This window comes from Carcharhinus amblyrhynchos, chromosome 20, assembly GCF_965287045.1.
Source record: "Carcharhinus amblyrhynchos chromosome 20, sCarAmb.v2.hapA, whole genome shotgun sequence".
NCBI classification, from domain to species: domain Eukaryota; kingdom Metazoa; phylum Chordata; class Chondrichthyes; order Carcharhiniformes; family Carcharhinidae; genus Carcharhinus; species Carcharhinus amblyrhynchos.
Window position 1 is genome coordinate 13287578 of NC_137343.1, and position 62457 is coordinate 13350034.

Here is a 62457-nt window from a genome sequence, read left to right on the forward strand (position 1 = left end):
TGTTAAACAGTGCATGTTGCATTGGTGTTAAACACTGTTGTGCGTGGGTGGTGGGGAGAGTGAATGTTTGTGGATGGGATGCTAATCAAGTGGGCTGTTTTGTCCTGGATGATGTTGAGTTTCTCGAGTATGGTTTGAACTCCATTCATCCAGGTAAATGGAGAGTATTCCATTACACTCATGACTTGTACCTTATATAAGATGAACAGGCAGTGGGGAATCAGGAGGTGAGTTACTCATACAGGATTCCTAGCTTCTGGTAGCCACAATAGTTGCAAGGTTGATGGTTGTAAAATTGACTGTTAAAAGGTGGTGCTTTTTCTGTACTTGAAGATTTTTTAAAAATGCAAGTACATAGAGAATTCAAAAATGAAACATTAGTATTGAAAGGCCAAGAAGTGCCTGAATCAATTTAAATCAGGCACTTAGATGCCAACAACCTATTAAATTTAAATCTGATGGTTTTGACAGCCTAGGTCAAATCCTATTGTAGGAAATGTTGATATGTCATCACAAGTATAAAAGAAGGGGCAGAGGGACAAAGTGAGAGAACGACTACCATTTGCCAGAGTTAACAGCTCTTAGCTCAGCTCTCAGCTGTAGAGAGAGGGAGAATCGCTGTCCCATAGCTTCATCTATCTCCTAAAGAAAGCCCCATCGAGATAACAAAGGTACTGAAGAAGAAAGAAGTTCCAGACAGAAGGATCAATAGAGAAGGTCCAGAATATTCCGGAAGACACAAAACCTGGTTGTAATTTAGGGAGTGACTAAATTCTGTTTTGTTAATGAGTGGGAATTGTATTTATTTGAAAAGCACAGCATTAGAATCTTGTTTTATTTGGGAATTGTTAATAGTTAGAAAGGATTTATTTAGTTTGTCAATAGTTTAGTAAATCTGCTTGCTGTTAGATAAATTGTTACATGTTGATTTTAGTGAGAGTGCCAGGGATTTATTTTGTTTCAACCACTAGGAGTTGCTGAAGAGCAGGTCATATCACTTCACACACACTTTTTACAGATTATAAAGTAAGGTACTCCTCTTTGGGCGTTTCGGTGTTAGTTCAGAGGGGGGATCCACCTCTGCTTTACAACATAGCATTTATATGGCTGACTGAGTTCAGTTTCTGGTCAGTGATAACCTCCAGGGTGTTGATAATGGGGGATTCAATGATAGTAATTGAATGTCAAGGGGCAATGGTTAGATTTTCTCTTGTTGGAGATGGTCATTTCCTTGTGTGGCACAAATATTACTTGCCACTTGTCAGCCCAAGCCTGGATATTGACCAGGTCTTGCTGCATTTGGGCATGAACTGTTTCAGTATGTAAGGAGTAGGGAACGGTGCTGAAAATTGTGCAATCATCTGCAGCCCTGACCACTTCTGACCTTATGATGGAAGGAAGGCAATTGATGAAGCAGCTGAAGACGTTTGAGCCTAAGACACTACTCTGAGTAACACTTTCAGTGTTATCCTAAAACAGAGATGATTAACCTCCAACAATCACAACCATTTTCTCTTATGCCAATGGATATGACACTGACCAGCATTGATTCGCATTGATTCCTGTTTTGCTAGGGCTTCTTGATGCCATACTGAGTCAAATGCTACCTTGATGTCAAGGGCAGTTACTCTTACCTTACCGCTGAAGTTCAGATCTTTGGTCCATATTTGAATCAAGGTTGCAATGAGATTGTTGCAATGTGACTTTGGCAGAACCCAAACTTAGTATCCATGAGCAGATTATTGCTGAACAGGTGCTGATTGGTACCACTGTTGATGACTCTTTCCATCACTTTACAGGTGATCGAGAATAAATTTATGGGATGGTAATTGGCTGGCTTGGATTTGTCCTGCTTTTTGTGTACAGTAGTGTTGCTGGAATATTGTTAGGGCCCACCACTTTTGCAGTATCCAGCACTTTCAATTCTTTCTTGAAATCACATAGTGAATCGAATTGGCTGAAGACTGGAAGCGGTGATGCTGGGAATCTCTGGAGGAAGCTGAGGTGGATCATCCATTTGGCACCTCTGGTTAAAAGTTGTTCTGAATGCTTCAGCCTTATCTTTTGCACTGATGTGCTGGGCTCCTACATCATTGATGATGGGGATATTTGTGGAGCCTCCTCCTCTGCTGTGTGGATTTTACATGTTTTCCCCTTGTCTGAGTGGATTTTCCCTGGGTGGTCTCGTTTCCTCCAACAGTCCAGTGATGTCCAAGTTAGATGGATTGGCTATGGTAATTTGCTCCTTCATGTTCTAAAGTGTGTAGGTTAGATGGGTTAGCCATGGTAAATGTGCGGGGTTACAAGGATAAGGTGGGGGAGAGTCCTGGGTAAGATATTCTGTCAGAGTTGGTGCAGACTCGATGGGCATAATAGCCTCTTCTGCACTGCAGGAATTCTATTATTCCAGAGAGTTATTTTATTGTCCACCACCATTCACAACTGGATCTGGCAGGACCACAGCGCTTAGATCTGATCTGTTGGTTATGGGATCACTTGGCTTTATCGCATGCTGCTTCCACTGTTTGGCATGTAAATAGTCCTGAGATGTAGCTTCACCAAGTTGACACCTCATTTTTAGGGATATCTAGTGCAACTCCTGGCACGCTCTCCTGCAGTCTTTATTGAACCAGGGTTGATTCCCTGGCTTGATGGTAATAGTTGAGTGGGGATGTGCCCGGCCATGAGGTTACAGATTGCGGTTGAGTACAATTCTGCTGCTGCTGATGGCCCACAGCCTCTCAGATGCTCAGTTTTGAGTTGCTAGATCTGTTCAAAATCTATCCCATTTAGCATGGTGGCAACGATACACAACACAATGGAGAGTATCTCCACAAGCACTGTGCAGTGATCACTGCTATTGATACTGTCAAGGATAGATGCATCTGCGGCAGGCAGATTGGTGAGGATGAAGTCAAGTATGTTTTTCTCTCTTGTTAGGTCCCTCAACTCCTGCTGCTGTCCCAGTGTAGCAGCTATGTCCTTTAGGACCGAGCCAGCCCAGTCTGTACTGGTACTACTGAGCCACTCTTTGTGATGGATACTGAAGTCTCCCACCTAGTGTACATTCCGCACTCTTACTACTTTCAGTACTTCCTCTAAATGCTGTTCAACCCAGAGGAGTACAGATTCATCAGCTGGGACTGAACACACTCATAGATAGTGATGTCTGGAGTATAATCATGCCTTACAGACAAGGTTAGGCAGGACTCCAGATTTTAATAAGGAGGACTTTGCAGAGTCGACGGGGATGAGTTTGCTATTGTTATCTCCTGTGCCTAAATCAAGGCCAAATGTTTGTCTGGTTTTATTCTTTACAAGCTTTGCAGTGGTTTAATGCAACTGAGTGCTTTGCTATGCTACTGAGTCAATAGCTTAGCTATTGCTGTGGGCCTAGATTCATATTTGGGCCCAAACAGCTAAAACTGGGAGAAAGGGCCAGTTTTTTTTAAATGCCAGTAACCAATTGTTTCACGATTATTGTTAGACTTTTTTAATTCCAGATTTTTTGTTAATCTGTCACGGTGGGATTCGAACCCATGTCTCTAAAACATTCACCTGTGTCTCTGGGTTACTTGTCCAGTGATAATATCACTATGCCACTGCGTCCCCTACATTAAATACCACATTCAACTTTGTTCACCAACACACAAAGCAATAAAAAGAAAAGTCTTGTACTTATATAGTGCTTTTCATGACTACTGGACAACTCAATGCGCTTCCAGCCAACTGCTTTTGAAGTGTAATCACTGTTGTAATATAAAAAAGGCAGCAGCATACAGCAAGGTCCCTCAAACAGCAATGCAATAATGACCAGTTTTTGTTTATACTGTTGATTAAAGGATGACTATTCGTGAGGACACTAATGATAACTGGTGACACTGTAGCACAGTGGCTAGCACTGCTGCCTCACAGCACCAGGAACCCCAGTTCACTTTCGGCCTTGGGTGACTGTCAATGTGGTATTTGCATATTCTCCTCATCCCTGTGTGGGTTGCTCTGGATGCTCTGGTTTCCTCCCACACTCCAAAGATGTGCAGGTTAGGTTGATTGACCATGCGAAATTGCCCCTTAATATCAGGGGGACTAGCAGGTTAAATGTATGGGGTATGGGGACAGGGCCTTGCGGGGATTGTTGTCGGTGGAGGCTTGATGAAGTCTCCTGCTCTAACAGATTCAGAGAAAAGCAACAAGTTTGAACTTTAGAAGGATAAGTTCTGAGAAAACAGTAGAAAAACTTCTTTAACCTTAGTAGGCAAATAAAGAATACTTGCAATAACACCTTCAACAAGCTTAGAACATCCTAAAGCATTTCACAGCCAATTAATGCTTTTGATATCCAGTCATCCTCAGTGTAATGCAGGAAATAGAGGATTTTAGAGAGGAAACTTACAACAGTGTGGGACAGAAATGCTTAATATTACACACTGTTTCAATGTAGCATGGTGGGGGTTGGGGGCAGTGGGTAAACAAGTGCAAATTGGTAAAAGAACATTCAGGATTTATATTACCTCACACATCTTCATATAAAGGCAGGCTAATGCCTGGAATGGTCTTCATTATGGGATATTCAGGATCTTTCATAAAGCAGTTCGATGTACGATTGACAACCGTGATTAAATGTGTTCCTGATTGTTTCATTAGATGATTTGTCCCTTGCTTCAGCCATTAGTCAGCCAACACATCCATCCTTGTAAAACAAAAGGAGTAAGTTTAGTTCAGTTGACTGGACAGCTAGTTTGCAATGCACAGTGATACCCACAGCGTAGTTCAATTCCCATATCAGCCAAGGTTATTGATGAAGGCTCTGCCTTCTCAACATTGCCCCTTGAGTCAGCCTACGGTCATCCCGGACAATAGCAACTTTACCATTATTGTGTTACACTGCCTTCCTACGTCAATTGGAAAGCATAAAACCTCAGTATCAAATTGAACGAGGCTTGATCAATACTAGCCAAACAGTCTGCTCCATCCCAATTTTCAGTTATTTTCACGTCTGATAAAGAGAATTGTTCAACGAATATGACAAAATGAACCAATCATTTTTAATGTCCTGATGATTTTTCCCAAGACAGTACTGTCCTGGAGATTGATCTTCAATTCTTGGAGACTCCAGGTCCATCTTGGAGGTTTGACAACCCTAGATGATTTAAAAAAAAAGTTGGGGGGTGGTGGGTGAAGGATTAATCACATGGCAGCAACAGGCTGATCATGAGATGATCCATTGACTCCATCCATTGACTCTATCTACACTTCCCACTGCCTGGGAAAAGCAGCTAGCATAAGCAAGGACCCCACGCACCCCGAACATTCTCTCTTCCACATTCTTCCATCAGGAAAAAGATACAAAAATCTGAGATCATGTACCAAGCAGCTCAAGAACAGCTTCTTCCCTGCTGCCATCAGGCTTTTGAATGTAACTACCATATGAAGGTTAAAGTTAATTTATTAGTGTCACAAGTAGGCTTGCATTAATTTTACAATGAAGTTATTGTGAAAATCAGGTGCTTGTTTGAGTTGTGAGGGAGAATTTAGCATCGGCAATGCACCTAACCAGCACTTCTTTCAAATTGTGGGAGAAAAACAAAGCACCAGAGGAAACATGCAGACACAGGGAGAACGTGCAGGCTCCACAGATAGTGACAAAGCTGGGAATTGAACCTTGGTCTTTGGCGCTGTGAGGCTCCAAGTGGAGAGGATGTCCAAGAAGATCGCGCATATCAACACAAATTTCTACAAAGATGCAGGAAAACAGACAAGATACTGAAAGGACTACAGATCAGGTCAACCTTTAACACAGACTACACTGAGAGACTTTGCCGTCACATCTCTCTCACACTCAACCACCTTATACAACCAGGATCTTGGGTTCATGTCACACTACCTGTAAGCCCCACGACTTGCCCTTTCTCTACACCCCAGCTATCACTGTAATACTACATTTTGCACCCTCTTCTTTCCTTCTCCCTTATGTATTCTATGAATGGTATGCGTTTTCTGTTTAGCACACAAGAAACAATATTTTTTGTTGTGTTCCAATACATGTGACATTAATAAATCAAATACCATGGGGCGGCACAGTAGCACTGCCGCTTCACAGCGCCAGGGACCTGGGTTTGATTCCCGGCTTGGGTGACCGTCCATGTGGAGTTTGCACATTCTCCTCATGTCTGTGTGGGTTTCCTCCGGGTATTCTGGTTTCCCCCACAGTCCGAAGTTGTGTGGGTTAGGTTGATTGGTTATGTTCAAATTGCCCCTTAGTGTTCTGAGACGTTAGAAGGATTAGCAGGTAAATATGTGGGGGTAGACACTGGGTGGGATTGTGGTCAGTGCAGACTCCATGGGCCAGATGGCCCCTTTCTGTAGGGTTTCTATGAAATCAAAGCTGTACCAACTGTCTTGTCTCCCTCATTTCTGGGAGGTGATATCACAGTGGAACAGACATAATATTCCGTATACGTACAGACAAAGTTCTACACGGGTTTAACCGAGTTGGGAACCTGCCTTACTGTGGACTCACTCTGAGATTCAGGACCTTTACCAAGATGGCGGGCCGCGCCCTCGCCCCGCCTCAGTCAGATGGCCGACCAATCAAAGCCAGCCCAGTGAGTATGCGTAGACCTAGGCCCAGTGGAAAGGGCACGTGATCTGATCCCCCAGGTGCCCGTCTGAGCCGGAAACGGAAGCGGCGGCGGCGGCGGCGGTGATGGGCTTGTTGTTGATGGAGTTGTGCTTGTTGCGAGAGGGACGGGATTACAAAAGAAGAAGAGAGCTGGGAGTGAAGAACCGGGTACTAACTCTGTCAGTTAATACTGAAAATCATTATCATCCATCATCATCAATAATAATAATACCTCAGGTTATGCATATTACAGACAGAAAAGTTCAGGAACACAGGAAGAGGTTTTGGCCTGATTTGTTATTGTCTTATGTTGTGCGGGGAATATAATTGTGTTGCTGTATGTGTGTAATTTCTGCAGTTGCTGCTATGAGATTGCTAATCACAGGAAAGTTATTCTTAGAAAGGAAAGTCTTACTTGCCGTAATGCCTTTAGGACAGCTACATTTTAGAAGGCAACAGCGTGTGATAATGCATGTGGGCCTGTTTTGAAATAAAATATTTGATCTCGATTGGGCCCTTCATGGCAAGTGTTTCCTTGTGCATCCTCTTAAGTACAGAAATTTCCTAAGTTTTATGTAAGATGAGCGCAGCATCTACAGACTTAGAAGAAGATTGTCATACAATGTGCAAGGTGATTTGGACAATAATAGGATCTTGGAGTGTTCTGATTTGTAGATTAAAATTTGGTGGAGTGTTTAACAATACTTTAGGTTACGCATATGCCACAGAGAAATGTTCAAGAACGCAAGAGGAGGATTTGGCCTGATTTCTTATTGTGACATGCCATGCAGCAAAAATAATTGTGTTACTGTGTGCGTATATATAATTTGTCCAGTTTCTGCTATGAGATTATTGATCATAGGAAAATCATTCTTACAAAGGAAAGTCTTACTTGCCATAATGCCTTTAGGGCAGCTTCATTTCAAAAGGCAAAAGCAACCATGCATGTGGTAATGGATGTGAGCTTGTTTTGAAGTAAAGCATTATTTGTTCTCAATTGGGCTTTTCATGGCAAGTGTTTTCTGCTGTGTCCTCTTTTATCTGCGTAAACTGTATAACTTTTGTGTCAGATGAGTGCAGCATATACAGACATAGTTGAAAGATGTCATGAAATGTGTATTTGGGCAATAATAGGACTGTGGAGTGCTCTGTCTTGCAGATTAAATGGTGGTAGAGTATTTATTTCTGTTTAATTATCTAGTATAATTTGCATAAAGTTATAAATTACAGAATATATCTCACTGCTGGGAGTAAGCCATGAAACAAAATTTATAAAGCTTTCAAAATGTTTTGAATAGTTTCATGCACAAATCTGGATTGTACTTTAAAATAATTCCTGTCATTCGCAGTGTCGCTAGAATTTCAGAAAATTGTAATGGCTGTTGACTTAACACTGTTCAGTATCTGCCTGTGTTATGACACAGTTATGATTGATTCAGTCTCTCCAAATATTTCTGGACAGTACAGTTCAGGATGTATAGCACAAAGGTAAAAAGTGATGGCACAAGTCTGTCACTAGTGTTTGAGAGCATCTCAGAACATTAGACTGATTTTTCTTCTTTTTTTTATAATTACCAATAAGCTTTGTGACAACACCAATAATCGATCTCTGGGAATGATTGTAAGTTTGCAGAGATTGAGATAGTAAACTGTGTAGTTTGTGAATATAAGTTTTAAATACTCAATTGTTCTATTGACCAAAAATTACAGCTTTCTAATCGCTATCAAGCAGATTATTTCCCAACTTGCACCACTTGATCCCTTCAGAACAAACCTTAGCTCCACTAAGTGGATGTATTTATACATTACATGTATATTGTATATATGTTCCATATATTTTATGCCCAGGGCTTAAGTAACTCTGACCTAGAAGGCCTTCTAGATTGGTGTTAATTAAACCATGGGTATTAACTTTTGTGGAAAAAATAAATAAAAATGCACTGAGTGGTCATTTTTTTTAATGCAGTAGGTGAGTGGAACGATTGAGGGTTCAGGTACAGAAATATGCTGTCCTTAGAAGTAGGAATGCAGATTTTAAAATTTGTCAAACATTAATGCAAAAACAAGGATGAATTTGCAGGATTTCTGTTAGGAATATGACAAATATTGCCTAAGTAGCACTTGATCTTGATCTTATTCTAATCTTGGTGCTTAAGTGGGAGTTGGATAAACACTTGAAGAAGATTATAATGAACAGGAAAATGAGACTGGAGCTATTGCAATGTGTAAACCTTAATGATGCTGCACAATAGTCAAAATGACATTCTGTTTTTAAATCTGCATGATTTGTCCAACTCGTTGTTAATGTGCCAGTTCAGCTTATCCCAGATAGCTTTTTGGGCTAAGAATGTTTGAAATTTAGGAGCCAAGTTAGTGTTGTGGTGCTCAGGTGCCATTGGAGATTTTAACCTCTTGCCATCCTAACTTATAAATGGTCAGTCACCATGAATGAGTCTTTAACTTTTCCAACATATTTTGTTCTTTCTTAGGGTTTCCAATGTGCCCAATCAAGTAGATAGCTATTTTGTTCTGAGAAGATGGACTTGAAATGACGTGGAGTCTTCTTCTTATCAGTGCCCATTCACTCCAGGTGTGCCAGTGTCTGAATGAGTGCCTCATGTCAATGCAGCAGGACTGCTGAACTGATTTCCAGTCTTGGAGAGCACTACAAACTAAGGTAAATTGATCTTTATTAATATTGATTATTTGCCCCCATTATATGTTTTTGCTTGACTGGCAGTGAAACGGCTTTCGTTTCTGTAGATGTTGATGATTATGTAGTTATAAACTTTATGCCTTCTTGATGTAAGTCAGAACCATAAGTACATTCTGACCCATCTATGGAACTGGTGTTGATCTGTGATGTCCCTCCGCTGGGCAGCACGGTGGTTAGCACAGCAGTCTCACAGCGCCACGGACCCAGGTTCAGTTCTGGCCTCGGGGTCACTATCTCTGTGGAGTTTTCACATTCTCCCAATGTCTGTGTGGATTTCCTGCAGGCACTCCAGTTTCCTCCCACAGTCCAAAGATGCACAGTTTAGGTTGATTGGCCATGCTAAATTAACCCTAGTGTCAGAGGGATTATCAGAGTAAATATGAGGGGTTGCGGGAATAGGACCTGGGTGGAATTGTGGTTAGTGCAGATTCGATGGGCTGAATGGCCACCTTCTGCACTGTAGGGATTGAATGATTCTAAAGTCTTGAAGTTTATTTAGAACATAGAACATAGAACACTACAGCACAAACAGGCCCTTCGGCCCACGAGTTGCGCCGATCACATCAACACCTACCAATCTATAGACCTATCTGTAACCCCCAATCCCATTAAATCCCATATACTCATCCAGAAGTCTTTTAAAAGACCCCAGCAAGTTCGCCTCCACCACCACTGACGGCAGCCTATTCCATTCACTCATCACCCTCTGAGTGAAAAACTTACCCCAACATCACTTCTGTACTTGCCTCCCCGCACCTTAAATCTGTGTCCTCTCGTAGTGACCATTTCAACCCGGGGAAATAGCCTCTGAGAATCCACCCTATCTATTCCTCTCAACATTTTATAAACTTCTATCAGGTCGCCTCTCAACCTTCATCTCTCCAGGGAAAAGAGTCCCAGCTCCCTCAACCTAACTTCATAAGGCATGCCTCCCAGTCCAGGCAACATCCTTGTAAATCTCCTCTACTCTTTCAATAGCTTCTACATCCTTCCTATAGTGAGGCGACCAGAACTGCGCACAGTACTCCAAATGAGGCCTGACAAGGGTCTTATACAGTTGCAGCATTACCTCCCGATTCCTAAACTCAATCCCTCGATTAATGAAGGCCAGTACACCATACACCTTCTTGACCACATTCTCCACCTGCGAGGCCGATTTAAGAGTCCTGTGGACCCGGACCCCAAGATCCTTCTGCTCTTCAACACTACTAAGACCCCTGCCCTTGATAGTGTACTCGTTCATCCCATTGGTTCTGCCAAAATGGACGACTACGCATTTATCCGCGTTGAAGTCCATCTGCCACTTCTCCGTCCAGTCCTGCATCCTATTTATGTCCTGCTGCAACTTTTGATATCCTTCCAGACCATCCACAACACCACCGACCTTCGTGTCATCAGCGAACTTACTTACCCATCCCTCCACTTCCTCATCTAGGTCATTTATGAAAATGACAAACAGCAAGGGCCCTAGAACAGATCCCTGGGGCACTCCACTGGTGACTGACCTCCAAGCTGAAAAAGACCCATCCACAACCACTCTCTGCCTTCTGCAGGCAAGCCAGTTCTGGATCCACAAGGCCAAAGGCCCTTGGATCCCATGCCCTCTCACCTTCTCAAGAAGTCTTGCATGGGGGACCTTATCAAACGCCTTGCTGAAGTCCATGTACACCACGTCCATTGCACTTCCTTCGTCAATGTGTTCAGTCACATTTTTGAAGAACTCAACTAGGCTCGTAAGGCACGACCTGCCCTTGACAAAACCATGCTGACTATTTCTGATCATGTCAAACCTCTCCAAATGCTCGTAAATCTTGTCCCTCAGAAGCCTCTCCATCAGCTTACCAACCACTGAGGTCAGACTCACCGGTCGGTAATTTCCCGGGCTATCTCTGTTCCCTTTCTTGAAAATAGGAACTACGTTTATTAGTGTCACAAGTAGGCTTACATTAACATTGCAATGAACTTACTGTGAAATCCTCTTGTCATCACACTCGGTGCTAGTTCGGATACACTGAGCGAGAATTTAGCATGGCAGTGCACCTAACCAGCCCGTCTTTCAGACTGTGGGAGGAAACCGAAGCACCCAGAGGAAACTCATGCGGACATGGGGAAAAGCATGCAGACTCCACACAGACAACAATCCAAACCAGGAATTGAACCCAGGTCCCTGACACTGTGAGGCAGCAGTGCTAACCACTGTGCCACGCCTCAACTATCAACATCCTGGGTTTACCATTGACCAGAAACTGAACTGGACTAGCCATATAAATACTGTGGCTACCAGAGCAGGTCAAAGGAATCGTGCAGCAAGTAACTCACCTCCTGACTGCCAAGGCCTCTCCATCACAAATCAGGAGGGTGATGGAATGCTCTCCACTTGCCTGATGAGTGCAGATACAACAGCACTCAAGAAGCTTGACACCATCCAGGACAAAGCAGGCTCCCTTGATTGCTACCATTTCCACAGACATTCACTCCCTACAAGTTTGCAAACAGTGGCAGTAGTGTGGCCTATCTACAAGGTGTACTGCAGGAACTCACCAAATTTCCTTAGGTTGCACCTTTCAAACCCACAACCACTACTATCTAGAAGGACAAGAGCAGCAGATATCTGGCTACCCCGCCGCCTGGAGCTCTCCCTCCAACCATCCTGCCTTGGAAATATACCACCGTTCCTTCACCGTCGCTGGGTCAAAGTCCTGGAATTTTCTCCCTGTGTACACATCCCAGGGACTGCAGTGGTTCAAGAAGACAGTTCACCACCAGCTTCTCAAGGGCAACCAGAGATGGGCAATAAATGCTGGTCTAGCTAATGACACCCACACCCCATAAATGAGCAGTAGTTGAGACGTGTATGTGTATAGGCTTGCGTTTCCCATTGTGTATTAGTACAAAAGTGCCAAATGCAGTGAAGAGGCTTGGTAAGGCTTTAAATTTAAAATAGCTCATGTGTGTTCAAAAGGCAGAAAATGTTAACGCTTCGAACTCAGGTCAACAATAATATCAGAATCTCGGGTTATACTATTGAGCACTTGCATTTGACCATTGGTAAGAGAAAATGATTTTAAAAAAACTTCTGTTGTTGTCACATTCACAGAAACAAAAATGTTCAGTGTGGCACAAACTTCCAAGACACAGTTCCTGGACAAAGCCCGGGCAGCTCGGGAGGAGAGGAAAGGGCAGAAGGAACGAGAACGTGCAACCATTCAGATTCAAGCGATGGTCAGGAGGTACCTCTGCAGGTGTCGGCTGCTTAGAGAAATCAGGTTAATTATTTTGTTTTGCCAGAGATTTCATAATGCAATTTTCAAAAGAAAAGTAGCTTAAAGAACAAATTATGTTTTAGAAACAAGAAATACCAATGAAAGATAAAACAAGCAAGAACACAGCAACAACTGTGATGAATTCTATAAAGCCAAAGAACCTCCAAGATTTGGAATGTTACTCTTCATATCTACGAAGACTTTAAACCTCAGTTCTACATTCCTCATTAGGTTTTCAGCCTTAAAAACAACAACTTGGTATCGCTCCACTACTGCGACTATTTTCAACAGCACAGTCATACCTAGGTATTCCTAACAAGTCAAAAAAAGATATACACGCACTCTCCCTACTGTCCTGGGAAAGTTGATTGGATGCCAGTTGAAATGGGGAATGCCAGTATTGAAAGGAAATCATGAATAACATAAAGTTTACAGATAAATGTGAATGGCCTCAAAAATAGAGTGGGCAATATAAACCTGTCTCATTCGCTAGCTCCAGTCCACAAAATACAATAACTCCTACTAGAAGCCAGGAAATTAAACACAATACAACCAGTTCAAAAAGTAAGCCAAGGCAAAAGAAATGATATAAATAAATTTGTTAGCCACCTAACAACTATTTTTTCCTGTAGTATTGGCCTTGGATTCATGTATTTTTTAAGTCCTTCCTAACCTCTAGGACCTGTGGCAGAATTGGAAGAACTCTCCCACAGACTAGCCAAGCCTGATATAGACATACTCACCAATCCAAGCTTATAATGTCCCAGACACCACCATCATCATCCCTGGGTATATTCTCTCCCACCAACAATTCAGATTCACCAGAGATAGAGGCACAGTTGTGTACAGTTAGAAAAGAGTTGTCCTGGGAGTCTTTAACATTGACTCCAGACCCAAGAAGTCTCGTGGTATCAAGTCAAATATGGGCAAGGAAGTCTCCTGCTGATTACCACCCACTGCTCCTCCCCAAAGCTAATGAATTAATACTCCTCCATGTTGAACACAACTTGGAAGAAGCACTGAGGATGGCAAGATCACAGCATGTACTCTGAATGACGGTCTTAGATGTCCATCACCAAAAGTGGCTCAGTAATATGACTACTGACTGGGGCTAGCCAAGACGTGAAGGACATAGCTGTTAGACTGGGTCTTCAGTAGGTGGTGAGGGAACTAGCAAGAAGGAAAAGCCTACCTGATCTAGTCCTCACCCATCTACATATCGTAGATGCATTTGTCTATGATTATATTAGCAGAAGTGGCCACCGCGTGCATATTTTTTCTCTTTAAATAACTGTCTACTTTCCTTTTGAATGTTTCAATTGAAACTGCCTCTACCACAATAAGCTCTACCTCTACAACTCCAGCAATAGTAGTGATAAGTTATGCTCCAGAACTAGCTGAAAAGCCAAGCTCTTCAAGGACAACACCACACTGATATCTAACCGATAATATGTAAAATTGTCCAGATATGTCCTGTACACACAAAGGAAAACAATCAATCTGGCCAGTTAACGCCCTATTAGTCCACCCTTGATCATTTGCAAAATGTTTTTTTTCATCCATTCATGGGATGACTCTCTCTTCTGTCTGGATGTCCTGAGTGATAGGTCTCCAAGAATCATGTGGAATCATAGCACTGCCATCAATCTCAGATGCGACTTGGTCCAGCATGGATGTTTCAGTGATCTTAAACTCATTTGCCATAATCTCTTCCTTCCTTGATTTAATCGTTATCTTGCATTTAGATCATTCTTAGTTTGTCTTATTTCTCTTTTATTCAAACTTGAACCTTATTGATATTTAGCTCTATGGGCTTCAACCCATCAGTGAGGTTTCTTAAAACAAAACCCCCGAGTGTTATTTCTCTGAGAGCCCGTCTATAGTTTTCTTTAAAACTTTATCAATGTTGGTTAATTAGGTGATGTTGCCTTTACAGGATGGAAGTTGATAATTTTTTTGACGTCAGTGAAGCAAATCCATCAAAAAGAAGTGCACTTGCTATATTTAAAATCACAAGGAAGCTACTCTTTGTATACCACATGAAAGAAGATAAAGAGGTAAGTGTACCGGCTGCAGTTAATCCTGTGGCCCAGAATGGGGAAAGAAAATCGCTAGTTTGGGATCATTTTGAGTGATGTTGTTTTGTTTAGAAAACTGCGATTTAGATAATTAAAGTTGTAATTTAATCCGGCTGTTGTGAGGTGGCAGGATCAGATTTCATGTATTCATCATGGCCCGTACTACCCATCATCCAGCTCTAATATTTAAAGTTATCCTAAAGACTGGTAAAAGTGAAGGATTCTCAGACCCATGTTTAAACCAGATTGACAGTATCATTCCAAGGTCGAAGGGTGGCCCATCTGACAAATAGAAAAAGCATCACACTGGTACAGTTTTGTGATGCAAGGTGGGACAGGTTATGCTTGCTTATGATGTAGCTAATCAGACAATCCTTGCTGCTGACACCATTTTCTATTCCCTGGAATAAACATCCTACAAGTTCAAAATTCTGATAAAATTTGCAGCTCTGGGAATGATCACATCTGTCAAACTCTTTAGTGGTGTGGAGTTCCTTTAGACCAGCACGTTGGTGCTGAATTGATAACCTGCAAATTTAACTCCCTTGTTCCCCTAGTTGCTGAATTCTTGGTCCTGGCCAGACCAGGCCATCCTGCACCATCACCAAGTTAAGAGGGCAGGCTTGTGACGCACAGCTCTCAATGCCATAAGTGTAACTTGATGTTGTTAAGACTGAAAGTATGGTCTCCCTTAGAATCTCCAGTCTGCATCAAAATTAACTTCTGATTTTTTTTTGCCAACAAGCCGTTAGAGACTAAGGAGTAAAGAGTTTGCCAAACGTGCAAAACTGTGGCATTGGCATTCCAAAGTCTGTCCTTCTAGTCGCTACACAGGAGATCAATCATTTCAGTTTGTGGAAATTGGGAATGTCATTTATCCATCAAGGTGCAACATTTTGTGCAAGTTCTTCCTCTCCTCGCAAAATCTGCACAGGTTGTTTGAGTAATGAGTTTTTGTATGTTTCCAGAGACTTCAGAAGCTGTGCCGCTGTATTCTTAATAGCATGGAAGTAGAGAATGAGTCCAAGGTTTGTATGTAATACTTTTGAATTTCTAACATGTTGTGTATTTCCCATTTCTATCCACCTCTAATGTAATAGTGTATAATTTGACCATATAAATACGCAAGGTTGTGTTCAGTTCTTAGTCTCTGGACGTTCCATGGTGTTTTGGGGTTTTCATTTTGTGGTGCCGTCTGGTTTGTCTGTGAAAACTGAGAACCAATGACCTTTGTCATCAGCCTTGTCTCAGTTTAATTGCCAGACTGTATTAGTGAATTGTAGTGGAAATATGATTGCTCCTACCTGTGCTAAAGACAGTTCTGTAATCCATTCTCCTCCACTCCAATGCTGCACAGCATAATACTCTCCCTAGTCATGTTGCAAGTTGGGCTGGGCAAAATCTGTATTTTCTAAATCTCTATTTCATGAGATGTGGACATTTCAAGAAAATTTCATCCAGTCAACTTTGCACTTCATTGTAATTCCTGCTGTGCCCAAGACTACAAGAAATTACAAAAGATTGTGAATGTAGCCCAATCCATCATACAAACTAACCTCTCATCCATTGACTCCGTCTATACTTCTCATTGCCTCAGCAAAGCAGCCAGCATAATCAAGGACCCCACGCTCCCTGGACATTCTTTCCTCCATCTTCTTCTGTCGGAGAAAAGATACAACAGTCTGAGGCTGCATACCAACTGACTATAGAACAGCCTCTTTCCTGCTGTCATCAGACTTTTGAGTGGACCTCCCTCGCAATTAGTTGATCTTTCTCTACACCCTAGCTATAACTGTAATGCTACATTCTGCACTCTCGCTTCCTTCTCTATGAACAGTATGCTTTGTATAGCATGCCAGAAACAATACTTTTCACTGTATTCCAATACATGTGACAATAATAAATCAAATTCCATTTACAGAAATATTGAGCAAGATCTGGACAGTACAGATAATTTATGCTTTTTTTACATAATTTATATCTGGAAGTGTGGTGGGCTCACAAGTATGCTTTTTTTATTTTGGAACAGGATTACTGATTGAATTTGTTGTCATTATATATTAAAAACTTTCATGGCTATTCACAGGTCTGGTATGTCTCATTAGCACTCTCCAAAGATCTCACCCTGCTCTGGATCAAACAAGTTAAAGACCTACTCTGGCTCTGCTGTGAATTTCTGAAGCAACTCAAGGTGAGTCAAAACTTGTGCAAAGTGGGAAGCTGCAGTTAAACCACTGATGTATGATGTGCTACTTGCAGTTTTACAACTAAAATAAATTAAAATGTCAGCTAAATTAAAATTGGTATTAATTTTTTATGAAGACAGTGGAGAATCTGCTTCCTGGAATATGGTAGAATATGGGGTAGCTTAAAGTCACTTGCTTATTTAAAGTAAGGATTTACTTAACAGTTGGAAATATTTGATTTTTTTTCTTGCAGCCTGATATTCTGCAGGACTGTAAGCTCATCACATTGTATCTCACCATGCTGGTCACATTCACAGACACCTCAACCTGGAAAATACTGAGAGGGAAAGGTCAGTGGCATAAGCAGCCTTTATAGTGTCAATGACTTTATTAATTCACTATAAATGTTTCGTCTGCTATAGACTTTGGACTTTTGAGGTTCAGGCAATTAATTCCCACTTTTTTCTTTCTATAGGTCCTGTACTTGGGAGCCCGAGTTCAGGATTCTCTTAACCTTAACTTACAAGTTGGGCTGGTAAATAGGAAGGCAAATGCAGTGTTCACAATTATTTTGAGAGGACTAGAATACAAAAGTGGGGATTTACTGATGAGGATTTATAAGGTTCCGGTCAGATCCCATTTGGAATATTGTCAGCAATTTTAGGCCCTGTATCTAAGGAATAATCATAGAATCATAGAACCCTACAGTGCAGAAAGTGGCCCTTCAGCCTATCGGGTCTGCGCCGAACACAATCCCACCCAAGCCCTACCCCCATATCCCTACATTTTATACCCACTAATCCCTCTAACCTACACATCCCAGGACACTAAGGGGCAATTTCTTAGCATGGCCCATCAACCTAACTCGCACATCTTTGGACTGTGGGAGGAAACTGGAGTACCCGGACGAAACCCACGCAGACACAAGGATAATGTGCAAACTCCACACAGTGACCGGAGCCAGGAATCGAGCCCAGCTCCCTGGAGCTGTGAAGCAGCAGTGCTAACCACTGTGCTACCGTGCCTAATGTGCTGGCCTTGGAGAGGGTACAGAGGAGGTTCATGAGAATGATCCCGAAATGAAAAGCTTGACGTCTGAGGAGCATTTGAGGACTCTGGGTCTGTACTTGACAGAATTTTAGAAGAATGGGGAGGATTTCATTGAAACTTACAGAACACTGAAAGACCTGAATTGAGTGGACATGGGGAAGATCTTTCCATTTGTAGGAGAGACCAGGGTCCAAAGGCACAGCCTCAGAGTAAATCTTTAGAACTGAGATGGGGATGTATTTCTTCAGCCAGAGGGTGGTGAATCTATGAAATTCATTGCCACAGAAGGCTGTGGAGGCCAGGTCATTTAGTATATTTGAGACAAGAGATAGATTCTAGGTTGTTAAGGGGATCAAAGCTTACCGAGAAAAGACAGGAGAATGGGGTTGAGAAGCATATCAGTCATGATAGAATGCTGGAGCGGACTTAATGGTCCAAATGGCCTAATTCTGCTCCTGTATCTTGTGGTATTCCCATCTTCCTCTTTCTGTACATTGGCACACTTGTCTGGCTTTCAGGTTTGTGCCTATACCTCTTTGTAACACAACAGTCTGAGTGATCAGATGTCCATTTTTTTTCTTCTTCCTCTGTCCTCTCTGAGGAATTGCTTGTTTTCCACTAAATGTTCTTCCCTAACTGCATAAATGCAATCAAGAAGCAAATTAGGTTTCCATCCTTTATAAAAGCAGGGTAAAGTATAGACCAGTACCACATTATCTATTTCAGTTTAATGAGCATCATTACGATTATGAATTGAATGGAACGTATTTCCATGATCCCATTGAAACATTTTTTTAAAATGTCTTTTTTTTTTGTTGCCATCCCTGTCCCTTCCCCCCCTCCCACTGCCCCCACTTTCCCGATGTATGCAGCAGTAATGTTCTCTATGTGCTGAATATCCTCTGGTGTATTATTGCATTGAGCAATTGCGGGAATTTCAAAGCTGAGTCCAACACTAGCCTCATCTAATGGGCACGCATCCATTTCCAGCAGAGGCTACCTCGAGGTAGAGAGAGAGAAAGTTCAAAAGTAAGACCCCTCGCTGATTTTTCACCTCCCGTCCTCTGTGCCAAGACTTCAGGCGGACATTTCAGAGTTCCAACCACCACTTCACCTAGTTCAGCACAGGTAGAGAGCCAAGACAAAACATGCTGCAGAGTGCAGTAAATTTACTGATTAAATTTATATCGAAATAAATTAAAATTTTCAATCATGTATGTGGGCAGCACGAAAGAAATAGTCATTTTTAATTTCTGGAAATGTTGCTCACTATCCAGAATGCCACACTTCAGGGCAGTGTAGAGATTCATCTCGTGTTGCCAATCCCATTGATTTTTCTTAATGACAGGGGAAGTTCTGAGACCTGCCATGAACCACATCTGTGCCAACATCATGGGACATCTCAATCAAAAGGGATATTACGTTGTGCTACAGGTTTGTTCAAAAATGCTGCTTAAATTTGGTATATCTAGTGTTTAAAAAACAGCCTATTGTAGTGGCCCTTTCAATGAACATTTGAGCTATTTCTGAGATTTTTGTGTAGATTGATTGGATGCCTGATCTTTGGGTTAGGTGGTCCCAGAAGACATTTCCTGAATTTCCAACTGTTTTATTTTGTTAATGGGATGTGGACATTGAATCATAGAAGTACGGAATCCCTACAGTACAGAATGAGGCTAATCGGCCCATCAAGTCTGGACTGACCATAATCCTACCCAGGCCCTATCCCCATGCATTTACCCTAGCTGATCCCCTTGACATTAAGGGACAATTTAGCATGGCCAGTCCACCTAACCCGCACATCTTTGGGAGGAAACCAGAGCACTTGGAGGAAACCCACGCAGACACAGGGAGAATGTGTAAACTCTATACGGACAGTGACCCAAGCCAGAAATCGAACCCAGGTCCCTGACACTTTGAGATAGCAGTGCTAACCACTGTGCCACCATGCCGCCCATCCTGATAAGCCCAGCATTTATTCTGTCCCTAAATGAGTTACCTTCTTGAACTGCTGCATAGTGTAGGTACACCCACAATGTTATTAGGTAGGGAGTTCCTAGATTCTGACCAGTGATGATGGAGTGATTTACTTCCAAAGTCAAAATAGTGTGTGACTTGGAGGAACTTGAAGGTGATGGACATATACATGCTGTCCTTGTTCTTTTGGGCAATAGTGAGCGTAGGTTTGGATGCTGTTGGGGAGAATTGGCGAGTTACTGCATGGCATGCACATTGTTCCCACAGGGGTACACCACTTCCTTAATAAGAGACCATATGGGCTCTGAGACAATGCTTTAGGTCCGACAAATTGTTTGTGTTTAACTAGCAAAAATCGACTGTTTTTCATAATACAACAGTTTGGACTGAAGTTAGCAAATGTCTACACATAAGGTTAAGTATCTATTCGTCACGGTAACGCAGTGGTTAGCACTGCTGCCTCACAGCGCCAGGGGCCCAAGTTTGATTCCCGGCTTGGGTGACTGTGCGGAGTCTGCATGTTTTTCCCGTGTCTGTGTGGGTTTCCTCTAGGTGCTTTGGTTTCCTTCCACAGCCTGAATGATGTGCTGGTTAGGTGTATTCTCATGCTAAATTCTCCCTCAGTGTACCCGAACATGCACCAGAGTGTGGCAACATGGGGATTTTCACAATAACTTCATTGCAGTGTTAAGCCTATTTCTGACTAATAAAAAAAACTTCAATAAAATAAGATTAAAGCTGATCTCTCTATATATGGCAATGAGACGTAGTGTACAGAATTTTTACTTGCATCGATTTTTGTTCATTGGTGATGGAAAATAAGTTTCTTTATCTCCAGATATTGTTAACAAATGGACTGGCACGAACCAAACCATCTTTGTCCAAAGGGACTTTAACAGCTGTTTTCACCCTTGCATTACGGTAAGGGAACTTCTAGGTCAAAACTTAATTTCTGGTGCATCTTGCCTTAAACCCTCCTCAAAGATGCCGGTTAAGCTTCTTATAGTAATAGAGAAATAAAGTTTGTAGATGAAGCATTATAATCTTATTCTGACCTTGAAAGCCTACCACTCTGCCCGTCCAGTACCATTGCTTATCTGTGACCTGTGATCCAATGACAGTACTAGGCCTCAGGTTGGTGTGGCATTGACAGCAGCCACGATCTCTCTGGTGATGCTGCCAGTCAGTGGAGCTGCAGGCTTCTGATTGGCCTGCAGCCCTCTGTGGGTGGAATTTCCATCCCCAGGGCCCTTGAACTGAGTGACGTTTAAGTTTGTGGGCCTTCCCTAAAAGAGACGCTATGCGGCTCCCACCAGCTCTCCAGCCAGCAGGGAACATGGCCGTCATCTCCATTAAATCCAGCTGATTTTGGTTTGTAATGCATCTACAGTGCAGTGCCTTGACACTTCATTAAAGGCATTTATATAAATTCAAGTTCTTGTAAAAATATTGGGTGGAATTTTCCCATCCCGCCCGCCACAGGACTCGTAGCGAGTGGGACACAAATCACGCAAAGTCCTCGGGCGGGATTTTCTGACTTTGGGGCAAGCTTGGCAGAAAAATCCCTCCCATAATCTTTTATCGAGACAAGTCTCCAGTTGGTTAAATGAGGCACATGAAGGGGAAAAGAATAGAAGGTAAGCAAATAGATATCGATGATGAGGGGTGGGAGAAAAGTCATGTACAGGATAAGCGCTGGCATTGACTAGTTGTGCTAAGCATTCTGTTTCTGTGCCGCGGATCCCATGTTTAAGACCATTAGTCGATCCTTTCCTACTCGCGTGCATTTTGTTTTAAGAGCACCAGTTATTAGATCTTTTGGCACAATAATAGTTTACGTTCTTTTCTCCAGCCCAGTGATTGCTGCCCATTTCTCAGACAACCTTCTCCGTTCCTTTCTGCTGCACGTTATGTCAGTCCCAGCACTGGTGACACATCTCTCTACAATAGTACCTGAGGTAAAGAACTATCACAAGGAAAACTGCATGCAACTTGATATCGATTTGTATAGGTACCTTTCATCTGTCTTTTTAAAGAAAAGCATTTGCTTTGTTTCCATCCTGCCCCCCCAAATTTGCCAATCTTTCTTCAACTTTCAGTTTTTTTCCAAAGCATTGCTCCCTGAGAACAAAGGTGCAGGATCTCATCAAACCTCTTATCAATTTCATAGTTGAACTGGATGCTAAGGGATACAAAGAATGGTGATCATTTGCAAATCGTTCCTCCTCTTCTCCTTATTCCCCTCCCCTCAGAATTAACTTTAAAATAGTTTCTTGTCTTTGTCTTCCCCATCTCCACCAGACTGCCTGCTTAAAATTTGATTTGACTTATTATTGTCATATGTATTAACATACAGTGAATACTATTGTTTCCTGCATGCTGTACAGACAAAACATTCTTTTCATAAAGAAAGAAATGAAAGAGTGCAGAATGTAGTGTTACAGTCATAGCTAGGGTGTAGAGAAAGATCAACTTAATGCAAGGTGAGCCCATTCAAAAGTCTAATAACAGCGGGGAAGAAGCTGTTCTTGAGTCGGTTGGTACGTGATCTCGGACTTTTGTATCTTTTTCCCAACGGAAGAAGATGGAAGGGAGAATGTCCGGGGTGCACGAGGTCCTTAATTATGCTGGCTGCTTCGCCGAGGCAGCGGGAAGTGTCGACAGAGTCAATGGATGGGAAGCAGGTTTGCGTGATCGATTGGACTACGTTTCCTTGTGGTCTTGGGCAGAGCAGGAGCCATACCAAGCTGTGATATAACCAGAAAGAATGCTTTCATTATATTATATTTAATATATATTAGAAAAATGGGAAACAGGGAAGTGCTAGGATTGCTGAGTAGATTGATCGGCACCTTGAGAAGGCAGTTCCTCTTTACAGGTGCTGACAACACTGTTTTGCTTTCCTAGCCTTTTCTGTTTTTGTTTCAGATTTTAATAGTGGTGAATTGCTGCATTAATCTAAACTGCAGTGGGGTGCATTATTATCCCATGACTCTGCAGCTTCTACATATTGGGTTATTTGTTTTTGGTGGTGTCAGAGAAGGTTGAATTTGTCTCTCCAGAGACATGTTGTATCTCCGCAAAACAGACCATAAAACGTAGGAGCAGAATTAGGCCACTTGACCCATCAAGTCTGCTCTGCCATTCAATTATGGCTGACATTTTTCTCACCCCCATTCTCTTTTCCCCATAACCCCTGATCCCCTTATTAAACAGACACATCATTATTATCACTAGCTTCAGAGAACAGGTTATTCATTTAATAAAAGAAGGGTTGGGAAGTATTTTCAACAAATTAGAAACTTCTATAGAATATTTTAATGTTTTTTAATTGTTTTGAGCATTAAAGTGCTGAGATTTGTTTGGAATTTTTTTTAAAACCCAGTGACCACTTTTTAGATAATGTTTTCTGCCTCTGTTAGAATGAGTGGAAGTTTGGCTTCAGAGAAGTGTGGCTATTTGTTTCATATGCAGGAAGAAAGAAATATCATTGATTGTAGGTGTTTTCTCCATTTTGAGAGCTGCATATATTTTCTAAACTGCTGATTTGGTCAATTCCTTTACATTTTACCTTATGGTTAGCAAGTAATCATTTCCATTACATCTTACAATAGCTGGGAAGTTTGATAGAGTCATTTTTTTTGCTATAATCACAGCACTTTCTGAGGATGACTCTGAGCTCAGTGTGACACAGTGTGGTTGTCTCACACCAGAGTGCTGTTGTGTAGTGTTCACCCTTCCCCGAGATATCCTCTCAGCTACTCACCTATCTGAATGAATTGTCCCTTTCTATTCAGTGCATGGCTATGGTCCATTCCCATGAGCTACTTCGGAAATTCATCCTGTTTTTAAGTCGTGATGAGCAATGTGATGATATCTGTGTGTGTTTGGAGGGAAGCCATACGCTGTGTCTGCAGGGTGAGTGTTCCAGGAATATTGACTTATTCAAGGTTGTGCTTGCAATGTTGTTTTTATTTTGTTAATGTTAAAATAATGATTTGTTTCACTATTGCATATGCAGTTTCTTTAACAACACTGCATGCTAGGTTAACGTGTTAGCTATTGAGTGGACCCCGTTTCTCTCTGCTCTGAAGTAAGGTGCTTTCTGGGCACTTTCAGTGATGTAAAGGATAATTGGAACTGACTACAAAGCAGGTTGTGGATAAGATGACCCAAATTTGATCTTCCTATCTGATCTGTTAATTTATCTTGGTAAAGTTGGATTTCACAATTTACCTTGAAGTTTCTAGGGTATAGAATCCCTATAGTGCAGAAGAAGACCATTCAGCCCACTGAGTCAGCATTGACCACAATTCCACCCAGGTCCTATTTACCCTGCTAATCCCCCTTCACAAAGGTCAAATTAGCATGGCCAATCAACTTAACTTTCACATCTCTGGATTGTGGGGGGAAACTGGAGCACTCGGTGGAAATGTACGCAGACAAGGGAAATTCCGAGGCCGGGTCCCTGGCGCTGTGAGGCAGCAGTGCTAACCATCGTGCCGTCATATTGAGTGAGAAAATGCATTCCTAGTACTCATCACTAGTGACGTTTGCTGATAAACAGCATGTGAATGTTGCTTTAACATTGCACACAATGTGTCTCATTCTTGAATAGTTTACTGATATTCATAGGAAATTCTGGCCAAATATTACAAAGTTGCTTATGGAAGCATAGTCTAGTAGGAGTCGGTGCAATCAGGGAAAGTGGAGGGACTACAGAACAGAGTAATCTCTGAATATTGATATAAGTGGCGGTTTGTTCTTAATTTTGATATTTTTTCACAAAATTAAATCTGTCCAATTGACGCAGGGAATCTAATTTATTTGGCATACGTGTCTGAGAATGTGTTGGAGGAGGAGACAAATCACTTTGTCAATGTGCTGACTGCCATGCTGTCGTATTGCCAGAAATATGTATCTCAGAAGAAGTCCAACTTGACACATTGGCACCCGGTACTTGGTTGGTTCTCGCAGACTGTTGATTATGGGTATGTGCTAGCAGTGGATATGCGAATTAATCTGATAATATCTGTTAAACTAACATGTTATGTTCATTTAACTTTTCCTGGCTGCTTATTGATCTCTGACCTCTGTTAATAATCTCGATCTTTCTCAATGGAAACAGTGATTTAATGATGATATTTGCACTGCATGTAATCTGTGCTTTGCTTTACCTGGGAGAATTTGATGCTGACACTGTAACGTTGTGGCAAAATGCTCCAGTCCCCAGAACTGATGTTTATTACTGCAACATCAGTATTTAAACAAAGATACAAAGAAAATGTTTGCCCAGCCTTATCAATAATTGTTTATTGTCAATAAGTTGTAGCTGTTGACCAAGAATTGTTAAATCACTTCCCATTTTGACACTTTATTAATTCAGTGGGTTAGGACATTGTCCTTTTTATCTTTAGAATTTGTTTGTAAATTCAGCCTAGAGTTGGTGGAACTTTATTTTTCTTTAAGTTTATTCATTAGTGTCACAAGAAGGCTTACATTAACACTGCAATGAAAATCCCCTAGTCTCCACATTCCGGCACCTGTTTGGATACACTGAAGAAGAATTTAGCATGACCAATGCGCCTAACCAACACGTCTTCAGACTGTGGGAGGCAACAGGAGCACCCGGAGGAAACCCATACAGGAGAACATGTGGACTCCGCACAGACAGTGACCCGAGCCAGGAAACGAACCCAGATTCTTGACGCTGTGAGGCAGCAGTGCTGACCACCTTGCCGCCCCTACTTGCTTGTTATGAAGTGAAATTAATTTGGGGAAATGTTAATACTTATCACTATGGATGTGAGCATTAAATTCCTCCATCTTAAACTTGACACCACAAGAGCAGTTGAAAATGCAGATGCACAAATGGTCCTCAAATTGACACTTTCATGGAAGAAAACTAGAAGGATAACTAAAATGTTAAAAGGGAAAATCAACAAGCAATGCTTTTCTAAAGTTGAATCAAAGGAATATTGTATACATCTACTAAAATCTGCTTTACACTGAACCTTTCCCTAAATAGAGTTGTTAACAGAAAACCTGTTCCACATTTATGATATACCAGTAAATGTTGTTCATCTTGAACACAGAACAGGAAACATTCTGTCCTTCAATGTTAATGTTTTTCACTTTGATTCATTGTGCTTTAAAGATCCAGTCTTCAACTAATAATAAAAATTGAAGCTCAGTTAATTAAGGTGCAGTGTTGAAAGTGAGGACAACATAATAAAACTAGTATTTAATAGTTTGCTCTGTGCATCATTAAAGAAACTGCATTCTAAAGAATTTCTCCAGTGATTCCTTCACTGTGCCTCTTTTCAGGTTGAACGAAGCAATGCCTCTGGTCACTAAACAGTTGCAGTATTTGTGGAGTGTCCGGGTTATTCGCATGCTTTTCCATGATGTGTTGAGCAAGAAATTGGCTGAGAATCAAGATATATCTCATTCTCAGTACTCCAGTCCTTCAAACAACATTCATGTTAAAAGTAAGAATCTTTTTGAATCTGCATCCTTAATGACAAGTATTAATCAGTAGGTTTCATTCCCCATATCTGCATTGTCATTGCTCATCTCTAGCTATGTAAACCGTTTTGGCCTTTGGACTGATCTCAGTTGAGGCAGCACAACTGTGCTCATCACCCTTGAGTGTAGGAGGAGGAGATGCATTAGCCAGGATTCCTGGCCATCTCGGCCTTTTGGCTTAGGCAAAGCATTCGATCAAGCCCAGGAGGGGGTGCAATGCCTCATCCTCACCTTGAATCTTGTTTGTTCGAGCCTAAGATGGGATGCGATGCCTTGTCTTGTCAGCTTGGATCTTGTCCTTCATTGTGGGGACTGTGATTGGAGGTGATTTGAATTGGCTTTTTTTGCTTAGAATGAAAGTACCGCAAGGCAAAATAGAGAAGTTCTGTTGATGGATGCTAAAAAAAAACTTAGCAGTTTATGAACAGATGTTGGGCATTTATTGATTAGTTATAGTTGACGTGCATAAAAAGAGTCAATGAGGATGAAGCTGGGGTGGTTAGAATGGAGAAGTAAGCCCTGTAGGAAGTATTAAATAGTTTCTACCAAAGCTTCCTCATCTGTGTTTTCTTCACAGCCAGGCCTAGGAATTTCTCTGACGCTAAAGACTGGGCATTTTTTTATGCTTACACCACTTGGATCACTAAGTGAGTTCCTTGGAGCTGCAGGCACTTGTGTCACCTCACAAGCAGTCTGAGGAGAGAAATAAATTGGCAAAAGGTGGAAATGGGACTTAAAATCAGACAGCTGTGTGGTAGATCGGGCTGCAACCTGCTGCTTTTACCTCTGGGACTTGGATTGGAACCTATTCCTGACCATGGAAATAAAGTCTCTCCATTCCGGTAGCAGTGATTTGTGAGATGCAATTGGAGCTGGCAGTTGTCACTGGACTAGTAATCGCGAGCCCCAGGGCATGGCTCCGGGGACCCAGGTTCAAATCCCTCCGTAGCAGATGGTGGAATTTCAATTCAATAAGGATCTGGAGTAAAAAATTCTAAAAGAGACCATGAAATCATTGTCGATTGTTGTACCAACCCATCTGGTTCACTAATGTTCTTACCTACTCTGGCCTATATAACCCACAGCAATGTGCTTGAATCTTAAAAAAGTCTCTGAAATGGTTTAGCAAACAACTCAGTTCATGGGCAGCTAAGGATGGGCAAAAAATGCTGGCCCAGCCAGTGACACCCACACCCCATGAGTGAATATAAAAAAAGGTATGCCCTTGCAGATGAAGTCTGTAACACAACCGCACATTGCTACACCTGGAAATGCTTGCTGCTGTCTGGAAAATTGGGAATGTGCTGCAGTTCCCAGATCCAGCATCTGTCACCCAGATGAGCATTAAAGAAGCTATTCTGTAAAATGGTTTAATTTATTTTTCTTGTAGATCTCTTCAAGCGAGCGTTTCAGAAGTCGGCATCCATGCGAAACATTCTGAAGCCAGTAGGTGGGAAGCGTGTGGACTCTCCAGAGGTGCAGAAGGTCTGCAGTATCTGTGTGCTATATCAGACAGCGCTGACGACACTCACCCAGATTCGACTCCAGATACTTACTGGTAAGTGTCCTGTTTTTAAAATGGGCCGGCATGGTGGCACGTTGGTCAGTGACAGGGATATATTAGAAACTCTGAAGTTATTCTCTTGAGAACAAAGGAGGGATAGCATGGTGGTTAGCACTGCTGCCTCACAGCACCAGGGGCGCGGGTTCAATTCCCAGCTTGCGTCGCTGTGTGGAGTTTGCACATTCTGACCGTGTCTGCGTGGGTTTCCTCCGGGTGCTTCAGTTTCCTCCCACAGTGCGGGTTAGGTTCATTGGCCATGCTAAATTGCCCCTTAGTGTCCCAGGATGTGTCGGTTAGAGGGGTAAGTATGTACGGTTATGTGGATAGGGCTGACTCGATGGACTGAATGGCCTCCTAATGCACTAAGTGTCCATCTGGAAAAAAAACACTTTTTTTGAGGTGGTGCAGCCGAGATAAGTTTCCAAATGAATAAATTTGCAGTGAAGAATACAGCAGAAAGGAAAGCAGAAAGTCAGTACCTGTAATGGAGTGATGGACTATTGAAGTGTTGAAGGTTTACCCCTATCATTTTCCCAAGGCTCCTTTATTTTGTTTTACAAATACTTATACATTTCCTTTTAAAAGTGAGAATAGATTCTGTTTTCACCACTGTTTCAGGTAAGACTCTACAAGCTCTCAAAACTCTCCATGTAAAAGAGTTTCTCCTGATTTTTCATTTTTTTTTTGATGATCATTTTTAACTTATGCTCATCAATTATTGACTCACTGGAAATAATTCTTATTTGTATATCTTATCAGCACTTCTTAACATTTAGAATAATAAAAGAACTCTTAATCTTTTTCTAGTGAAAAAGCAAATCTACGCACGTCAACTTACATTATTACTAAAGCCTTTAATCCTTGGTATCATTTTACTAAATCTCTTCTATATGACCTTGGCCTCGGTCCCAAAGGAGGGTCCCCAAAACTTTACACAATCGCCAAAATCCAACTGCTGTTGGCAAGATCTTATGGCCCTGCCCATGGCACATCCTTGCTGCAGGTTTTCCAGTGGCAAGGGGGTGTGTTCAAATGGAAACCCTGTTGACAACGGCAGGACCATAAAATCCCACTGCCTCTTGCCACCATCAATCGTGCCGCCAAAAGGGAGAAAAATTCCACCCATAACATCTGCAGCCTCTCCAGTGATTTGTTCAGGTTTAGAATTATCTCTGCTCGTTTTGTTTTAAATCTATGAAATCTTGGATTCGATAACAGCTTTATCAATTTAGCCTTCTGTATTTAAAGTAAAAAATTAAAGTTTATTTATTAGTCACAAGTAAGGCTTACGTTCACACTGCAATGAAGTTACTGTGAAACTCCCCTAGTCGCCACGCTGTGGTGCCTGTTCGGGTCAATGCACCTAACCAGCATGTCTTTCAGACTGTGGGAGGAAACTAGAGCACCCGGAGGAAACCCACACAGACACGGGAAGAACATGCAAATCTACAAAGACAGTGACCCAAGTTGGGAATCCAACTCGGGTCCCTTGCTCTATAAGGCAACGGTGCTAACCACTGTGCTACCCCATCGATCTACGCATTGAGCAATTGGAAAAGCCTTGAAAATTAATGTTTAAAAAATATATACTTTTAATCTAAAATAATCAAATGCTGTTTACGCTTAATGGAACAAATCAATAAAACATTTTCAGGGTCATAAATAGGGGAAGGGGAATTGTACTGAATCCAATGCATTGTGCATTGTAAATGATTTTAATGCTGATGAGAGTTGAGTGAATATACTCAGCCCATCTTGTATCCAGAGGGATGAAGGCTTTTTTGTAGTTTTCAGTGATTTTTGGATGTCTATGTTTCAGGGTTAACCTATCTGGATGACTTGTTGCCCAAATTGTGGGCATTCATTTGTGAACTGGGACCTCAAGGGGGCCTGAAGCTATTCCTTGAGTGCCTGAACAATGATACTGAGGAATCCAAGCGGCTTCTTGCAATGCTGATGTTATTTTGTGACTGCTCACGGCACCTTATCACGTAAGTTTGTCAGGGATTTGAGATAGACCTGCAGGTTTAAGTAAAATGTACTGGGCTGAAGGTCATGGAACAAAACCACCATTTAAAGAGGACCAGCAATTAATGGTGAAAACTTCCCACTCCCAAGCATTCCACAACTTTATAGAAGAAATTACAGAGATACTTTTTTGGTTTTTTTTGAAGAAAGGCAATTTTCTTAGCAGCAGCATGTCAGAGAATGAATTGTGCCTGCAAAGCCACACTGATGATGTGATCAGTGCGAAGCATCTACATTCATTCTCTTAAAAGAATAGCTGTCACAACATACTTGTAGCCACACCAGAGCACTCCATTTGAATTATACTGCAAAATATGTTTTAGCAAAGCTCTAAGCCAGTTATTATCATTGCCTCTTCCAATTAATGTTGAGTAACTAACACGGTAGAGCCTGTATCAACTTGTCCCATTTCATTGCAAGAAGCCTAGGAAATGAGAGCAAGGTTGTAGATTTGTGGAAGTGCATAGTGAAGATCTCTTCAACCTATTTACATTTAAAATGATGGCTGCTGCACAGGATGAACACATTTAATTCCATTGAACCAAAATCTTAATGCTGAAGCTGAGTTGACTTGATTTATTACTGTCACATGCATTAGTATACAGTGAAAAGCATTGTATTACATTATTGGTTTAGATTTTCTTATGGCATGGCCATCCTTAACTATAAATATGACTCTATTGCTCTGCTGGAAATTTTTTATATGTTATTTTCAATTAACACATTATGTTGACAAATTCATAATATTAGAGATTGTCATTTGATCCTGAACACCTGCACCAGTTGGAGCCCCATGTCTGAACTATCTATGATTTATATTTCTCTACCCCCCCCCTTCCTGTTTTTTTAAATAATTTTTTGAATTTTTTTATTGAGTTACTTTGTTGCGGGAATGTATTTTGCTCCTACAGTATTTACAGGAGTCCATGTTTATCTGATGACTCTGTTGCCACAGCTGTGATCTGACTTGGTAGCCACTAATGATAAACACGGCCTCAACTTTTGGTTCACATCATGTGGGCATTACTTTTTTTGCCAGATGTATTTAATAGGAATAACCCAACTTGAATGCTGGGTGCATAAGTAGGATATCACACCGCTGCTTCATTCTTTTTGTGGTTCTCCGTAACAAGCCCCTGCTTCTGCTGATGGAGCTTCACGGCTCACTGTTGCTGTTTAGTACAGGTCTAGGTAAATCTAACTTTTTTTTTCCCTCTTTTTTTGGTACCACCTGCTTCACTCCCAGTTTTCTGTCTCCTGTTATGTAAATAAATTCTAATAACATTATTACAGGATCCTGGATGACATTGAGGTATATGAGGAGCAAGTCTCATTCAAACTGGAAGAGCTCGTCACCATCTCCTCCTTTCTGAATAATTTTGTATTTAAAATGATCTGGGATGGCATTCATGGTGAGTTTACTTGCATAATATCAAGAATTGTAGCTGGCCTGTTGTGACAACTGTCTGGTTAGGTTTGTGGAAACACTGGATGGGGCCAGTGTTCAAATTTAGTCATTGAGTCTTGGGCTGAAAGGCCCAAGGAGCGATCGAGTCGAATGGGCCTGTGGTCTCTGCAGTTTAGAAACATGTGAGGTGATGTCGTTGAAACATTAGATATTCTTTAAAAGCCTTGACAGGATAAATAATGAAAAGCTGTTTCCCTTCACTAGACTTGAGAGTCATAGGGCCCTATTTTACCATTTTGATTCTAAGTGCTGGGTGGACTTGAAACTGGGAGTGTTTCAGATCCAACTTCTAAACCCATTGTCAGGCGCCCCTATACGCATTCTGCCTAAAAAAAATCAGCGATTCCTAATTGTGCTGCAGAACCCTATGGGCGAGGCTTAATGCGCCCGAAATCCTGCAGCTCCAATCAGCACCTCCAATCGCACGTGCGCAGAAAAAAAATATAGAATGTGGCTCCCCTGTCACATCGCTCCTGGGACAGATAATGCCTCCCAGTGGCTTCCACAGACATTTCCCCACTCCCACCCCCACAGCATTACTGACCCCTTTGTCCCCTGTTCCCCCTCCACCACCCAGACTAATCGCGGGCCCCTCCTCCCCCCCCTTCCCCACACCGATATTAGGCAGCAGTGGACCCCTCCCAAACCCTTCACCAGTCTTAAGCAGACAGCCGTCGGGCGCTCGACACTTACCTCCTCGCTAACTGGAGTGCCCAAATCAGACTTTTATGAAGCATGTCTGTTTGGTGCCGATTCTGGATGGGTGAAGGTGGTAGTAAAGGGGGAAGTGCCGGTACGGTTGGGCGTGCAGCCCATTAAGTCAATTTAAATGCATGCAAATGCATTTCAGTGGTCGTTGCGCCCGTTTCAGACACAGTCCTGACCACTTCAATTTTTGGGCCTTGGTAAACAGGGATCTGGCGCGGAGGCAGCCTTGGATCACACTACTCACCTCACGCCCGACTTTACCAAGTTTCATGTCCAAAAACAGGTGCAACTTGATGGTAAAATCGGGCCGAAGTCTCAGAATAAGGGGTCATTCATTTATGACCAAAACAAGAAATCTACTCAGACAGAGACTTGTGAATCTTTGGAGTAGTCACTCCCTGAGGACTCCAGATGCTCAGTTGCTGAATATATTTAAGGCTGAGATTAATAGATTCTTGGACACGAGGGAATCAGTGGGATAGGGCAGAAAGGGGAGTTGAAGATGGAATAGCAGGCTCAAGGTTGAACCTGCTCCTCGTATTTCTTGTGTTTCTTCTATTATGATGAGCATGTCCTTAAATGTTTTGAACTTTTTGTTGAAATAAATAAGAAAGCAATCCTTTTGCTTCTGAAATCTGGCATTGAATCCAGTTGAGACATAGATAATGATGTTGATCTGAGCGTCTCTTAGCTGCTGCCCTGGTCTAATGTTGGGTGTTCTCTGAAATTCATTTGGATAAGTCCCTAATCCAATTACAGGCTGCTTTTACAGTTTGCATTTTCAAATATCTTCAGCTACACCTAGTACCACCAGAAATCTATGTTGACACATTAGAAGAAGCTAAGTTGCATCCTCATCCTCAAAAAAACAAGCAGTAAAGATATAACATTTAAAATATTATTAATTAAAGTATGTTTTTACGAAAAATAAACTTTCATTAAAACATAATTAGTTGCATATTGACAACCCTGCTTATTTCTTATTGAATCTGACTCAAGTGGCAGAATTTTGGGTAGAACTACTGTCTGGCAATATTGGATCCTAATGTAAGCCTACTTTTGAGTAATAAATAAACTTAAACTTCAGTGACCACTTGAGCTACTGTGAAAATTGGACACATCTCTTTTTCTTTTTGAAAACATTGCATCATTTCATTCAGGCCAATCCTAAAGAGCAAAAGCTACATTATTCCAAAATAATGTAAATAAAATGGAGAACGAGCGCATGGAGCACACCTCACCGCAACCAAATTTGCCATGTCTTTTTACACAAGCAGATTCACATCTGGATTTGTCCAATAAATGGATGTTTCCATTATTCTAATTGAGAAAATTCAGGTCAGCTTTTTAACGAGGTGGATTTGATTGCATTCTCATTCCCCCCCATCTAAATCAGGCTTGCGTTTAGTAAAGATAGAAACCTAATCAGGCAAAGTCGGAACTGAAATGTTTGTTTTTATATCTCTCTAGAAAATGCAAATGGAGAGCAACTGGAGCTGTTCCATTCTGTTCACGGGTGGTTGATGACTCTGTATGAGCGAGACTGCCGGCGACGCTTTGCTCCTGAGGATCACTGGCTGCGCAAGTAAGTGAAGAATGAACTTTCAACAGTCTGTAAGAAAGCAAAGCCCCTTGTCTGCATCTTCTCTCTGGAAGATTATGCAAGCACCAATCAGATTGTTGTCCTTTCCTGTCTTATAGACAAGCTGCTCCTTGACTAGTGGTTAAAAATAAAGTTATATTTGATAGTAACTGTATTTTGGAAAATAATAAAAATGAGTAGTGCTGAAAACTGGGCTGGATTTTATGTTGTTTGCCAGTGGGTTTGAAGGCAAGGGGCTTCATAAAATCCAGTGGGCAGCTGCCCACCCACCCCTGACCTGTTGGAAATCTTGCATGGGAAAGGGAAGGCATTGGGCAGTGCATTTGTCCATGGACCTATTAAGTCCTGAAAGTGGACATTTAATGTATGCTTAATTGCCTCATCCAGTTCCTGCCACTATTCTACCTTTGGGGAGCCCATGCCATACGGGAAGCCTCGCAGCTTTAGCTATGCAGTCTGCTATCAAGAACCTCCAGTAGGGTGCACTGGACCCACTGGGGGCAAACCCTCTGCCAGGACAGCCTTCCCTTTCTCTTTGGCCTCTTGAATCCATCCCCTCTTCCCCTGACACATCTGAGCCCAGACTTCCTTGGGCTTCTCAGTGGTGGGACTGCCTGTAATTCCAACAATTACATGCCCATTCTTATAAAGGCAAATTACTGTGGCTGCTGGAATTGGAAACAAAGACAGAAAATGCTGGAAAATCTGAGCAGGTTTGACAGCATCTGTGGAGAGAGGACAGAGCTAATGTTTCAACCCTGGACGACCCTTCTTTAGAGGTCAGACCTGCTGAGATTTTGCAGCATTTTCTGTTTTTCCAGTGTGCCCACCTGTTGGACTACCAGGACGACAGAGCTGTTGGCTGCTGCTGTTTAAGGCGGGAATTCCTGCTGAGATGGGGTGGAATTTTCACGCCTTGAGCCAACCAAGGCTGCATCAGTGTGAAATTGCTGCTCAGGACTGGGAGTGGCCTTCCCACCCAGACATTTTAATTGGGTGTGGTAAAGTTTAGTTCATTTACAGAATAGAGACAGAACAGCTACTCGCTGGTAACTGGTGTGATCTTGAGTGAGAGGATCAGAACAGAAGGATGTGCGCGTATGAGGAAACAGCACAAATATAACATTGGGAAATGATCAGTAAGCACATGAGAAATTAAAAAATATTCTTGGGAAAACTGAAGAGTATTTGAGAAGTTTATTGAATTTAGAATCCATTGGAAGAGACAGGAGAGTATATTAGTGGCTAAGTTTTGTACCTTAAGAATTTCATTGTGGTAATCCATGGGATTCTGAAAATATTAAGTGCCTTTATTACCTCAAGGAAATAAATCAAAAATGTATCAATGCTACCACTTTGGAGTCAAAATGTCTTGCTTTCTACTGTTTTGCAAGAATTCATTCATTAATAATTTCCCTCTAGGGCAGGAACAGGTACCTAGTAATTGTAGAATCATAGAATGCCTACTGTACAGAAGGAGGCCTTTCACACTATCAAGCTTGTACTGACCACGATCCCACCCAGGCTCTATTCCTGTACCCCAAGTATTTGCCCTGCTAATCCCCTTGACACTAGGGTCAATTTACCATGGCCAATCAACCTAATGCACACATCTTTGGATTGTTGGAGAAAGCCAGAGGAAACCCACACAGACACAGGGAGAAAGTGCAAACTCCACACAGATAGTGACTGAGGCTGGAATTGAACCGAAACCCCTGGCACTGTGAAGCAGCAGTGCTTGCCACCGTGCCACCCAGTGTATTTTGATAGTGGAGCCAATGGTTTGCATGGAAATTAACACATTCAAAATTTCATGGACCTTAAACAAGTCTTAGAATTGTGGAATTTCCTTCCATGCTGTTGCATGTTTTATTTGTACTTTTGGAAAAAAAGGAGGCCTGTCGTATCTGTAGTGGCTTTCCAAATGTGCATCATGATTTGGTGCTGTACTCCTGTCTTTTCCTCATAATGTTTGTTTCCACTCAGATAATCATCTAATGCCCTCTTGAATGACTCAATTGAACCCGCCTCCACTACACAACCAGACAGTGCATTCCAGACCTACTGGTTGTACGAAAATGTTTTTTTTTCTCAAATTGCATTTGCTTTCTTTGCAAATCATTTTAAATCTGTGCCCTCTCATTCTTGATCATTTTACAAGCAGGAACAGTTTCTCCCTATTCACTGTTTAGCCCCCCTTCATGATTTTGAATACTTCTATTAATTTCCCACTTGGCCTTTTGTCCAAGGAGAACAGTTCCAACTCAACTGAAGTTTTTCATCTCTGGATCTATTCTTGTAAACCTTTTCTGCATTCTGACCGATGCGTTCACATCCTTTCTAGAGTGTGATGCCCAGAACTTTCACAAGTAAAGGATTTGATTTGATTTATTATTGCCACATGTATTAACATACAGTGAAAAGTATTGTTTCTTGCACGCTATACAGACAAAGCATACTGTTCGTAAAGGAGAGAGTGCAGAATGTAGTGTTACAGCCATAGCTAGGGTGTAGCGAAAGATCAACATAATGCGAGGTAGGTCCATTCAAAAGTCTGATGGCAGTAGGGAAGAAGCTGTCCTTCAGTTGATTGGTATGTGACCTCAGACTTCCCAGTCGACAGTCCCAGCCAATTAGCACTTTCGAATCTCTACGATATGGAAGGAGACCATTCACCCCATTGAGTCTGCACCAACTTCCTTAAAGGGCTTCTTACCCAAAGTATGTTTGATAATTTTATTGAAACAATGGGAATAATGTTTTTTTTAAACTCTTTGATACTGAAAGTTTGAACATCTTAATACAATTATTTAACCAACTAATCTTTATTTTGACTCCTCCATCCCAAGATAGTTTGGTTATTCTTTTAAGCTATTTGAAGAATGTGAACATGTCCTGCAGTGGAGAGTTTGTCCTACGATGAGAGGCTGACTAAATTTGTCTTTTATTCTCTGGAGCTTAGAAGATTGAGAAGCGATTAAAGACTACAAAATTCTGAAGTCGCTGAGAGGTTGTTTCGACTGGCAGGGAACCTAAAACAATGGAATACAACCTTAGGATAAGGGGGCTGATCATTTAGGACTGAGCTGAGAAGAAATTACTTCACTGAAAGGGTTGTGAATCTTTGGAATTATCTACCCCAGAGGGTTGCTGATGCGCCATTGTTGAATATATTTAAGTTTGTGGTAAACTGATGTTTCATGCCTCAGAATTGAGGGATATTGAGAGCAGGCAGGAAAATGGAGTTGAAGCCCAAGATCAGACATGATCATACTGAATAGCAGAGCAGGCTCGATGGACCATGTGGTCCACTCCTGCTCCCATTTTCTTTATGTTCCTAAGCTTTGTCATGAACCATATTACTGGCTTGAATTGCAGGTGTCCTAAAATATCTTTTCACCCTGTGCTGGCTGACAATCTTAGGAAGGAATTTTGTACCTTGTAATTCCCAATGTATCCATGTTTTTTGCCACTCCATAACAAGCTGTTCATCTTATTCATAAAGGGATCTGAAACCCAGCTTGATATTCCAGGACCTGGATAAAGGGAAGAAGAGAGCCCAATTACTATTGCAGTACATCCCCCACACTATTCCACACAAAAATGTAAGTACCATTCTGAGTAATGGCATGCTGTGTGTGAACAGTCCCATTTATTCAAACAGCCATTTAGTAATGAAGCTTACCAAATATCCTGGCAGTTGCCGTGAGCAAAATTCCTGTCAGCTCTTAACGTAATATTTTCTTGACTGTCCTGTACTTTTGCCTCACCTGTGACACCCTTTGAGTTTTTAAAATATTACAATTGACTGTACTAGCACACTGAGCTATATTTTATTGGTCTTGCTGAGATTAGAGTCGCAATCCTACTGTTTTAAATGGGCTGTCAGATTTATGATTTAACTGCTTCAGCATTATGATTCACTTACATAAGCTAAATGGGTAATCCTAACCCTAGACCATGAGCAGCAAGGTGGCACAGTGGTTAGCAGTGTTGCTCACAGCACCAGGGACCCGGGTTCAATTCCGTGACTGTGACTGTGACTGTGTGGAGTTTGTATGTTCTTCCCATGTCTGCATGGGTTTCCTCTGGCTGCTGCAGTTTCCTCCTACAGTCCAAAAGATGTGCAGGTTAGGTTGATTGGGCATGCTAAATTGTCCCTTAGTGTCAGGGGGATTAGCAGGGTAAATATGTGGGATTGTGGGAATAGGGCCTGGGTGGTATTGTTGTTGGTGCAGACTCGATGGGCCAAATGGCCCTTTCTGCACTGTCCGTATGGATCTAAAATGTCACCTAAGCGAGTTATACACTTGTCACATATTGACCCAAGTACACCATACGTGACTGTTATCTTTACGGTTGGAGAGAACTTTCCTGGTGGTCAGTGGAAGTTGTCACAGTTCCCAAATTTTCATCCTCCACATGTGACAGTATTTTAGACATAGGGAAAGAAGACAAATAGGATGCAGTGATAAAAGAAAGATAGAAGGCTCTACATCAGGAAATAAGCAGCATGGTCATGGAGTTCAGTGGATTCAAAATATGTTTATATGCTAGTAGATCCATCCAAGGCCCTTCCATTCTGTGACATGCTCTCAGATTGCCAGTCTGCAATGAAGGCAAAAACTTTAAAATTGTAGAAGGAGCAAAATCCCTTCGAGAATGTAGGAATTTCTTTTAAATTTCATTAAAGTTTATCCGTTCACCTAATAATTGGACGCCAGTGATTTTGAGAAGATACTTAATCTGTAAATCGTTATGTTGATTAAATAAAGCTCACTTTGTCCTTTCTCTTGTTAGAGGGTGCTGCTCTTCCGAAACATGGTAACAAAGGAGAAAGAGTCGCTGGGGTTGGTGGAGACAAGTTCTGCGTCTCCTCATGTCATTCACATTACAATACGTAGATCCCGAATGCTCGAGGTAACCTGTCCAAGTTTTGATGGCGATACCACTTTGGTTCAATGCACTCTAATTTTAATATTCCCACTGTTCGGATTTCTCTTTTTTTTTGCAGCTACATTAGAGATTTTCCCCAAATTTTCTTGGATAGTTCCTGAATTTCTCAAGTTGTCTTGCTCCCAAACTGTTCTGCTTTTGTTATCTAGTGGATGCTAGTTCTGATACAAAGCTGGTATTTTAGAAAGGGGAGCCCTGATCTTTGCATTTCTGACCAATCTTAATAGCAAACACTTCAGGCATATGTTGGTAAAACTTAAAAATAGGCATCTTTTCCACTGTTTCTACCCATATCACTCCACAGAAGATTTAAGTAGAATAATTAGGTTAACCGTTTGTCCTTTGAAACAGGCTTTGAATCTTGATTGGTTAATCCACCCATCCAGTGGTTTGATTAGCCTTCAAAATTAGTTTCTTGTCCTTATTTTTCCATTAAACAATCCAGTTGTTTCTACTCCTAAATGAAGTTCTACATTAAGATGCAACGGCAATGTCTATGCATATGTGACCAAGAGATGTAAATATGCCTGATAATGTAGGTTCCATTCTGCAGTGGAATATGGGATTTGTGCACTAGAAAGCAATTACTGGGAAAATATTGGCTGAATTACTGTTTAAGCGTAATATGCAGCATCTGTAATTCTTAACAACCAGAGTATAAATAATCCATGCTCAATCCTAAGAAAAATAGAATGTGATCTCACTTTAACAGAGGAGAGTTTATTGGGATGGAGATCTGTTCTCTGGCTTGTTGCTTTGAAGCTGGACAATGAGATACGCCACAAGGTGGCACAGTGGTTAGCACTGGTGTCTCACAGCGCCGGGATCCAGATTCAATTCCAGCCTTGGTTGACTGTGGAGTTTGCATGTTCTCTCTGCGTGGGTTTCTTCTGGGTGCTCTGGTTTCCGCCCACCATCCAAAGTTGTGCAGGTTAGATTTAATTGGCCATACTAACTTAAGAACATAAGAAATAGGAGCAGGAGTAGGCCATCTAGCCCTTCGAGCCTGCCCCGCCATTCAATAAGATCATGGCTGATCTGTCGTGGCTCAGTTCCACATTCCCGCCCTCTCCCCATAACCCTTAATCCCCTCTCTTATCAAAAACCCATCAACCCACGTCTTAAAAATATTTAGCGAGGTAGCCTCCACCACTTCAACGGGCAGAGAATTCCAGAGATTCACCACCCTTTGAGTGAAGAAGTTCCTCCTCAACTCTGTTCTAAACATATAAGAAACATATAAGATGATTAGAGGTTTAGATAGGGTGGATGGTGATAGCCTGTTTCCTCGGATGGAGAAATCTAGCACGAGGGGGCATGGCTTTAAATTAAGGGGGGGTAGTTATAGGACGGATGTCAGGGGTTGGTTCTTTACCCAGAGGGTGGTGAGGGACTGGAATGCCCTGCCTGCTGCAGTTGTAAATGCGCCTAGTTTGGGGGCGTTTAAGAGATTGGTGGATAGGTTTATGGACGAAAAAGGAGTGGTTTAGATTAGTGGGTCAATGTTTTTTTTTAAAAATAAGACTGGTCGGCGCAACATTGTGGGCCGAAGGGCCTGTTCCGCGCTGTAATGTTCTATGTTCTATGTTCTATGTTCTATGAAACCGCACCCCCTTTATCTTGAGGCTGTGCTCCCTAGTCCTACTGTCCTTTCTGAGCGGGAAGAGTCTCTCCACCTCTATCCTATCCATCCCATTCATCATCTTATACATCTCAATGAGATCTCCCCTCATTCTTCTAAACTCTAACGAGTACAAGCCTAGTTTATCCAGCCTCTCCTCATAGCTCAACCCCCTCAACTCTGGCATCAGCCTAGTAAACCTCCTCTGCACTCCCTCCAAGGCCAAAATATCCTTGCGTAAGTACGGCGCCCAAAACTGCACACAGTACTCCAGCTGCGGCCTCACCAATGCCCTATACAGCCGCAGCAAGACCTCCCTACTTTTATATTCAATCCCCCTCGCTATGAACTTGCCTCTTAATGTCCTAAGATGTGTAGGTTAGGGGGTTTAGTGTGGTAAATATGTGTTTACAAAGATAGAGCATGGGTAATGCTTTGTTGGAGAGTTGGTGCAGACTTGATGGCCTCCTTCTGCACTGTAAGGATTCTATGATTCTACCTGGAGCCCAGATTGACTGCAGATACATGTGACTTTTGACTATGTTGAATGCTTTAATCACAAACATTTGATTGCTCAACAGCCATTCTCCGCACTACTTGTAACATCAAAAAATAATGGGATTTGTGTTTTCAACAGGGTATTCAGTGCCTGCCTGGTTCCCTATTCTGAAGGGAAGGGGAAGGAAATACCATAGGGCTTAAAGAGAAGCATAGATTCAATAGAATGCTTTCGTTTGCCTTGTGGATACTAAGGTAGTCCTGCCTTCAAATAACAGTGCTGATTTCTGTTTCTGGACAGAAGAGGGTTTAAGTTTAAGTTTATTTATTTATTTTTGTCACAAGTAGGCTTACACCATCACTGGAATGAAGTTACTGTGAAAATCCCCGAGTCACCACACTCTGGTGCCTGTTTGGGTGCATTGAGGGAGACAATAACATGGCCAATGCACCTAACCAGCACACCTTTCAAATTGTGGGAGGAAATTGGAGCACCCAGAGGAAACCCTGACATGGGGAGAACATGCAAATTCCACACAGACAGTGACCCAAGCTGGGAATCGAACCCAGGTCCCTGGTGCTGTGAGGCAGCAGTGCTAATCACTATGCCAGAAGAAGAGAGGAGTCAGTGCTGAATTCTGGGGCTGACAGTGCCCCAGAGAGAGAGCGAGACGAAGGTTAACTGGAAGTGCAGAAAGCAGCAAAGCCACAAGTGAAGCAAAAGTGAGCCACAGAATGCCCTGAAAACAATATCCATTTCCACTGCACCGAGTTCGGGAAATCAATAGCCGAGCATTGTGTTGTCTGCTACTATTAGTCAAAAGACATTAATGACATTGCTCCTGGACAATTACTTTAAAATTTTGTCTCTGCTTTGCTGGACATTGAATGAAACCCATCCTGATTCATATCTTAATCATCGATTATGTCAGATTTCATGTATCAGTCAGCCCATGCACTATTGGCAATGCTCAATTCTTTAGAAACATTTGTTTATATACTGTTCAGTGTTTGCTTGGCTCAGTAGTGGCATTCACAACTTCTGAGTTAGAGGTCATGAGTTCAATTCTGTACCCAGACCTGAGGCTGACACTTACGGGATTGAAGTTGCTGCCTTCCCACATCTTTTGCACGAGACATTAAATTGAGGCATCATTTGTTTTCCAGCAGTCTTTTTTTTGCAAATTCCTACAATGTGGAAGCAGGCCATTCAGCCCATCGAGCCTCCATCGACTCTCCGAAAGAGCATCTTACCCAGGGCCACCCTCCGCCCTATCCTTGTCACCCTGCGCATTTCCCATGGCCAATCCACCAAACCTCCACATCTTTGACCTTTGGGAGGAAACCAGAACACCCAGAGAAAGCCCAAGCAGACTCTGGGAGAGCATGTAAACTCCACATAGACAGTCACCCAGGAGCAAAATCAAACACAAGTCCCTGGTGCTACAAGGCAACAGTGTTAACCGTTTTGCCACCATGCAGTTGCAAAAGATCCCACGGCAGTATCCAAAGAAGAACAAGGTAGTTCTCCCAGTATCCTGCCTAGTGTTTACTTCTCAGCAACACCACTTAAGCAGAATAACTAGCCATTTATCTCCATACTGTTTTATGGGGGCTTGGTGTGTGCAAATTGGCAGCTGCATTTGCATACAAAACACCAACACTACTCCAGAGGGTATTCTTAGGCTGAGCACCTCATTTGAGATGTCTTGGGGATGTGAAAGGTTCCAAATCAAAGCAGATTTTTTTCAGTGTTTTCATTATTTCTTTAGTAATGAGGTGATTCCGAGGCATATTCTCTGTTTCTAGGATGGATATGAACAGTTACGGCGACTACCTGTAAACACGATGAAAGGAGTCATCAGAGTGAAATTTGTAAATGATCTTGGAGTGGATGAGGCTGGAATTGACCAGGATGGTGTCTTCAAAGAATTTTTGGAGGAAATCATTAAGAAAGTTTTTGATCCTGCTCTGAATCTCTTCAAGGTAGATCACTGCTTGGGTAAAATGTGGAGGAAATAAAATTTAAAGAAAATTCTTTATACTTCTCTGCTCCATGTTAGTTCTCTCATGTTTCTCTATCTTTCCCATGTATGTGGCATTTGATGGCCTGTTCCCTCGTGTCCAGTCTAAATTCTGTATCTGTGCACTGCTCAACTATATTTCTTTTTTAAGAACATTTCAGCTCCAGTTAAATTCTTCTCTGCTTAGTTTTTAGCATAATTTTTTCTCTTGCAGACGACCAGTGGAGATGAGCGACTCTACCCGTCTCCGACCTCTTACATCCACGAGAACCACTTGCAGCTGTTTGAATTTGTCGGAAAGATGTTGGGAAAAGCCATTTATGAGGTATAAACAGGACTCTCAAACCTTGCATGAGGCAACTTAACTCAGAGGAGAATTCAGGGTCCAGTGAAAAGCTAGAATTGAAAAATAGAGATCTTTCCCAGCCCTTAAATGTTCTCACCTTCTCCCTGTGTCTGCTTGGGTTTCCTCTGGGTGCTCTGGTTTCCTCCCACAGTCCGGAAGATATGCTGGTTAGGTGCATTGGTCATGCTAAATTCTCTCTGTGTACCCGAACAGGTGCAGAGTGTGGTGATGAGGGGATTTTCATAGTAACTTCATTGCAGTGTTAATATAAGCCTACTTGTAACACTGATAAATAAACTTTGTGTCCCGCTGAATTGACATTGTCATGTTTGCTTTAAATCTTTTTTCTTTGAACTGCTACAGTGGCCACCATGGAAATTGCAGGAATGTGAATTGCATTGTAAATATATTGACAGCTAACCCCTTCCCTTGTGCAGTCTCACTAAATGAATGTTGAAGCTGCATTTCCTTTAAATCACCCCCAGGCCAACTCAACATACATTGAAAAAGTGTTAAAAACCCACAGCAGCTTTCCAGTTTGATTTTAATGATGTTTCCTAAGGCACTGAACCCATAGGAAAAATGGAGTTTGAAGTTTCAGGAAATGCAAGAATTAAACAGAGTGAACAAATAGAATTTCAAAACCCTCCACAAGAACAGACTATGATTACTAATTCACCTTTCAGCAACAGCTTGCTTTTATGATCTGCCTTTAATCTGCTCAGCAATCCAAAGCATCTTACAGAGAGGAATTGGATGCTGAGCAACAAGAAGAGTTTAGAGATAATTAAAATCACGTTTGAAGGGAGAGATTTTTGGGATGTTTTTAGAGGAGGGCAGAGGAGCAGCACAGCAGAGTGAATGCAGGGAGAGAGTGTAGTTAGGAAAGCTCCGATGATAACGTGAATGTACAGGAGATCAGATTCAGCAGACTGAAGGATCTCAGCTGGCAGGTGTTTGCAGAGTTTAGATGAGGCAAGATTGTGTGGAGAAATTTGTAAGCGAGGAACAGAAGTTTGAATACAAGTCAAATGTATCCTTTATCTTTTCCCCTTGCAGGGAATAGTAGTGGACGTTCCATTTGCTTCATTCTTCCTCAGTCAGGTGCTGGGACATCACCATAGTGCTCTGTACAGCTCAATCGACGAACTTCCATCCCTGGACTCAGAATTCTACAAAAATCTCACCTCCATTAAGGTAATTCTGGGAAATGGTATTGGTAAAAGAGGTGTTGCATCTCAAACAATAAAGCAAAGCAACGTCAGAGAACTTGATTGCAATTTATGTTTGCCTCTTTTGCCATTAGGTCATCCTGATGAATACACCCAATTAAAATCACCAGCTCAGCTTGGCAAGAATGCCATTGAACATGATCACATCAAATAATGGACAATCTGATGTATTATTATAACTTTATTTATCCACTGATGCAGAAAGAGGGTGGCACATTAGCACAGTGGTTAGTACTGCTGCCTTGTGGCACCGGAGACCCGGGTTCAATTCCTAGCCTTGGGTCACCGTGTTTGCGGCGTTTGCATGTTCTCCCCGTGTCTGCGTGAGTTTCCTCCGGGTGCTCCAGTTTACTCCCACAGTCTGAAAGATGTGCTGGTTAGGTGCAATGACCATACTAAATTCTCCCTCAGTGTGCCCAAACAGATGCCAAAGTGCGATGACTGGGGGTTTTCACAGGAACTTCAGTGCAGTGTTAATGTAAATCTACTTGTGACACTAGTAAATGGGTAAAACTGTGGGCGGCGTAGTGGCACAGTGGTTAGCACTGCGATCTCATAGCGCCAGGGACCTGGGTTCAAGTCCGGCCTTGGGTGACCGTGTGGAGTTTGCATGTTCTCCCGTGTCTGCGTGAGTTTCCTCCGGGTGCTCTGGTTTCCTCCCACACTCCAAAGATGTGTAGGTTAGATGGATTGGCCATGCTAAATTGCCCCTTAGTGTCAGGTGGATTAGCAGGGTAATTGCATGGGGTTACGGAGGATAGGGCCTGGGTGAGATTGTGGTTGGTGCAGACATGATGGGCCAAAATTGTCTCTTGCACTGTAGGGATTCTATGTTCAATTTATCACAACATAACCATACTTTAGTTTCAGAAATCTAGCACCTGGATAGTTGAGTAAAACCTGATGTAATAATTCAACGTTAAAGTATAACAGATATATGAGTTCAATTTAGCATAACTGCAACATTCATTACTGTAGATTACAGTATGTGCTTGGCAAGTTAGCCATTGCATTTTCTGTAGCTGGGAACAAGCATGCATGTCACCCCAGAACGAAGCATGTTAATTGCCCTCCTTCTGTCTTCCACAAATCTGCAACATCTTTCTTTGCTCCTTTATTTTCACATTTTAATTTTATCTTTTGTTCTACAACCTTTCTTGTTTTCTTTCATAATTGCTCTCCTTGTTTCTGTCTCTAACATATATATTTAAAGCATGATACATAATTTTATATACATCAAAATTAAAACAACTTGAGCATCTGGGGATGCTTTTTCACAGTAACTTCATTGCAGTGTTAATAAATAAACTTTACTACGTTAAAGGTATGATATAAATGCAGGCTGTTACAATTACAGCATTAGCAATCAATCATTCCTCTTTGTTTATGATACCATTTAAAACTGCACAATCTTACTTGTAAATGCTAGTTGTCCAGATAGCTTTATCTCCAAACGCATCTGCACTAAATTAAAAGTTAATTTGTGTGAGTTATAATAGAATATCCCAGATCCCATGTCCAGGGAAGAAAAAGATGCATCGATGCTTGATTTGTACGACTTCGCTGATCACCAATATTCAGTTTAAGGTGTGAATTGTCGGGTTATAGAGCAATGGAAAATGTGCACATGCAGGGGACAAATGGGCCGTGCACGTGCAGTAGTCCCTTTAAGATACGTGCATGCACAGCAATTTGCTCCTAATTCATATATTCATTAGTGTAGTGTGACAAAGGGATTGCACACAGCTAAGGAGAATTAGAGGGAACATTGCTTTAAACATCTTGAAAGTTCTTGAAAGAGCAGCTTGTTACCAAAATCATGTAAGAACAAAAGTTAACTATAATGCTGCATTATCTAGAGCAAAACCTGACCTCAGAATTAAGAAAAAGTTAAAAGAAGAGAATGTTGTCATCTCAATTTCACATTATAGTGTATTATGATTGACTTGGTGAACTAATTAATAATCTTTTGCTAGTTCCAACATTTGCTGGTGCCAGTATCTCCCTGGTAACTCAGTCGAGTGCTGTTGAACTTTGACCCCGAATGTCACCACAAAAAAACCTGATTTTAATTTGAGCGGGTATCTTAAGAACATGTGCTTTCGGAGGGATCACTGATGAGTGAATATCATAGCTAATTTTCTTTTTCTCTCTCCCAACCCAGGGTGATGCCTATCGTAGATCACCTTGGCTGAGATCAGAGAATTCAGCATAGGCAGAAGATAAAACTCAGGATTTTCCTGCCTTGTATAGCTCAGTTAAAGGCACCAAATGAGCAAACTGAATTCTTGAATCTATCAGATTCTTTTCTCTCTCAAAGCTTTCCTCACTTAACATGCAAATAAGAGCAAGAAACCTAGGCACTTCCTTCAGATACGGGACTGTTGTGTTGTTGAGTTTGACAGTTGCCATAGACGCGTGGTCATATGCACTCCCAGTGCCATATTCTTTAAGTCCATAAATGCAGGAGACATCAAACACCACATTGATCATTTCACAGCACAGCTCATATGATCTTTGCTTGGTAACCATTATAATTTAATACCAATCTTCAAATGAGAGCTGATGCTGTAGAGTGTAACTTGTTTTATATTTATGAACTTAGATAAAAGGACGAAGCTCAGATAAAGGGTGCAGATGCAGAATATAGCACACCGCCAAGGTTGAAGAAACTAAGTGAAATTAAAATGAAGTACACAGGATAGTGGACACCAAGCTTGAGTTTTAAAGCTTGTAGGTTGTAGGAATGGGGAAAGTAATTAGTTTCACATCTTATCGGAGCATCTGGGAGAGAAAGAGCTGCTGTAGAGAGGGGAATGATGAGTGGATTTTCACTTCACTTCAGTCTGGATGTGAGATGGAGGAGTTCATTGCATAAGTCTTGCTTCAGTTTTATTTTGTGCTGGTAAGATCACATCTGGAGTATTATGTGCAGCTTCCGTCTCCTTATTGAGAGAGGACATAATAGCATTCAAATTAGCTGGGAGAAAGTTCACTCATTGATTCCTGGAATGAAGGGGTTAACGTGAGAGGAAAGGGCCTTTATCCATTAGAGTTAAAAAAGGGGCAATTTTATTGAAACCTATAAGATTTTGAGGGGAATTAACAGGATAGATACGAAGAGGATGTTTCCCCTTATTGGGGAGAGTAGAACTAGGAGACAGTTTAAAATTGAGAGTCTCCCATTTAAGAATCTTTTTCTCTGTGGAATTCTCTTCCTCGGAGCAGTGGGGGCTGAGTCACTGCTTATTTTTGAGGTTGAGTTAAAGTTTTGGTTGATAAGGAAGTCAAACGGGGGCAGACAGCAGAGTGGAGTTGGGGCCCCAATCAGATCTTTTGAAATGGTGGAGCAGGCTCAAGGGGCTGAATGGCCTGCTGCTGTTCCTAATGGACGTTATATGTTCTATAAGCACCAACACAGCCTGCAATAATAAAGTGAATGTATTTATGTTTTTGTTTTTGCAGCGGTACGATGGTGACATTGGTGACCTTGGTTTGACATTATCGTATGATGAGGATGTTATGGGTCAGGTAATGCCCTGGCAGTTTTTTTAAATTAGTATCCATGATAAAATCTAGGATTTATAACTAGGCTATAGTGTCAGTGGTGCATGGGTCTGCTGCAGACCCTTTGAGGCCCTATCTTGAGAGTCAGATTCCCATGCAGTCAACAGCACACACACCTCGGCTGTGATCAGGAACTGAATAAAGGCTCAACTTGGATGCAACATAAAATTTATAAATAATTCAGGCTTTATTGTTATCCAGAAACTTCCTATTGTTTCTATTATTTTCAGTAAAACTGTAGGGTTGGAGATATGAAGGAGTTTTCACATTCATCCAGACTCTTAACTTTCATTTAGTAACTGGTCTTGGCTGCCTTGTTTTGTTTCAACTCCTGGTATTGTTGCATCCTTGATGGATAGGCACCTGGTGTGGAACTAACACATATAGCCTCACAATGAGTTTACTCTCCAGTCTTTGCTGAGAGATTTCATTTTCCAAAGTACTATTATTGGTCTCAGTATTTCTGGTATAGGGAAAGAATAGGTGGATTGGTTCAGCTAAATTGACCTAGTGTCAGGGGGATTATCAGGGTAACTACATGGGGTTATGGGGATAAGGTCTGGGTGGGATTCTTGTCGGCGCAGGCTTGATCAGCTGAATGGCCTTTTCCTGCACTGTAGAGATTCTTTGATCCTATGAATAGGAGAGAGAATAGGAATGAGCTAAATTACCTTGTCCTAATCAGTAGTCAGCAACACTCTCTTGCTAGTAAATGAATGTTAGTGTTGAGATTGGACGTAAAGCCTGGGTGAAGTACTGCAAGGATTCAAGGGTCTGTGGAAGTTTTGCTCAGCAAGAATCAGCACATTCAGGAGAGTAGTCAGTTATGTTGGTCAGTAGACTCAGTAAAATGTTGATTTTTGCATTGTAATCAATGTAGTTTTCTTTCTGATTCAATAGCTTGTTTGCCATGAGCTGGTGCCTGGTGGAAAGACCATTGGGGTTACTAATGAAAATAAGTGAGTATGTCACTGGCCTAATGATGTGTGGTATGTATTTCTCCACTAGCCTTGTGTTGTTAACCTTGTTTTATAATATATCTCCCCCAACTTGTGCCTTCCTAAGCCCACCCCATTTTCACAGGCATCATGTTGTTTAGGTATTTATGTTGCTGACAGCAAAAGTTTGCCCTGTGTAAATGAACCAGGGTTACTCATCTTTTTTTAATTCTTTTATTTAATTTTCAATCATACCTCCCTTTCAAAAACCATTTTGTTTGTATCAGGAAACTATCAGTGCAAGCATGAAATGGACTGCAAGGATTAGTGGCGCTTGGAAACTCCCTCCATGCAGGCCAACTGGTATGGTTATACCAAGCCACTGTATCCCTACCCATTATGGATTATATTGTCCATTTAAAATCCATAATTCATATTGATTGGGTTTATACATGGCACGTAAAGCCTCTAAGGGACTGATATTACCCTGACCATAATCCCAATCTGGACATCTAGCCTTGATAATATTCAGTAACCAGGCACAGACCTCATTAGTGGGCAGAGGTGTAGCTATTAATGTTAACATTTAATTGAAGCTTGTACATAGCTGGCCCCAAACTGCAGATCATTCTCAGAGAAAAAGATCCCCAGTAAAATCTGAAGCCAGGACAGAGTATTTGGCCTGTCAAATGATTCAATTCATAGCCAATTGTAGAATCGCTACAGTGCAGAACGAGGCCATTATTCCCATCAAGTCTGCACCGACAACAATCCCACCCAGACCCTCTCCCCATAGCCCCACGTATTTACCCTGGTAATCTGCCCTGATACTAAGGGGCAACTTTGCATGGCAATCAACCTAACTTGCACATCTTTGAAGTTACATGGTTATTCTACCAAAGAATATGTTATGAATGCAATAATTTCAAACCATAAAGTATGCAGTTGACGTTTTTCTGTCGCTATCTCTTGACCTGTTTGTTTTCCCTCTGTTATTAGCATGTGTACAATCCGTTCTGATTTCTAGAAGGTTTTTTTGTGTTGTCTGTCTGACGTTTTTAAAGGAAGCAGCCAGACATCATCTAGATTGTAGTGCCCTTTACTTCAGATCGATTGCCAGAAATCCCCAAGTTGTGGGTCTCTGCAACTGCCATGTAGACTGGTCCATTTTTAAATCACAAAAGAGTCTGATGAGGAAGAGGATTTGAGAGTGATAAATCTCATACACTGAAAACATTGATAGGAGTTACAAATTATGGTAATTCAGAAACTGGGTTACAAATTACCAATTATATATTCATAGAATCCCTGCAGTGCAGAAGGAGGCCATTCAGTCTATTGAGTCTGGACCAACCACAATCCCACCCAGCTCCTATCCCCATAACCCCACATATTTACCCTGCTAATCCCCTGACAGTAAGGCAATTTAGCATGGCTAATCAACCTAACCTGCACATCTCTGAACTATTGGAGGAAACTGGAGCGCCCAGAGGAAACCTGCAGAAACAGGGAGAATGTGCAAACTCCACACAATGACCTTTGGCCGGAATTGAACCCAGGTCTCCGGCACTGTGAGGCAGCAGTGCTAACCACTGTGCCACCATGCCACCCAAAGTTTATTTATGGGTCAATGATGGCACCATGTTGGAATATGGCACGCAACTGTGGTCACCTTCCCGTAAGGTTCGGAGAAGATGGTCTTTCCAGAAAAAAGTTATGAAAGGATACCGAAGTGACCAAACTGCTGGAGAAAAGACTGAAAGAAAGGCAAGAATACAGGTCTTTAATGAAAGGTGCAGATGAGGTTAAGGCTAGCAAACTAGTTTAAACAAGATGCACACTAATAATTGAATCAATCACACAATTCACAAGCTTCAGGAAAGATTGCAGATTAGCAAAAGCAAGTTTTCCACAACATCAAGAACAGAGTTCAGTGTGTGAGAAGTAATGTCTAAGAGAATTCTTTGACCGGATGATCATATATTAGCCTTGGATTGAGTACTTTGATAGGCCCTTTCCTTGTGTCAGACTTTATTGAAGCTTAACCTTTTTTTAAAAAAAACATTTATGGGATGTGGGTGTCACTGGCCAAGCCATCATTTTTGCTGATCCCTATTTGCCCTTGAGAAGGCAGTAGTGAGCTCCCTTCTTGAACTGCTGCAGTTCCTGAGGTGCTCACTCATGGTGTTGTCAGGGAATGCCAGGATTTTGATCCCATGACAGCAAAGGTGATATATTTCCAAGTCACTGTGGTGAGTGACTTGGGAGGGGAACCTCCAGATGGTGGCCTTCCCAGTTGCCTGCTGCCCTTGTTCTTCTAGTTGGTAGCGGTTGTGGGTTTGGAAGGTGCTGCCTAAGGAGCCTTGGTGAGTTCCTGCAGTGCATCTTGTAGAATGTACGTAACAGCTGCCACCGTTGGTCAATGTTGGAGGGATGTATGTTGTGAGAGAGGGCTGCTTTGTCTTGGTTTGGTGGTGAGGAGTTGCAGTTTTGGAATTGTGTATTAACCAATTTGCAGTGCATGAACATTGTCCTTGATCATCAGTTGACCGAGCAAGTATCCAAATCAGGCTAATTACAGCATGGTTGAAGCTGTAGGAAATCTATGCTTTGCCTTTCCTGGTGATTTCTGTCTTTCTCAGAATTTGACCCTGATGGTTGTTTGACCTGTGTTATAGCTCCCCCTGTCGTTGTGCACCAAATATTACCTTATAGGTACAATGTGACACTTGGAAAAGCCAGAGATGACCCTTACATCCAGCCAACAGCTCCAAAACGTTAACTCCTGCCTTGTTTCTATTCTAGTAGACAGTAGAGCTTCTGTGATTAAACGCAAGACAGCAACTTGTCTTTGTCTCTGACTGCCCTGCTATGCACCCCAACAGATTTATTTCAAATTCCTGGTAATTGTAGTTTCTCTTCTTCCTGCTTCTGCCATCACCTTATTTTGTGATAATGCAGCAGTTCAATTCACCTGCTTTTGCATTTTTGTGTGTTTGCAGTATAGAAAACGCATGTTTGAAAGTTGGGGTGGGTTGTTCAATGCTTAATAGCTAAAATTCTTGCCATCCACCAACAGAATCAGTTACATCCATCTCATGGCTCACTTCCGAATGCACACTCAGGTTAAAGATCAGACGATCGCTTTCATCCGAGGATTCCGGTCTATTATTAACCCAGAGTGGCTCCGTATGTTCTCAACTCCTGAAGTACAACGTTTAATTGCTGGAGACAATGCAGAGATAGACTTGGAGGATCTCAAGTAAGACACTGAAATTGACTTTTAAGTAAATTGCAGACAGTTTATTTTTAATACCGCTGTTGGAATGGGGATGGCACGGTTTATTTGGCACCCACGGTCATGTCTAGACAGTTTATACTCGTAGGTGGAACATTAATGCATTCCCTGGGAAATTCGATGTCCTGAATTTGTGTGGCAAAATTCACAGATCCACTAATATAACTGATATTGTTTAATTTTGTGCTTATTTAGGGATTCACGTAGAATAATCACTGTTCTCCTTTAATAGGAAGCATACTGTGTATTATGGTGGTTTCCATGGCAGTCACCGTGTCATTACTTGGCTCTGGGATATCTTGGCTCGTGATTTCACATCTGAAGAACGAGCCATGTTTCTTAAGGTTAGTGGACCTCTGGCAGCTCTCTTTTCCCTCTATCTCTTCTCAGTTCTCTCACCTGACATCCTACTTTCTTTTATTTAGACAGGTTTCTTCTCCAGGTTATCATGTTCCAGAATAAGAGCCAATGTTCTAGGAGTCAAAACTTGGCCACAATTGAGCTGATCATGGTCTGCAATCAGTATGTCAGTGTTTTGACTGGGGCAAAGTCCTAAATTGGGTTCTGCTGCTGAACCCAGATCAGCATCAACAAAAATAATGTTCATAAAATGATTTTATACTCCATGCTAGTCAGACTTTGTACAAGTGTCATCTCACACTGATTCTAGAAAGGCTCTGTTACTCCTGTTGTAATTTTAAAATCTCTGATGCTTTCAACCAGTTTGCTTACTCCAGTGTTTTATCTCGGTGCCCTTATTTGCAAGATGGACAAAGGACAAACAAAAGTAAAGGTTCAACAAGTTTATTAACAATAGCACTACTAACCCTTAAATTACCCACATAAGACAAGAGGATACCCCAAAATCAGATATACTACCCACAAAGATGGTTTGGTTAAAACTGCAGGCTCGATTCTCTGAGTCCCTCTAGTACTTTGTCACGAAGGTGAGTCTCTATTCCAGCTCCTCCCTCCCTCCCTGTGTCTGAACATGTGCTCCTTTATCCCCTGCCTGCTTGCCTTTCCAGAAACTTCTCTGGCTTCCGGCCAATGACGTCCCAGGAGGGGGTTCCAGTACCCAGTGGGTTTCTTGATGTCTGCCTGACAGGAAACCAGGGTCTGCCCCCAGGTGTCCATCTCCAAGCTGCTGCTTACATGTAACCTGTTATCAGATTAAGCCAACTGCAGGAGCTTGTGGTGACAGAAAGTCTGGCCTGATCTGGACTTCTAACAATAGGCTGGTGCATTTCAATGGGGTGCAGTGATCTCCTGCTAAGTATCAGTAGGGTGCAGGGGAGATTGATGAATCAGGCCCAGACAGGTTTGTGTATTGTACAACTGGCCTGCCTGAGGTTTGACTGTGTTTGATTGTGAGAAACGCAGCTCACAGTCAAACAATTTAGTCAAGTCAAGTTCTGAAGGAGCAAGATATTTTATTTAATGTTCTTGCAAGACCGGGTGTCCAATAAAATAGGCACACCTTACATCGATTTGCAGCACATTTTTATACTTTTTTTTTACAAGCATTGTAATGGCTTTGCAATGTGTTGTTCTCCCCTAATTGGTGGTCCCTGTCCCATCTATGTGTTGTCATTCCCCTATTGGCTCGAGGTGCCCCAAGTTTCCATCCCCTCTACTCCCCATCTAACAATGTCTCCTGTTATCACAAGAGTGCATTAGTAAACTCATCCGTCTTATCCAACACTGTTACATGTCCAGTTCAGATTGGCGGTAATCAATCCTTTGCCAACTTAATCACTGCTGTCCCGACTATCTCAGTGACCTTTTTCCCCCTTTTATGCTTAGTTGTAGAAACAACACATCTTGTTTACCATTTGCTTTTTATAACTTGGACCCACACATCTGGTGTTATTCCTACACCACAGGCAGTCTTTTTATTGTCCCTGACTATTGCTCTGTTAGCAGCAGCGAATTTTATGCCCTATGTTTGTGACTAAAATCACAGTTGTTTCCATAATGTGGGTTATCAATGTGCCTGACTATATCCAGTCTATCTAACTTTATGCTATTTTTCTATGGTGTACAGATATGTGTTAACAGCATCTTTACCTGTTGCTGACATACAACTGGCCTGCCTGAGGTTTGACTGTTTGATTTTTAATATGCCCAAGTCTTTAATTTAGGATATCTAATTTTATCAGCCTTAAAACTAGGCCCTGTTTATGTTACACTCTCTTCATTTGCCTTTACATGAACTCAAGTCTATGCTGTAAGCTGACCAAGATTGCTATTTTAGACACATGAAGACAAATTATTGTAATGAGGAAAAAACAGCAAAACTTTGCAAGTGAATGGATTGAATCATGCTTTCAAATAATGCTGTATTCCCAGCACTGGAAATAGTATCCTGCTGGTCTAAGCAGCTACTGTTCCATGCATTGACAAGAATATTTATTCACTTTCTTGCTCAGTACATTTACAGCTGTTACTGAGTGGAGTTTGCAAATGACGATCTTGTGTTGAAGCTGATCCAATTCTGAATGCACCATGTTAATTCTTTAGCCCTTCTTTCTGCCACTCTTACACTCTCTGACCCTTTAATAGAACTTCAGTTCCAGCAACAGTAATAATAGCTGGATAAATACAGATTGAGCCCTTTACTAATGCCCTCGTGACTGTGGAACCTCTAAGGACAGCCACAGTTATAGCTTGGGAAGTATTTTCCTTTACGTTGTGCAGCAGAACAAACTGAGGCTTTATTTCTTTCCCGTCTTCTTTGTTTCAGTTTGTCACTAGCTGTTCTCGGCCTCCACTTCTGGGCTTTGCCTACCTCAAGCCTCCCTTCTCCATTCGCTGTGTAGAGGTGTCAGATGATCAGGTAAGTTTTATGTTTTCATTTCCCTCTCTTTCTCCCCCCATCCCAGAACACAGCAATTTTCTACTGCAATTGCTGGTTTAAGCAACTGCAGGCCCTCCTCTACCTCACTGAATGACTTTGTTACATCTGAGAGCTCAGATGATGAGTGTTGACAGACTTGCTCAACCATGCAAGACACTATTGCCAAGTTTAATATTACATGTGTGCCAGAAGTAATTGGTTAGTGATCAGTAAAGTTAGTTTATTTATTAGCCACAAGTAAGGCTTACATTAACACTGCAATGAAGTTACTGTGAAATTCCCCTAGTCGCCATAGTCTGGCGCCTTTTCAGGTCAATGCACCTAACCAGCACATTTATCAGACTGTGGGAGGAAACCAGAGGAAACATGCACAGGCAAGGGTAGAACATGCGAACTCCACATGTGATAGTGTACGAATGAAGCAGTGGCATGATGGGGAAAATGGTCAAGTATTTAGTATGAAATAAGGACAGCAGACCAAGCCATTTCAAAATGCCAGATCCCTGTAAAACTGACTGACTCTGAACAAAGAAATGACTACAACCAGTGAAGGCCAAATGCATGGCCTCAGTTTGTTTTGATAAGGTTGACTTTGCACAGCCTGAGTGAGACATGATTAACACCAGGAAAGCCTGTCTTAACACAGTTGACTCCATATACCATGAGATAACATACGAGACCTTATCTAAGGTCAGGAAGGAGGGAGTCACAGGGCATAAAGGAGTCACAGAACCGAGGTCAGGGATAAGGGAGTCACAGAATTTGTTTTGTTCAATGTGCCACTGCTTGTATTACTAAAATCATGTAAGCTGATAAGAAAATGTATAATTATTGAACTGATCCTTGTAGTGGGCATAGACTTGGGATAGAATCAGCAGTTAGTGCGGACTGCTCTCTGTTTCCAAGATTTGGCCATATTCTGCATGCAGTCTTGTGATAATAAAAACTAGTTGATTTTTAGAAAAGCAAACTTTGTTAAGTTTAATTATCACAACTCGGGAAACAAGAAATTCTCCAGTACAACACACACAGACAGTGACCCAAGCCGGGAATTGAACCCTGGTACCTGGCACTGTGAAGCAGTAGTGCAAACTACTGTGCTACCCTGCCGCCCATACTGTGATTCCTGGCTGTTATTTCTCTATGCTAGTTCAAGAGTATAAAAGACCAACTGTGGCAACATCATGCTGTTACTTGATTCCAGATAGACAATTCAACAAAACAGGGATCAAACATAGGACATTAGAGGGCAGTTTGGATCAGATTTACAATCAGCCAATTTTTTAAAAAAGCCCCTGTTTCTTTACTGGAGGTGCATATGTTTATATTTCAGGACACCGGCGATACACTGGGAAGTGTGCTACGGGGTTTCTTCACCATCCGCAAAAAGGAACCAGGTGGTCGGTTACCAACCTCTTCCACCTGCTTTAACCTCTTGAAGCTTCCCAACTATAGTAAGAAGAGCATCCTGCGAGAGAAGCTACGCTATGCAATCAGTATGAACACTGGATTCGAGCTCTCCTAATCACTACAACAAAGACATGGGGTGTGCATACAGCCTTGTGTGCGTATGTAGCTGTGCACTGCACAGGACTGTTGTGGTCGGGAGTATCTTTGTCGCTCAAACAAATCCAACTGATGTCTAACCAACAGCAGCGAATCATTTGGATATGAAGACCATCATGTGTTTCAGGGTAAAGCTGAGTGACCAAGGCTCTCATGATCTTTTGGATTAATTTCCCTAAAGGGGCACAAGTTTAAATCCATTGCCAGTACAGACTTCTGAATGAATCAGAATAATTAAATAGGCTTCTTGAGTGAGAAATGGATTGTTTAATTCATAGCATCCAAAGTCGAGCTTTACCTTGATTTACATTGCCCAGTGATTGAGGATTCATTAACACTTTACTCATATAAATGTATCCAGGATTACAATGTTATACGATCTTTAAGGGGACCGTGAAGAAACGTTCCAGTTTCTACATTTCGCTCATTGTAAACTTTACTTTAGCGGATGTCTCAAAGGACGGGAGGTGAAAGATATTGCAGCAGCAGAGTGCATGTATTGTTTGATTCTGGTGGTTTTGGCAAAGCTTTTGCCACCTGGTTACCTCGCACTGTCACTTGACTCTCGATCACAGCACAGCCAAAGCAATATGACGTATGTAATTGTACAGTGAGCAGTGAATCAATGCAAATGATCAAGGCATTAATGAACAAAACCCTCTTATTTCCGCTCCCTATCCTGCGTTCAATCCCCTGTTTGTTGATTTGTGGTACTGCTACCTTTAATGTAAAAGAAAGTTCAGTGAAAGAGGTAACAGCAAATTTTAACACTCTACTTTGTGTTAGCACTGGACTTTGGAACAGACAGTATATTATGTCAGTTTTATTTTCCCTCTGTTTTGTGAAGTCTGGATGATGTGGGACTCTACAGAAAATGTTGTCAGGCTGCTAAATCACAAGTATTTCAGTGGAAAGAGTTAGATTAACTCCATGTGTACCCTCATCATCTAAACCCAAGACTTCTGTTTTTAAAACTACCAGGCAGCACCTGTTGTTATTTATAATAAGTAGTGAATATTTAATGTAAAATAACTTTTTAAGGTGTTTTGAAGCACAGGGAATTGAACTGCATGGTCTATCTTAACTTGGGAGACTAATATTTAAATTATTTTGAATCGTAAGTTAGAAACGTTTACTATTTCACTAAAATAAGTTATGATTACCTATGTGAATTTCTTGGGCATTGATTGTATATTATATTTTAAGCAGGTTTATCCTTTAATGCTATTAAAAAAAACATACATGTTCCATTTCCACAACTTATTTAATTTATAATGTCTGTCACTGAGACTCTGGATTTTAATAACGTGAGATGCAGAAGACCAGTGGCAAGTTCCAAAATTGTGGGGGAAGCGGGCAGGTGACTAAGATAGTTAAGGCCTCAATTAATGGAAGCAAGTCTGCTGAAGTTGCACGGCTTCCCCACCCTGCATCCTGGCAGCATGTTGATGCTGGTTTCACACTAGGAGGTATAACACATGATGCCCTTTAATCATTTACTGGCAGTAATTCTCAACACTCTGGTCTCTCAAACAGTGTGTATGCTATTTCAGCCATTTGTGAAGACTGTTGTTTTGCTATTGCTGTACTTGATGCAAAGGCAGCTGCTGTCTCATGCTGAGTGTCTCCATTGTGCCACTGCTGGTTCTGCTGCTTGTCCTGCAGCAGCTATACTGCAAAGGAGACCAGTGACCATATCCAATAGGCTGTAAAAAAAAAATGAAATTCCTGACCCTACAATCATCCCTAACTGGACAGGAAAGTATTAATTGGCTGCCTCCAGGAAGATCACAGCTGGTATATATAAATGGTTTGGAAGGAGGTGTAACTGGTGTGATCAGTAAGTTTGTGGATGACACAAAGATGGCTGGACTTGCAGATAGCAATGAACGTTGTCAGAGAATACAGCAGGATATAGATAGGCTGGAAAATTTGGCGGAGAAATGGCAGATGGAATTTAATTCAGATAAATGCGAAATGATGCATTTTGGTAGAACTAATGTAGGGGAGAGCTGTACAATAAATGGCAGAACTGTCAAGAGTATAGACACACAGAGGGACCTGGGTGTGCATCACAGGTGGAGAAAGTGGTGAAGAAGGTAATATGGCATGCTCGTCTTTATAGGACAGAGCATAGAGTTTAAAAATTGGCATCTGAAGTTACAGCTATATAGAACATTGGTTAGGCCACATTTGGAGTACTGCATCCAGTTCTGGTTGCCACACTACCAGAAGGACATGGAGGCTTTGGAGAGAGTATAGAAAAAGTTTACCAGGATGGTATGGAGGGTCTTAGCTATGAGAAGAGATTGGGTAAACTGGGGTTGTTCTCCCTGGAAAGACAGAGAATGAGGGAAGACCTAGTAGAGGTGTATAAGATTATGAAGGGCATAGATAGATAGGGTGAACAGTGGTAAGCTTTTTTTCCAGGTTGGAGGTGACAATCACGAGGGGTCACAGGTTCAAGGTGAAGGGGGGGGCGAGGTTTAATTCAAATAACAGAGGGATGTATTTTACACAGAGGGTGGTGGGGGGCCTGGAATGCACTGCCAAGCAGGGTGGTGGAGGCAGACATGCTGGGATCATTTAAGATTTATCTGGATAGCCACACGAACAGACTGGGAATGGAGGGATACAAATGAATGATCCAGTTGGACCAATGAGTGGCGCAGGCTTGGAGGACCAGAGGGCCTGTTCCCTGTGCTGTATTGTTCTTTGTTCTGGTATATTACTTGAACACTGCCTCAAAGTTCTTGGTCTAATGTACCTCCTGCCCATGTCCTTCTAGGTGGCAGAATCACACTATGGCATGTTGCTGCAATGCATCATGTAGATTGTATTGATTCCAGTTAGTGCATGGGTGGAGAAGAAATTCCTACAGTGCAGAAGAGGCCATTTGGCCCATTGAGGTTTCACTGATTCTCTGGCAGAGTAACTTACCCAAGCCCTCTGCCCTATCCCTGTAATCCTGGACATTTACCATGGCTAATCCCATCTGACTATGGGGCACCAAGCAAAATGCTGGTCACGTAAATTACTTCGTCTTGATTATCCCATTATCCCATACTCTCTTGTTCCCCTCTAGTAATTATAATAACAAATGTTAAAATTTTATATTGGGATTTATTATTTGAATGACTAATTCCAGATTCATCCATAATTTATCAGAGCCAAATTGATTACCTGTGATATTTTTGATTGAAATTATAATGGTTAATGTTTAAAATGTTTATATGTATAAAGTATTGAAATCCAGGACAATCTTAAATGTGCAAGCTATCTTAACATTCCCACCAAAAGTTACCTCACCTAACCATATATTATAATTTTCACAAATAGGCACAAAATATATCACTTCATATGTCTACGTACAATAGCTACCCAAGTCATCACATTTTGGCTTCCTCCCCTTAAGCCCAGCAATTTTAGTATTTATCCAATTCTGTTTTGAAAGTTATTGCCTTAATAATAGTGAAAGTGAGTATTCACCCACAATACTCTTCTAAAACTGACAACTTTGGCATAAGCACAAGTTTCTGTCACTGATTCTGCATTTCTCTAGAGAACAGTTCTCCTCTCTCCCCCTTCCTGGGAATTGTAATCAATTAGAAATCACTGAACTGCCAAAATTTTCACTCATGCACTGAAACTTGCTTTAAAAGCTGCTGAGATGTACTTTTAAGACATAATTAGGGTTTTAATGCCATATGCAGTACGTGATTACTGCTAACCCATCCCCTATGGGCCTGGACAGTGATTTTTGTGTTTCTTGGTTACAAAATTTATTCATAAGAAATTATACTTCATTTAGTTTTAAGTTTGTTTGGGACATAATATGGGGTAGAAGCTAACATACATTTTACATTGGGGAAAAAAAATGTTGAAATTAAGTGAAGGGATTTGGTGATTTCTTTCTGGTTTACTGCTTATGAATACCTCAGTGATTAACACTTGCTGGATACCTGGCGATCACCTTGATACAGTAGGAAGTCTCACAACAGCAGGTTAAGTCAATCAGGTTTATTGCTTTCAGTGCACTGCTCCTTCGGCAGGTGAGTGGGGAATTCTGATCACAGACAGTGCATATAAAGGCACGCACTCAGTTTACGGAATACTGATTAGAATGTGAATCTTTACAACTAGTCAAGTAAAAGGTGCAGACAATGTGAGTGGAGACAGCATTAAGTATAGGTTAAAGATGTGTTTATTGTCTCCAGATAGGACAGTAAGTGAGATGTCGCAAGTCCAGGCACGGCATTGGGGGGTTACAAATAGTGTGACATAAATCCAGGATCCCAGTTGAGGCCAGCTTCATGTGTGCGGAACTTGGCTATCAGTCTCTGCTTAGCAACTCTGCGCTGTCATGTGTTGTGAAGGCTGCCTTGGAGAACGTTTACCCGAAGATCAGAGGCCGAAGGCCCGTGACTGCTGAAGCATTTGCCAACAGGAAGAGAACAGTCTTGCCTGCCGATTGTCGAGTGGTGTTCATTCATCCGTTGTTGTAACGGCTGCACGGTCTCCCCAGTGTACCATGCCTCAGGACTCATTGATTGACAGTTCCGACACACCACAGCAAAAACCCACACTGATCTCCTCAGAAGACAAACACGGGACACGGTGGACAGAGTACCCTTCGTCGTCCAGTACTTCCCCGGAGCGGAGAAGCTACGACATCTTTGTCATTGATGAAAAAGAACATCTTGCCAAGGTCATCCCCACACTCCCACTTCTAGCCTTCAAACAACAGCACAACCTCAAACAGACCATTGTCCGCAGCAAACTACCTAGCCTTCAGGAGAACAGTGACCAAGGCACCACACAAGCCTGCCACAGCAACCTCTGCAAGACATGCCGGATCATCGACACAGATGCCATCATCTCCCGTGAGAACACAATTCACCAGATACACAGTACATAATCCTGCAACTCGGCCAATGTCGTCTACCTGCTATACTGCAGGAAAGGATGTCCCGAGGCATGGTACATTGGGGAGACCATGCAGATGCTATGACAACGATGAATGAACACCGCTCGACAATCACCAGACAAGACTGTTCTCTTCCTGTTGGCGAACACTTCAGTGGTCACGGGCATTTGGCCTCTGATCTTCAGGGAAACATTCTCCAAGGCGGCCTTCATTGCACAGGACAGCGCAGAGTCTGATAGCCAAGTTCCGCACACAAGGACGGCCTCAGCTGGGATCTTGGATTCATGCCACACTATAGGTAACCCCCATGACTTGCCTGGGCTTGCAACATCTCACTCACTGCCCTGGCTGGAGACAATTCACATCTCTTTAACAATGCTTATTGCTATCTCCACTCACATTGTCTGCACCTTTTAATTCTTGACCAGCTAATCTGTATGGTGAGTCAGTGGAATCAGCTGCTGTCGGTGGTGGTAGAGGTGAACACGCTGGGGTCTTTTAAGAGACTTCTGGATGAGTACAAGGGATTTAATGGGATTGAGAGTTTATGGTAGGTATGGATATGATTGGCACAACTTGTGGGCCGAAGGGCCTGTTTGTACTGTAGTGTTCTATGTACAACAAGTTCATTTGGTAACAAAACAGCACTAGCTTTTGGAGCGCTGCTCCTTTGGCAGGTGAGTGGGGAGTTCTGCTCACAAACAGGGCATATAAAAGCACACACTCGCTTTACAGAATACAGGAGGGAGCCATTTGAGACTGTTCATAGTTGATCTATATCTTAACTCCATCCACCTTGATTCTATATCCTGCCAAACAATTTATTTAAGTTG

At 41.9% G+C, this 62457-nt stretch overlaps 1 protein-coding gene across 2 annotated transcripts; it reads left to right on the forward strand.

Moving 5' to 3' along the window:
* The first annotated feature begins 6691 nt into the window (after positions 1–6691).
* ube3b (ubiquitin protein ligase E3B) lies at positions 6692–58772 on the forward strand. 2 transcript variants are annotated; one of them, XM_080208099.1, is made up of 28 exons: positions 6692–6801; positions 9112–9299; positions 12436–12604; positions 14538–14658; positions 15648–15707; positions 16766–16870; positions 17119–17215; positions 19264–19349; positions 20731–20813; positions 21745–21850; positions 23690–23810; positions 24706–24883; positions 26220–26383; positions 27811–27978; positions 29804–29975; positions 31306–31424; positions 33659–33773; positions 37297–37396; positions 38592–38711; positions 42676–42852; positions 43105–43215; positions 44296–44433; positions 47934–47999; positions 48936–48994; positions 52053–52235; positions 52504–52615; positions 55018–55110; positions 56465–58772. In XM_080208099.1, the coding sequence occupies exons 3-28, from the start codon at positions 12444–12446 to the stop codon at positions 56654–56656; spliced, it is 3207 nt and encodes a 1068-aa protein (XP_080064225.1). In that variant the 5' UTR covers positions 6692–6801; positions 9112–9299; positions 12436–12443; the 3' UTR covers positions 56657–58772. The 2 variants fall into 2 exon arrangements, with proteins under 2 accessions (XP_080064225.1, XP_080064224.1); XM_080208098.1 differs by having other exon boundaries at positions 6692–6790.
* The last annotated feature ends 3685 nt before the right edge of the window (positions 58773–62457 follow it).

Excerpts from the sequence above, each read along its gene's own strand:
- ube3b (XM_080208099.1), top strand. The coding sequence starts at position 12,444 with ATGTTCAGTGTGGCACAAACTTCCAAGACACAGTTCCTGGACAAAGCC. Across the intron at positions 24,884-26,219 it reads TCGCAGACTGTTGATTATGG|GTTGAACGAAGCAATGCCTC; the intron begins GTATGTGCTAGC and ends GCCTCTTTTCAG. Across the intron at positions 37,397-38,591 it reads ACACTATTCCACACAAAAAT|AGGGTGCTGCTCTTCCGAAA; the intron begins GTAAGTACCATT and ends TTCTCTTGTTAG.